General features: G+C 45.9%; 2 protein-coding genes across 5 annotated transcripts in view; one reads left to right on the top strand and one right to left on the bottom strand.

Moving 5' to 3' along the window:
• Positions 1 to 8,534, top strand: part of SERBP1 (SERPINE1 mRNA binding protein 1) — a 17,024-nt gene extending 8,490 nt beyond the window's left edge. For 2 of the 4 annotated variants that reach the window (XM_073544748.1, XM_073544747.1), the window contains exons 5-9: positions 1,213 to 1,287; positions 2,934 to 3,111; positions 3,601 to 3,633; positions 4,721 to 4,894; positions 5,709 to 8,534. In XM_073544748.1, the coding sequence (XP_073400849.1) occupies positions 1,213 to 1,287; positions 2,934 to 3,111; positions 3,601 to 3,633; positions 4,721 to 4,894; positions 5,709 to 5,765 (517 nt within the window). In that variant the 3' untranslated portion in view covers positions 5,766 to 8,534. The remainder of the gene's footprint in view (positions 1 to 1,212; positions 1,288 to 2,933; positions 3,112 to 3,600; positions 3,634 to 4,720; positions 4,895 to 5,708) is intronic. The other 2 variants (XM_073544750.1, XM_073544749.1) reach the window with 1 other exon arrangement.
• Positions 8,535 to 27,395: 18,861 nt separating this feature from the next.
• On the bottom strand, positions 27,396 to 59,499 carry IL12RB2 (interleukin 12 receptor subunit beta 2). Its single transcript, XM_073544964.1, has 17 exons — positions 59,449 to 59,499; positions 57,275 to 57,340; positions 56,694 to 56,769; positions 54,038 to 54,310; positions 53,596 to 53,710; positions 53,173 to 53,351; positions 51,639 to 51,775; positions 48,211 to 48,358; positions 46,623 to 46,690; positions 44,859 to 45,072; positions 43,668 to 43,859; positions 43,346 to 43,447; positions 43,102 to 43,257; positions 42,564 to 42,725; positions 40,761 to 40,839; positions 33,544 to 33,640; positions 27,396 to 33,297 (listed from the first exon to the last, which is right to left on the bottom strand). The coding sequence occupies exons 1-17, from the start codon at positions 59,497 to 59,499 to the stop codon at positions 31,984 to 31,986; spliced, it is 3,429 nt and encodes a 1,142-aa protein (XP_073401065.1). The 3' UTR covers positions 27,396 to 31,983.
• Positions 59,500 to 71,906: the final 12,407 nt, after the last annotated feature.

The following is a 71,906-nucleotide window of genomic DNA, read 5'->3' as shown; positions in this document are numbered from 1 at the left end:
TATTTTTCTCCTCTGTCTGATATTTAAGGACTTGTTTTTAGATATAAACTTGGCATATTTTACAGACTAGGCCCATGTTGGGGGAAAAATTAAGACTTTTACCCCTTGCAATTAGGGGACTCTGCATGCGACACATGGGTTTGTGGTAAACTCTGCAATGTGTGCACTTGGCCTATAAAGTTACAAATCTGTAAATGATAGCTAAAGCAATCTGGTTGTCAAGGAGGGCAAAGCTGGGCCTGGAAAAACCTCATAATATGTGAATGATTTTTTTTTTATCAGGTGTTCTGGGTGGTGATATATATTTAGGGTCTATATTACAAATGTTTTCTATAAGAATTTTGTCTTCTACAGAAAGTTAAGAACACACTATTTTGATTGTAAGATATGACGAATGTGAATTACTGAACGGCGTTGAGCTACATTGATGGCTATACTGAAATGATGTGTTTATTGCCCTTAGGTTATTATGTTTGTATGTGGTTCTTTGTGAAGGTTGCTAATGATGTTTGTAACAAAACTAAATGCTAAAAAATTGTTTCAATAAAAATGATTTGATTTAGAAAAAAAAAGAAATCTGGTTTTCCAGTACTTGCAAGCAACAGCATATTGGAAGCATGTTTGATCACTTGAACATTAGTCTGGTCTGACAAGTATGGGTGATTTCCCCCCCCCCCACACTGTTTGCTCAAATGACTGTGCCTCCTTCACAATTGCTATGCCCAGTGCCAGGATGGTAATAGCACTTTTGCAGAAAAATTGCTTCAGGGTCCTTAGCGCCTTTGTTTCTGTCACTTTTCTGGACCCACTTTATTAGCCGTGTGTTTGCTAAAACTAGAATGTCTTCAGTGTTGTGCTCAGTACATGAGTGGCAGGAAACTCTTGCTTTTTATAGTAGTTATGGACTGGGGACATGGGGCCATTGATCAGTCCTGCCGGGCAGTGCTAAAAGTTGCCTCTTCCCTGGTGCAATATCTTACCAATTTAGAAGAAGTCGTCTGACTGATTTTTCTTTGGGGTTCCCTATAACCTGAATTCTTAGTAATTTGTGGCCTTTCATACCTGAGATTAAAAAATAAACATAGGTTTTAAAGTTTTCTGCAGTCTTGGGAGCACTCAGGATTCACGTGATGATAAATTGTTCAGTTTATTTAATGACTAAGCCAACAATCCAAAAATGCAGGGTTTTCCTCATTGTGTATTATTTTTCAGCGAACTGGACCAGTCAACCGCAACAGAGGAGACGCCCGAAACCGAAGATCATCCCGCCGCCGACTCTGAGAACAAGTGAGTGGTAATATAGAATTGCTAAGTCGCTGCAGCACAACTTGCATTAGGGTTGATCTTCATAGTTGCAAAGCTCCATAAAGTTTTCCTAGCTCTTGTAAGGCGTGCCACAACCTGACGACTATCCCTTTTAAATATGAAAGTTCTTTACAGTTTGTTTGAACAGTCATTCTGTGCTGACAGACCAAGTACTGGCTCTCTGTGCTTCATGGCAACCAATCATTTTATTTTACACTTTTCCACCTACTTGTTTTCAAGCTGTCAATAAATGACGGGGGTGGTGGAGATTAAGGGAAAGCAAGCAGGTGGGAAGGTGAATTTAAATGTTTGGCTCCGCCATGAAGCACTGAGCGGTTGGACTTAGTTTGAACAGTCATCCTGTGCTGACAGTCCCTTTTAATGTCTAAATCGCCCTTCCTTCACATGCAATAAATACTTTGGCTTTTGGCAAGGTCCTTGGAAAAAATCGCATCCCAGTTTTGAGGCATTTTTTTTCTTACTGCTCAGTAGGGGCCTAATATATGTAAGCTCTTGATAAAAGTAGATCCTACCCCTTTTAATAATCTGGTTGTCTTCATTTGAACCCCCACTATCTTATAAATCATCTCTTTGATTTTATTGGGATCCAATCTGTGGTCCTCTCAGATTCTGCAAATAAAACTGCTTTAGCCCGGAGTTAGTCTTGGGCTCCCATCTTGGTGTTCCCTGTATAGCTGTTCGTCACCGAGACTCAGCTGTCCCCATGCACTGAAGTTTTTTCCCTTCTGCTGTTCACTGGGCAGGAAAAATAAACAAAAGCATTGAAAAACTTCAAATGCTTCAGTAGTTCAATGAAACCTGTCATGTAAAAATGCAGTTAATCTGCCTATCAATAGTGTTCTGAAAGCCTGGTTGCTGGGAGAAAATGAACTTAATTCCTTCTAGCAGTCTTGCGCTTTCAGGGGTGCAGCCATCGAGGCTTCAGTCACCGCTCAGAATATAGTGATTGGCAGCTGTAACCGCACCCTGGCATGGACTACCGGCTCTAATGGTGAGCTGGCTGTCAGTCAGTGCCCTGGGCGCGGTTACAGATGCCATTCATTATGACCTGAGCAGTGACTGAAGTGATGCTAGCTGCACTCCTAAGACCTAAAGCCCAGGGCTGCCAGAAGGAGTAAAATTTAATTTCCTCCGGCAGCCGGGCTCTGTGCGATGGCCACATGTCTTCAGAAAACTATTAACCTGCAGATCAAACTCTGTATAGATGACTTGGTGTGGATTTAATTTTGTATGATGTCGTAATTAGAGTTGAGCGACTTTGGTCTGATCGGGTTTCGTGAAACCCGAATGAAACAAAATAAGTTTCAGATGAAACTCGTCCGACTAGAGCAAAACAAAATCGGAGTTTCATCCGAAACCCGACCCCAATGCAAGTCAATGGGAAATAAAAGTCGGACGAAACTCCGACTTTGTTTTGCTCTAGTCGGACGAGTTTCATCTGAAACTTATTTTGTTTCATTCGGATTTCACGAAACCCGATCCGACCAAAGTCGCTCAACTCTAGTCGTAATCCTTACCTAGATGCTCACATTTGTGTATGTGTCTGATGAGATCCAGCGTTTGGTACAGTTTCTGCCTGATGGTGATTCTAATATCGTTATTTTTAGGGAGAATGAGGCTGAAGAGGTGAAAGAAGAAGGCCCCAAGGAAATGACCCTGGACGAATGGAAGGCCATGCAAGACAAAGAGCGCTCAAAAGTAGAGTTCAATATCCGGAAACCAAACGAAGGTGCTGACGGCCAATGGAAGAAAGGATTCGTCCTCCATAAGTCCAAGAGTGAAGAGGTATTATGGTCGTTTATCCCTCACCTCCATTATGGCTTGAAAGTACATTGGGTTATGCCAGTTATTCAATACAATGTGGAGGAGCCTATTGTACTATAAAACAAGGCAGATTTTTCATGCACTACATGTAGTTATTTGCATGTTAATGAAAAGGGAGAGCATGGATTCGCAATATTCTTAAAAGAAAAATCTGATTTAGGTGGCCTCTGTGGCCCCATTCTTGGTACTGACAGAATAGTCTTTAAAGACTCCCATTAAATATAAGGTATAAGATGAAGGGACTGGCGCTTGCAAGAGACCTAGAGGGAGCCCCTCGGCTCAGGCACTTGTTCACAGCCCCTTCCCGACCAATACAAATTCATTACACATCAGATTATTACATGCAGGGGGGTGGGCGTAACTTTAAGGGGTTGCAACATGTAATACTAGCTTCATTATGATGATGACCTTTTAACATAAAGCCCAGAATATCTTCTGATGTCCCCGCAGGTGCATGTTCACCAAGAGATCGTCTGGAATCAGGTGATTAATTCAGCAGTGGTTTTTTTTTTTTTTTCTTTCATCTTGGCTAGTGAACCTGTGGACATAATTTTTTATTCTGTTTGAGACTTGCTCAATGTATCTGTTAGATGTTTCTGGTGCAGACCCTTTTCAATCCCTAAAACCCCTTTTAAGGTTTATATGCAGGTGTGTGGAAGGGGTGGTGTTGGATCTCCTAGGCCTCGCTCGTTTGCTGTGAATGCTATTGTCTTGCAGTTAGACAGGCTCATCCAGTTCCTGTTTTTTAATATGGTTTTGGATTGGCCAGTTATAATCCAGTGTGCTAAATGTAAAGGGTTTTCTTTCTCTGCCTCTCCTGGATAATGTACAAATGACAGTGGCTTTTAATTTTACCTTTCACCCATTTGTCCTATTTTTGTAATGTTGGGTCCGTAGGAATGATCGGTCTGTGATCCGTCTTGGTAATTATTTTAATAACACACCACATGAGTAATTTTTGGATGGGTTTGAAGGCTTTATCGACTTAGGTGGAGCTTTGCGTTAAGTGGCGTAATGGCTTAAATCTGCACTGATGCTTCTGATGACTCCACTCTGTACAGGCGACAAACAAAAAAGTATCCTGTTGTTTTCACACATGGTCAGGAATGATACTGAGATTTCTTATCTTTTTAGACATTCTTTTAAAGAGTCCTTCTTTCTGTAGTATATTCTAAGTAGTTTGAGAGACTGATGTACAACACACCAGGCTGCAAAGATTATTCTATGCCTTTGGCTTTGTTAAGCTAGAGTGAAAATGGTCACACATTTTGACTATGGCATCTGTTTTTTTAGGGAATGTTCCAGGAAAGAGCAGAGATAATCACAAGCTTTGGAATAGAGAACTAATAGAGCCGCATTCTCTGTTGGCACTGGCTGGCATTTTTTTGTTTGTATGACCCAGGTCATTGTTATGTAATCTGTCTTGCTAATGCAAAAATGGCAGCCCCAAAACCTTCCCCCACCCCACACTAATTGTTGCTTTAAGGTTTCTTTTTTTAGGACACATTTCACCCTTTGTATACTGTGAGGTTGGAGAAGTTAAATGTTACTTATTTTTCCTTTTTGGCAGGTTCATGCAGAATCTGAAGGTTTGGATCATCACTTCCGCAAGCCTGCAAACGACATAACTTCCCAACTTGAGATCAACTTTGGAGACCTGGGACGCCCCGGACGTGGACGCGGCGGTGGAAGAGGAGGACGTGGACGCGGTGGAAGGCCCAGTCGTGGGGGTAGAACTGACAAGGTAAATTGCATGTTTGTTGCGTCATATAAACATTTGGTCTTTTGACTCTTTAGATGTTTTGAAAAAGTGATGGAAAAATTGTAAGAGGGTTGTCTCCGCTGTATATGCATAGAGTATAGTCAGCCATATCTGATGGCTTTGTTCTCTTCCCAGGACTTGTAAGAATTGTCTGATTAACCTGGTCACTAGAGATGATTAGATTGATTGGCAGGACTCCATTCAAGTTCAGTGGTACCCAAAGGCCAGTCTGGAGTCCCGACAGTCTTTTACATTGTGGCGTCTCTGCAGTGGCATTTGATATGTCAGGGCTGGTGCGACATAACGTTCAGGTGACGCTACGCCAGCCATGAGTAATCAAATACTGGGACTGGTAGAGGATTAATTGGATCGTAGGAATCCGGCCTAGCTGCCATGAACCATGGTACCTACCACTGACCTGGATCGGCGTTTCGCGAATCGATACTCTTCTCCGTGGGTCACCTTTGTTCACTCTTGAAAAACTGGTTTAGTCAGCGAAAGCTGCAGCTAGGCATTGCTATATTAAGGGGCAGCAGTTCAGATGAATGTCAGCCAGTTTAATAAAAGGGTGGCAAGAGTCACCAAGAACGAGAGCTGCTCTTATTGAAAGTCTCTTTTCGAATTGGCAAGGAAAGTCCCTCTGATACCTTTTATCTGATAAGCACTTGGATGGAGGTCTTCTTGATGAGGCATCAGAGGTTTCCCTTTAATATACAGTTGCAGATTGTGTTGTCTTGCTTTAATGTGTGCTTGTGCTTCAGTCACATGTAAGGTAACATTTCCCTCTTTCTTTCAGTCAAGTGTCTCAGCCCCTGATGTAGATGACCCTGAGGCTTTCCCAGCTTTGTCGTAAACTGGATGACTAAAGTCCCATCCTGGTGCCCCTGTGGCCCCTCCCTTCTACGAGGCTTGCATGCTTAAGGATCCTAAACAACTACAAAATTAAAGACTGTCGATCATACCATTCACACCTATGGACTGAATTTTATCTGTTTTAAAAGAAAAAAAAAAAAGGACTTCTCTCGCTACACAGAAGCAACCATACGGTAGTTCAGTTTTGTATTTAGATACGTACTGGTAGCAGGGACGTTTTCATAATTTTTCCAGAGATTATGCTTTCTTCATGGATACTTTTTTGTATGGCTGCTTGAAAATATGCGTTTCCAAACTTGAAAATATAGGTGTGAAAAGTGTGTACCAGTTAAAGCTTTTACTTCATCTGTGTTTTTATTCTTTTCCAATGTTTTTTTTTCTTTAACTTTTTTAAGCTTTAGTTTCATGCTAACACTAGATTTATTTTTTTTTCAACTTATAGTTTATACTTGGCATATAAGCCACGTTCCCTGCTTTTTTTTTTTTTTTTTTTTTTTTTTAATGACTTTCCATTTGGAAAGGTATGCAGTGGTGGTAGTGATTACTTTTTTTTTTAATACATTTTTTTTAGACTTGAAAAGAAAATTAGGGTACACGAGTAGAGAACACCCAATTTGCCAGTGTATGTTTACAAGCAGTCTACTGGAATCTTAGCCTATTTTTGGCAGTCCCACATAGTTATTTTTTTTTTTTTTTTTTTGTCCAAGCGCACAATAGCTTTAAATTTTTAAATGTGAAATGTGCGGCTGAATTCCCAAGGGGTGGATGAGTGTATATAATTTTAAGTAAACCATGAAGAGAACAATTTCCATTTTCCAAGTCTAAAACCCAATCCGATAACTTGCTATTTTGCCGTAACCTTTGTGTTAGGAGGAAGCATTTTATAAATGGCACTGAAAAGACTTTCAGGTGACTTATTGTCCTCCCAAGCCTGTATTATATTAAAAGGGGTGATGCAAAATAACCCCCTCATTGTAATTTTTACCCCACATTGTCTTATTATTTCTAGCTTTTCGGTTCCACTGGTTGACAAATGAATGTTTCTCTCTTCAGGGGATGTTATACGAATTCCACTCCCTTGTTGTTAAGGGTTTTCTTTTTTTTAATTTAAATTGCTTATATCTAGATGTGGGGGAATTAAAAAAGACCACTTCAAAAATAAACAAAAAAGATATCAAAGAAAAACACAAAAAAATACACAAAAAAATAAAAGAATAAAAAGCTGTCTACAGTGTTTGTTAGGGTAAGATACTCCTATTATTTAATATTCTTTTTACACTTTTTAGCTGGATATAAAATTTGTAGGTTCTTATCTGCATAGTTTAATTAAAAAAAAAAAAACACAGATATTATCGCCCTATTTTTATAAAAGCTGTACAGTTGACGAAGTATCCAGAACCGTCGTGCACCACGATAAGCGCAATCGTAAATGTTCCTGTGCCCCTTGCGGTTTTGTACTTTGCTGGATGTACCCTATCGCTTCCAGCGCTAGCAGGGTCAGTGGTATTTTTATTCAACTGGCTTAGCTGAGATTTTTTTCTAGGAGATATAATTTACTATGAGGCTACAAATCAGAGGTGTATTATAAATGACAACTTAGAAGTGAGGTGACTCTCCTCTTGGCCTTGTGTGGAGTGGGATATTATACTCTGTTCTTAGTCTGTGCTTCCCTCGGGGTGGGGGGGGATCGTTGCAAGCCCTATGAGACGTTATTTTCTTAGTGTTCTTTTTGCTGCTTATCTCGCAGCAAGCGATCGGGGCTTTCCAGTGTATGTGCTAATCGAGTAGCATTTCAGGCAAGCCTTGATAGCTTACTTTAGGACCGTGAAGCCTGAAGATGCAATACTGAATAACATACACAGGAATCAAGTCATCTGCAGATCAATAGATATTAGAATAGGTCAGTTATAGGCATAGGAAAATGTGCACAAATTTGACAACTTGCACTGTGTCCAGCTGCATTTAAAAAACAAATGTAACATGCAAATCATTGATGCACAGTTTCCATTTTGATGCATTATCGTAAATGCAGTTATGAACACTTGTTATTACATGAATGACGCTTGGAATAATATTTAGCCGTCATGGCACGTGGATATATACAGGGCTTGCACTGCGAGTTCCCTAGCCTATCCTTTTTGGACAAGGCCATTGCACACCTGCTAAAATCATTTGAGCATTGATTTAATGCACAGAACTGATCTCCACGTGCCCTACTAAAGCATTTGGAAAGAAATGTCCAGAGGTGACATCTCTTAAAATTCTGCTTATGTTTCTTAAAAAGCGCTAAGGGTCGGCAGGAGCCTCGCGGCAGCAAATAAGTGGTTTATTGTGAAGTTTGCGGGTGTGCAGCTCTTTCTAACGTGAATAAGTCTGCTGAACCTTTTACCCTGTGGAAGCACTGATTTTACTCTATTGTGATTTCTGTGGCTGCAGAAAATTTACTTTTTTTTTATTTTAATTTTTTTTAATTTCTCTTATGAGTTCTTAAGCTTTAAATGCACATAAACAGATAGTCCCCGATATTCCCCGGTGCTTAAAAATGAGCCCTTGTTCTGCAAGAAAAATAATACAAAAATAATAAATCCTATAGCTGATAAAGTCCATCTGACTTAGTTGATGATGTTTCATAGTTGTAAATTTGCCTCAAGTCCATTTTGTGTGAACTGAAACTGTGAACCAACCTGTCTTTTGATGGATGCTTATTGAATTAAAGGTTAATTTTCAAGCTCTTGCCAGTCAGAGGGGACGTGCTGTGCCAGCGTGATTATTCCTAGGCCTTGTGCACACCGTGCTCCCATCTCTTGCTTTAAACCCCTATGACAACACTTCTGTAGCTTGTCCAGGACTTTTGTTACACAAGCATGAAAGTTTGATTTCAGCCTTATTTTTGTAATAAGACAGAATTTACAAAAATGGAACAGAATAAACCAGTCCAGGTAAGAATTTTTTTTTTTTTAAAGGAACAGGCTACATTATTTTGTATATCTGTCAATGCTAAAATAAAATTGATGTGTATTTATGCCCATACTCAGTGTTATCACTGAAATGAGAATTCCCTGGAAGCGGAACTTAATAAATGCTGCTCTGAAGCCTAAAGATGAAACCTAAAGTAGCTGTGACTGAATTTGTTTGCAGTTATTCGTCTGGCCAACACACGTGAAATATCGGCCGGTGTCAGTCTGCACCTGGACAGAGAATGGTTTATTATGTGTCTGACGAGAATCTTGGGTGGATGCACAGTAACTATCCAGATGTTAATTGTTTGTTTTATTGCAAACGATAAAATCTGTAAGTGTAAAAAAAAAAAAAAAAAAGTGCGTTTTAAAGTCAGCGTCACAGATCAGTTTGGAAAATGAACATTTGTAATTTAAAATTTTCTTTCAACCATATAAAACAAATTGTGCTGTATATGCAATAAGTGCAGGTACCTTTGGGCTAAGTTCACATGCTGCTTTTTTTTTATATTGCTCTAAATGAATGGGGCACGCAGAAGTTTATATGTTAGAAATTGTAAGGGTAAAGAGCAGATTTTAACTTTGCTTTTATGGAAATATTTTCAGTGTCTGCAACACAAAGTGTGAGTGCTTTAAGTATCAATGTCTCATGCAAGTCTATGAAAAGACATTGAGGTATCCCTGGGACAGGACCTTTGGACATAGGTGCCGCAAGGAGTCGTAACTCCATGAGGTTGGCGTTTGCGCCTTCGTCCAGCCACATCCCTTTTCCTTCCTTACTATTTAGGCTGGGAATACAGGACAGAATTATTGCCCCAGTATCTCAGCTGAGGAGGGAGAACTGTGGGCCTCCTTATGTAAAGGGAGTATATTCATGGAGAATTGCCTGGCTCTGCTGCACTAGTACATTAGTAACTTCGGTTGGCTTGGTTCTGACTTTCTTGCTTCTTATTGCGTCGTCACCTGGCAAAATCGTTCAGTGGGCAGCGAAGCTTGTATTCCCCTGTGGCACCTGCAGTAAAACTGCTCAAATGATATTTTGCTTCTTTTGAAGTAAAAATTGGCAAAGCTGTAGCATTACTTAGCTCAAATAATTTACCATTTTTCTGTTGGATCACCCTCTTGTTCACACTGTTCTCGTTAAGACTAGTGACTGAGATGTAACTTGCGAGGCTCATGTTCACTCACTGCTCGGTGGTCCTGAATGCAGGGCTGTGGAGTCGGTAAGCCAAACCTGCAACTCCCGAGTCCTCAATTTCCCTTACTCCGACTCCATGACTCCAACTCGCATATATTGCTTATATTTAAGTGAAAAATTTATTATAGTACAATGTGAGCATCAGACATTTAAAGGGAATCTGTCACCCATTTTTTTGCCCTATTAGCTGGCGGCATAGACATCGGGGGCTTATCTACAGCATTCTGTAATGCTGTAGATAAGTCCCCGATGTAACCTGAAAGAGAAGAAAAACAAGTTATATTATACTCGCCGAGGTGGGCGGTCCGGGTCCAATGGGTGTTGCGGTCCGGTCCGACGCCTCCCTTCATGCGATGACTACCTCTTCTCCCGTCCTGAAATGACACCGGCGCAGGCGCAATGCTCTGCCCTGTTGAGGGCAGAGCAGAATTCTGCATTGCGCAGGCGCCAGACCTCTCCCGACGCCTGCGCACTGCAGGACTCTGCCCTCAACAGGGCAGAGCAGTGCGCTTGTGCCGGAGCATTACAGGACGAGAGAAGAGTACGGCATCGCATGGAGAAGGGAGGCACCAGACGGGACGGCGACACCCATCGGACCGCCCACCATATAACGTGTTTTTCTTCTCTTTCAGGTTACATCGGAGGCTTATCTACAGCATTACAGAATAATCAAGATATTTAGATAGCACATAATATATATTTATTGGAATACAACTTTAGAACACAAAAAACTAATAAATTGTAAATATGTAATACACTATGTAATATCGATTTACATATAGTATAATTATATAACACTATGTAAGTGGCAAAAAACAGTTTTCAACAAAAACATACTAAATAACATTTGTGCAGTCTATGAATTTGTTCTAAGAAATAGAATTGCCTCCATCAGATCCTCCTTCATAGATGACCTCCATCTGACCTAATTTAAGGCCAGAGAAAAACCTCTCTACACTAACTTGGGTTGGAGGCAAAGCCGTAACCACATGGGCAACATCTAACAATTTCCGGGTATAAAGGAATTGCCTCATGCACAGTCAGTTTTGATGAACGGTTGAATTTTTCTATTTCTTTGAGAGCAAGTGAAACATTTTGCTGAAATATGGTCAATCTGCTGCTATAGGAGACGGAGTGAAATCTTTTTCCCTGCGGCAACGCTTTGCCTGCTCCATGTCATCCAAATACTTGTCAAAGTCAAACTCCTCATCTGATGAGGATGAAGATAAGGCAGCACCAGCACTGTCAGGACCCAAGTCCTCTTGCGCCTGGCAGTCCTCCTGTAGGCCACTCATCCAAACTGCTACCTCAGTCAGAGCTTTTCCTTTAGTAAGCTGTTGATCATCAAGCAGTAGACGATGACTTGGGTCCACATAAACAGCTGCCAGAAAAATTTTATTACTCTGTCGCCTAATTGGACACAACCGTGGGTGTTATGCTGCTGTCCACTAGGAGGCGACACTATGCACAATCTGAAAAAGATTAACTTTGGCTCCTCTGCAGTATACACCCCTGGACGGCGTCAGCCTTCTCCAGTTTTTGCTTCGTGTCGCAAGGAGGCACACCTAAGATTTTTTTTTTTACTCCGTTTTTCTTCCTTGATTTTTTTTTCAACGGATTACAGATGAAGAAAAGTGGGTCTCCAGCGAGACTCCCGGCATGGCTCCCTCATCGGTCCCCTATTAAGGGGTACCCGGTTGAGGTCGAGATGGCTCTTCCCCATGTCGCTCCTTCCCCAGTCCTTCGGGTACTGGTTTGAAGTCGATAACCCCCCCTCCTTCCCCAGTTCCATTGGGCTCTGGGTTGAGGTCAAGGATAGGATGAAGCCCCCTGACGGTGACAGCAGCACCCTCCCTAATCCCCCTATGGGGGCATTAGGTTGAGACACCGCAGGTAGGGCCTGTATCAGCACCATTTGGCCACTTACAAGTCCAGGGACCCCAGCCCAGCTGCGGGCTCCTGTTGGGACTGGGGGAGGTGCAGGCAGGCATGGCACTTGTCATACAGGGCTCCCTGTGCCCCTGTCTCTCCGGCAGCACCAGCTGCATAGCGCCTCAAAGGGACCCCCCACAGGGCCCAGGTTGCGCTCATGACCCCACCGCTAGCCTACCATTCAATCCGGGGGGGTCAGGTTTGAATCCGACCCCCCCCGGACAACCGCGCCGTCCTGGAGCCCTTCTGGGCATGAGGTTTCAAATTTAGGCCGCGGCTTCGGCCTAGCCGAAGTCGCCGCCTTATTCCCGGCCCGCCCCCCAAATGACGAAAATTACACTCCGCAGTGTCATAGAAGGGGCGGATCGAGTCAGGAAGGGCGCGCTTTTACATAGCTCAGCGTGCCGTTTTCAGATCTCCGCCCCCTTCCTCCTCCACCTCAGAATTCCGGTGGCCATCTTGCTGCACCTGAAGCTGAAGGCAGCACAGCGGTCTCTGGGGGGCACAGGAGTGGGATTTATCGGCGCTGGACCTAGGGGGCGCACCGGTGGGGTAAGATCACAGCTGGGTTCTCTGTACTCAGCTGTGAGTTCATAATAACCTATAACGCTCCCCTATTCCTTTTCCTCTGCATAGATACCCCTGAAGGGCCTCTGCTAATCAGGCTCCAGACACTGTCGGGCTCAAGGAAAAGGACCAGACAAGACTGCTTTTATGCAGTCTGTACAGCCTTCAAAGCCACTCTCCCCAGCGGCAGCACGTACCCAAAACACAGGATCAGAACCCCAAGAAGTCCCTACCAATGGTTCTGCGACCGCTACTGCGCCGGAATGGGCGACTCAGATGTCGCAGTCTGACACAGTCTATAGATAACCTGACCTCCACACTACTGCAGGCTCTGCAGGGTCATGTCTCGGCTATGAACGTTACCCAGCAAAGGGACATCTGGTCTCAGGGACAGGCCGCTTCCGACAGTTTGAGACGTAAGCGGACCCACAGGTCGCGTTCATCTGCGTCCTCACATAGCACTAGGTCGCCCCCCCTCCAGGGAGAGAGACAGTGGCTCCAGGTCACCGAGACCGTCCCCTGATAAACAATGCGGATCTCCACAACGATCCCAGACCACCTAGTTCGCCCGCTAGGGAACTCCTTAGTGATGCGCAAGACTCAGAGGGCATATGTGACTCTAACTCAGATAATGAAACGGAGAACACTCTGGTCCCTTGTCCCCCTAGCAATACGGCGCTAGTTGAGGATATAATCTCTTCCATCCTTCGGGTACTGGACATTTCTGATCCAACCCCGGAAGCACGAGAACACAAGATTTCCTTCGAGAGTGTTCAGAAACCATCTCAGGTCTTCCCTAATCACCTGGAATTTCAAAAAATACTTTCTAAGCATTTTTCGCAGCCTAAGAAAAAATGCGCCAATCGCAAATACTTGGAAGCAAAGTACCCCTTCCCACAGAAGGACACTAAGGATTGGACAGATCCGCCTGAAGTGGACCCACCAGTCTCAAGGCTGGCAGCACAAACACTTCTCTCACTGCCGGACAGCTCAACCCTCAAGGACGCAGCAGACAGGTAGAACGCATGGCGCGTTCAATCTTTGAAGCGGCAGGTGCCTCTCTGGCTCCCGCATTTGCTTCAGTTTGGGCAGCCAAGGCCATTATGGCCTGGGCTAATCTATTGCAACAGGGCCTCCAAGCTTCAAATCCTCAGCTGGCGGACCAGGCGGTGCAAACAGTAGTGGCAGATTACATGGTCCATGCAGCGTTGGATTCTGCAAGAGGGGTAGCGGGAATAGCATCAAACGCCATCACAATCCGGCGTATTATCTGAGAAAATGGAAGGCGGATGCGGCCTCAAAAAAGTCCCTGACAAATCTCCCGTACTTCAGTGGACGTCTTTTCGGTGAAAAGCTGGATACAATGATATCCAATGCTACTGGGGGTAAAAGTACTCTCCCTCAACTAAAACCAAAACGCATGTTTAAAAGACGTAATCAATCTCGTTTCCAATCCTTTCGGAATTCTTCAGGCTTGTCTGTCTCGCCCCCAGCACAAAATTGTCACCGCTCCCCCCGAAGAGACAACACACGGGCGGCAGAGGCCGGACAGGAACTGGCAGTCAAAAGCAAGCCAGGCAAAATCCAAAGGAGGAAAAGCTCAGACTTTCCCCTCATCATGAATCATGCCCTCCGGAAGACACCCCACTTGTGGGCGCACGACTGCTACTCTTTCAGCAGGTCTGGCTTCCTATTACAGAAGACAAGTGGGTCAAGGAAATAGTGTCTTCAGGATACAAGATCGAGTTTACTACCAGCCCACCGCACAGGTTCTTTCTTTCCGTTCCTCCAAAGCCTCCACTCAAAGCTCGAGCCTTCCATCAAGCGGTTTCTTCCCTCCTGCAAGCAGGAGTCATAGTACCGGTTCCAGCAGACGAGCGCTTCCGAGGGTTTTACTCCAATCTGTTCGTGGTGCCCAAGAAGGGAGGCAGCATCCGACCCATACTAGACCTCAAGCAACTCAAGTATGTTCGAGTTCGTCACTTTCACATGGAATCCCTCCGGTCAATCGTTGCGTCCATGGAAAAAGGAGAATTTCTCGCCTCCATAGACATACAGGACGCATACCTGCATATACCGATTGCTCCCGCCCATCAGAGATTTCTCAGATTCGCAAGCAACCAAGACCATTACCAGTTTGTGGCCCTCCCATTCGGTCTCGCCACGGCTCCCAGAACATTTACAAAGGTCATGGCAGCCACCATGGACGTTCTACACTCCAGAGGCATAGTAGTCGTTCCATACCTGGACGACCTCGTCAAGGACCCCACCTTCAAGGACTGCGAGGTCAACGTCTCAATCACCATCAACACTGAGTCGCCTGGGATGGTTAGTCAATTTATAGAAGTCCTCGACTACCCCGAGTCAGTCTCTGGCCTTCCTGGGGATGCTATTCGACACCTCCAGGGGTCTTGTGATCCTCCCCAGGGACAAGGCACTGGCCCTTCATTTGGGAGTTCGCACTCCTCCGCAAGTCCCCCCGATCTGTCCGGTATGCCATGAGAGTACTTGGCAGGATGGCAGCGGCAATGGAGGCGGTACCATTTGCCCAGTTTCACCTCAGACCCCTTCAACTGGCCATCCTCAAGTCCTGGGACAGGAATCCGTTCTCCCTCGACAGGGAGTTCCGGTTATTATCGAAAACCAGGAGGTCCCTGCACTGGTGGCTCAAGCCAACCTCGCTTGCGCGGGGAAAATCCTTTCTCTCCAGTCAATGGAAGGTTTTAACCACCGACGCATCTACATCACAGCGCAAGGCAAGTGGTCACCAATGGAAGCGAACATGCCCATCAACATCCTGCAAATTCGGGCCATCTTCCTGGCATTGAAAGCCTTTCATCACTTGCTAGCAGACTCTCATATCAGAGTACAGTTGGACAATGCCACGGCGGTGGCATATGTGAACCATCAAGGCGGGACCTGCAGCATCCAGGCGATGAACGAAGTAACACGTATCCTACACTGGGCGGAGGATGCGAGGTCGGTACTCTGCGGTCCACATTCCGGGTGTGGACAACTTGGAAGCCGACTATCTCAGCAGACAAGGAATGGACTCGGGGGAGTGGTCTCTCCATCCCGAAGTTTTTCGTCAGATCTGCCATCGCTGGGGGACCCTGGACGTGGATCTGATGGCATCCCATCTCAATGCCAAGGTTCCCAATGTCATGGCCAGGACCCGCGGTCGCTAGGAGCAGATGCCCTCGTTCAGGACTGGACCCAATTCCAGCTTCTGTACATTTTTCTACCCCTCCCCCCGATCTCCAGCGTCCTGAGGAAAATCAAGCAAGAGTGAGTTCCCACCATCCTGATCGCTCCAGACTGGCCCAGGCGTACATGGTACGCTGACGTCGTGCAGCTCACAGCAGACGCTCCCTGGCGTCTCCCCACACGTCCCGACCTGTCACAAGGCCCGTTCTTCCACCAGAAATCAGGGGCTCTCAATTTGACTGCGTGGCCATTGAGACCTGGGCTTTGACCCAAGCAGGTTTTTCGACGGACGTCGTTAAAACCATGATCAGGGCTCGAAAGCCAGCTTCAGCCAGGATTTACGATCGTACCTGGAAGGCTTTCTTCACATGGTGCGAATCTCGAGGACAGGTCCCACTTCCCTACTCTCTTCCAAAGATCCTCGGTTTCCTTCATTCGGGCCTGGATGCCAGGCTATCCCTGGGCTCGCTTAAGAGCCAAGTGTCAGCGCTTTCAGTGCTCTTTCAGAGGCGTATTGCTAATAAGCCGCAAGTGAGGACTTTTCTCCAAGGGGTTTCCCGTTTGGTTCCCCCCTACAAACATCCATTGGAGACGTGGGACCTCAACCTGGTCTTGACGGCATTGCAGACACCTCCTTTCGAACCCCTTAAGGAGGTCTCATTCTGCCTTCTGTCACAGAAGGTGGTCTTTCTGGTGGCAATCACCTCGCTACGCAGGGTGTCCGAACTTTCAGCACTTTCCTGCAGGCAACCCTTCCTGGTTTTCCATCAGGACAAGGTGGTTCTCCGTACAGTCCTATCCTTCCTTCCGAAGGTTGTGTCCAGCTTCCATCTCATTGAGGAAATCTCACTACCATCTCTTTGCCCGGTTCCTGTTCATAGTGGAGAAGGCTCTGCATACGCTTGACCTTGTCAGGGCATTGCGTATTTACGTGTCTAGGACTGCTCCCTTCCGAAAGTCTGATTCACTTTTCCTTCTTCCAGAAGGCGTTTGCAAGGGTCTACCAGCTTCCAAAGCCACCCTTGCTAGGTGGATCAAGTCCACCATACAAGAGGCTTACCGACTTGTCAATTCTCCTCTTCCGGCCGGTATCAAGGCACACTCTACGCGGGCGGTAGGAGCCTCTTGGGCCATTCGGCATCAAGCCTCGGCACATCAAGTGTGTAAGGCAGCCACTTGGACTAGCCTGCACACATTTACAAAACACTACAGCGTGCATACTCAGTCCTCAGCGGATGCGAGCCTGGGTAGACGGGTCCTGCAGGCAGCAGTACCCCAAATCTAGGGTACTGTCAGCACAATATTCGTCCACTGCTTCCCACCCAGGGACCTGCATTGGGACGTCCCACGGTTCTGTGTCCCCCAATTAGGCGACAGAGTAAAGGAGATTTTTGTGCACTCACCGTAAAATCTCTTTCTCTTAGTCTTTAATTGGGGGACACAGCTCCCACCCTGTTGCCCTTACGGGCCGTTGTTAGTTGAGTTCTCATATTGTTCTTTGAGCTCATAGATAGTGGCCTTCTTACAGGCATGGTTGTTATTTGTGTTATGTTCCTCCTAATGCTTTTGCACAAAACTGAAGAAGGCTGACGCCGTCCAGGGATGTATACTGCAGAGGAGGAGCCAAAGTTAATCTTTTTCAGATTATGCATAGTGTCGCCTCCTAGTGGACAGCAGCATAACACCCACGGTTCTGTGTCCCCCAATTAAAGGCTAAAAGAAAGAGATTTTACGGTGAGTACACAAAAATCTCCTTTTTCCAATAGCTGTGTCTCTCTCCATTTCATTGAAGTGGTTAGTCCTGGGTTCGAATCCCACCAAGGACAACATCTGCAAGGAGTTTGTATGTTCTCCCCGTGTTTGCGTGGGTTTCCTCCGGGCACTCCGGTTTCCTCCCACACTCCAAAGACATACTGATAGGGAATTTAGATTGTGAGCCCCATTGGGGACAGTGATGAAAATATGTGCAAACTGTAAAGCGCTGCGGAATATGTTAGTGCTATATAAAAAAAAATTGAAGCAGAAATGCCATCTGCGATTAAACCTCCTCTTTGGGAAAGGCAAAATAGGAAGTTCTCCCATTCCCTTATGAAAATGCCAGGAGTTAAATCCTCAGCTTGTAATTTTTTTTAGTCACAGTAAATGGGTGATTAAGCAATTCCTTCAATTCAGCCACCTGTGTCTATTGACCTTCATTTAGGGTTACCTGAGGGTTCGCCATATCTATAAGAAACGGTTTTAGTTCAGGCAATCGCTCAACCATTAAATAAGTGCTGCCCCACCGAGTGGCTTGATCGACAATTGCCCCTTTCCCAGCACGTCTCTTCAAGATGGAATCAATTTTAGGGGTTCTGGCGGCAATAACCAATTTCCTCACTTTTCCAATCAGCTTTCCAGCATGTCCCTATTGCAGATTATCTCTTAATGACAGCTGCAGCGTGTGCACAACACAGCGCATGTGATGAATAGGAAAGAGGTGTGAAACAGCTTCATCAAGATCATCTATTTCTACAGTATAATTTTGCTGTTCTGTAGTAATATCTGTTTGTTCCTCAGTTACATGAACAGCACTGTGGCCTTCTATCTCAAACATACTGAATCCTACATTTTCTTCTAGCTGTTCATTACTCTCATTCATCAGTTTAATTCTACTTATCATGTTAGAAGCATTGTCCGTTACAATAGCAAGAACCTGTTTGTTTTTTTTTGTTTTTTTGTTTTTTTTTAATTCGTAATCTTGCAGAACTTTTTCCACTAAGGCTTGGAGAAACTGGCTGCTGTGATGAGCTTTAGTATCTTTTACTGTCAGTGTCTTGGTAACAATTTCTTTGTTGTCACAAATATATCGGACATTGATGGCAAAATAGTTCACTCTGTGACGTGTGCAGGCATCCATTTTAAGAAACATGAGGCGTCTTTTTAAGATCTTCCTTTTACAGAGAGCACATAATAATCACCTACAATATTAGCATTAGTTACCTTCCTGTGACAGAGATGAGCAGTAGTACTTTCACTTTCTCCAGCTCGGGGCCCAGGAATCGGATCCTGTGCAGGGCAGGTACCCTTTCCCCTCCTCTCTGTGGTGAAGACGGCAGAAGACCGGACAGAGGAGGGGAGATTGCCCCCTGCAGTCTGGAGCCAGTGCAGGACGGGAGCACTGCAGCATACAAGTGAGTTGTGATAGGTGCGTGCCCCTGCTTCTAGGGGGGGGGGGCAGCTGCCCCACGCTGGCAACAGCCATGATTCATACACAGCGTTTTTGTGGATCCGTTCTTTGCAGTAAAGTGCAGTGATTCTGGGCATCCCAGCAAAGTCAATGGGTCTCAAGATATGACATTCAGACACATTGTTTTGTGAGGATCCGTTTTTGGGCTGAATGAGCGTGTCAGTTTGTGTGGCGTTTTTCTAATCTGCTTTTGCTATTGAAAACATCTATGAGCTCAAACACCTTTCAGGTGATGCGGTTTTTCAAAAATCTTACCTGCTTTTGCAGCTGAAAAAAGTATCCTCAAAAAACGCAGCAAAAACGCTGTGTGTGAATGTAGCCTTAGATCAGGAATAGAACAGACATTTCATAACTTTCCCAAATTCCTATGAAAAAATATTCAGCACATTCTGCATTGAACTACTGTAACCAATTTATTATATATTTTAGGAGTCTGTCCATATTATACCGACTCCACCAAAATGAGCACCGACTCCACAGCCCTGCCTGAATGTTGTCTGGAGCGGCTTCTCTTGCCACCAGTCACGCAAGACAATGTTGTAGACAAACTGCAATGTTTTAAGTCCTGTCTGCTCGACAATGCAATAAGAAGTGCTAAGTAGCAGGTTATTTTTCTTGAGGAGTTGTTCTCGCATGTGGAAACATGTTTTATTGATCGCCCATGACAGCACCAGGAGAGAAGGGATCTGCCCATCAAGGACCGGAAACTTACAGGCTAAAAACGGTGGCACATCTCCCTCTCAAAAGTTTGTTTCCTGTCCTTGATGGCGGAAACTCGTACAGGCTTTCCTGAATGAATGAAGTTTTTTTTTCATCCCAGGCCTGGCTGCCTTGATAAGGCAGGAAACCCTTCTCTGCCACGGCCGGTGTAGGATTCCTGGAAGCATCATGGTCGGTCCAATGGGACTTTCACACGTGTGTGGACGCAGGTGAGCGGAATCACCAGGCAAGTGATGGACGGTCTGGCATGGCTCATGGCACGGCGTCCCCTCCCCACAGTGCTCTATTGAAGAGCAAAACCGGAAGTGAGTGCGCTCCTGGAAAGGAGCAGACCAGTAGACGGTCGGTATGATTCTTCGTGGCCAGTGACTCACTCGGTGGGACAGGCGTGCCTGCTTGATTAGTGGGCATTTGAGGGGCGCCAGGAGGCGTGTCGAGTGTGCCCAGATGATGCTGACTCGTGAGCCACGTGACCAGGAAATGCCAGGGCTACCGGTTGGAGCACAGAGGCCAGTATAAAAAGAAAGTAAGCTGACACCTCTGCTCAGGTGCTTCCTAGCCCCACCTATCCCCTTCAGCAGAATGGAGACTCATTCGGAGCATGAGCTGCAGTTGGATGTGAAGGCCCAGGAGCAAGTGCAGACCAGAGAGAGACACTGTTCTGCAAAAGAAAGCAGGTCCAGTCAGTGAAGCTCCAGGAGGGTGGATGAATCTGCAGCCTCCAGAAATGATCTCCCCGCTGAGACATGTCCTTTAGACCGGTACCATTCGATTGCTTCGGGGGGTGGTAAGTGATCTTCGTGAAAGTTCACTTTGTAATGTCGTTTCCCATTCTCTCTTGTCATTTCTTGCCAGGGAAAGAAGTGTGTGGCTAAAGTCAAGCATAAGTGTGCACGTTATAGGACCTTATTGCCCAACTCCTATCAGAAGAGACTTTGTCAATTCTGCATAGAGCAGACAGTGGTGGAGGAGAGACTAGAGTTGAGCGAATTTGTTCGGATTCGGTTGCCGAATCTGAATTTGCCATATTGGTTCCCTATTCGTGCCAAATGTATTTTTGACAGTAGCGTAGCTGCAGGGGGGGCGGTCGCCCCGGGCCCCGAGCTCTGAGGGGCCCACTGAGCTACGCTACTGTAACTGTGTCGGCGTGCACAGCGCGCCCATACAGTTACATTCTGCGGCAGAGCAGGGAGAATCGATCTCCCTACTCTGCCGCCCAGCCGCTATGGGCCCTTGAGAAGGCGGTGGGGGTCCCCGATGCCAGCAGTGGGCCCCCCACCTCACAGTCAGCAACGTCGTTATGAGCTTTTCAGGTGCAGTAATAGGGACACATACGGCAGCAGCAGTGGCTCAGCATTGGGGCATCAGGTGCAGTAATAGGGACACATATGGCAGCAGCAGTGGCTCAGCATTGGGGCATCAGGTGCAGTAATAGGGACACATACGGCAGCAGCAGTGGCTCAGCATTGGGGCATCAGGTGCAGTAATAGGGACACATACGGCGGCAGCAGCAGTGGCTCAGCATTGGGGCATTATGTGCAGTAATAAGGACACATACGGCAGCAGAGGCTCAGCATTGGGGTATCATGTGCAGTAATAGGGACACATACGGCAGCAGAGGCTCAGTATTGGGGTATCAGGTGCAGTAATAGGGACACATACAGCAGCAGAGGCTCAGTATTGGGGTATCAGGTGCAGTAATAGGGACACATGGCAGCAGTGGCTCAGCATTGGGGCATCAGGTGCAGTAATAGGGACACATACGGCAGCAGCAGCGGCTCAGCATTGGGGCATCAGTTGCTGTAATAGGGGCACATACGGCAGCAACAGCGGCTCAGCATTGGGGTATCAGCAGGATGATGGGTTTGTGCAGGTTGGAGATAGATGGTGATGGGGCTGGAATATGAGAAGTGAAACGTGTTGTTGTATTTTCTGTAGCCGAGTCCTGGCTGGAGGAGTTGTCATGTCGGTCTGGGCCAGATGGAAAAGATATGAAAAGTGACCGATTCCATCAGAAAGAACGTCAGCGGTAAGATACCAACTATACCTGTGCAATAATCACATATGTTTTGTAGGACTGGTATTTACCACTGACCATATTGCGGTAATATCCATGTTGGTCTTTATATAGGGATTATTTTCAGTAACAGCGCAGTCATCTCCTACATCCACTATTAGGGTGCGTCACCGAGTTGTAATCAAAGTTACCTAGTTAGGGGCCCACTCAGAAGTTTCGCCCCCCCTGAACCGAAACCCTAGCTACGCCTCTGATTGATGATCAGTTCCGATTTATATTCGGTAATGTCTACTCCCATTGACTAATGACGTTCGGCTGTGTTCAACGAATATTGCAAAAACAATATTCGGTGCCGATCGTATTTGGAACCAAATCCGAACAAATTCGCTCAACTCTAGAGGAGACATCTAACTTCGTCAGTGACTTAAGATCCATCATAAAGGTGGAGATTCCTTAGATCCCTTATCAGGGAAAGCAGAAAGGGAAGACTATTAGAGAGGTTAGGGGAGTCTTCCCATTATCTGATACTTCCTCTAAATTGGGAGTACTAGGACAACTGCTGGTTCCTCTTCTCGGGCCTCCTCTTCAGATAGTAATTCAGGGCCCTTTTGTTATCCTCTAGAAGAATTGGATCGGCTGGTAAAAGCAGTCCAATCCATGATGGGCGTTGTCGACACTAGGCCAAAAAAAATCGGTGCAGGATATAATGTTCCAGGGCCTAGATCAAAGAAAGCTGAAATCTTTTCCATTGAATTAAAGTATCTGTGCTCTAGTACAGAAAGAGTGGAAGAGACCAGAGAAGAGAGGCTCTCTACCCCCATCCTTCAAAAAGAAATATCCCTTTGAGGAACATTCCTCAACATTATGGGATAAAGTCCCAAACTGGATGTGGCAATAACGAAAGCCTCCAATAAAGGCTTCTCTGCCCTTTGATGATATGGGGGCATTGAGGGATTCCCTTGATAGGAAAATAGACACCTTTCTTAAGGGCATATGGGAAACACCAGCAGGAGCCCTGAAGCCGGCGGTAGCAGTGACGTGTACTGCCAGGTTCTTGAACATCTGGAACCCCAGTTAAAGGACAGGGTGGCAAGGGATAACATCTTGGTCACTATTCCGCTTATACGGGGAAGCGGCTAGCGGCTTTCCTATTTGATGCTTCTGCTGACTAGGCTGGTGGCAAGGTCAGCCACCCTTTCTAATGCAGCCCATAGGGTTTGTGGCTAAAATGCTGGCCGGAGACATTCAGGCCAGATTTGTTTCATCACTTGTGAGGGAGAGTGTCTCTTTGGCCTAGCCAAGGATAAATCGGGGATGCCAAAAAGGGTTCCCTTGTCTATGTATTCCTGCATACAGGATGATCCTTCTGAAAAAGGAAGTTTGTCAGAAGGAGGCCCCCCAGGGAGCAAGAAGAATGGGAAGATCGCAGAAAAAAAGGTAGAGGCCTCATGTTCGGAGCCTCTCTTCAGGAAATCAGGTCAATGGCTGCCAGAAGAGGGGGGGGAGTTTTCTTCCACCGTCTCTGCCTGGGAAAGTGTTTTGGCTAGTAGCTGGATCCTCAACCTGGTTAGTTCTGGGTTGAGATTAGAATTCCAATCTGTCCCATGAGGAAGGTTTGTTCTGACACCTCCTTGCTCTTCCATAAGAGAGCTGTCCTGGAGGTCCCAGAGTCTGAAAGGAAGGGGTGGGGTTCTACTCTACTTTATAATACGTTAGCCATACTGTTCCTTCAGGACTATAGTAAATCAAAAGTTTCTGAACAGATTCCTGAAGGTTCAGTCCTTTTAAGATGGAATCTATTAAATCGGTAAGAAAGTTGCTTTTTTCCCCAGTTTCATGACAGTTCTGAATGTGAAAGATGCGTATGATCATGTGCCCATACATACGGACCATCAGAAATACCTTTTAAAGATGCAATGGCTATTGAGAGGGTAGTTGGGCATTTTCAGTTCAGGGCTGTTCCATTTGGGCTGGCTGTAGCTCCTAGGGTATTCACAAAGGTAATTGCGGAGGTCATGGCTCATCTCCGGGAAAAGGATGTTGCACATTCCATATCTAGATGATTTCCTGGTGGTAGGCAGATCAATCCACCAGTGTAAGAGTCTCCTAGAAGTAGTGATTACTATCCTAAGGGGCCTGGGCTGGCTACTGAATCTTAAGAAGTCCAAATTAGAACCCTATAAGATTCAAGAGTTTCTGGGACTCCTATTGAAATTGGAAGTGCAGGAATGTCACCTCCCAGTGACTAAAATAGACTAGATCCAGTGCCAAGTAAAGATTGCTTTGGAAGTCTCCTCCATGTTCCTTAGGAGTGCAACGTCCCTCCTGGGTAATTTAACCTTGTGCTTTCCAGCAGTTTTGTGGGATGGCACAGTTCTATTCCAGGCTCTGTAATGGGGCGTTTTACGTAACGAGTTCTCCGTCATCGTTCACATGGAAGGCAGGATGACGCTTATCCCTTCAGACACTGCAAACTCTCCAGTTGTGGTTAAATAAAACAAACCTGTCCAGTGGGGTTCCCTGGGTTGTTTAAAGGGAACCTGTCACCAGTTTTGGCCGATATCGGCCATCACCTTCCAGGACTGATATACACCATTATGGAATGCTGTATATCTGCCCCCAACCTGCCATGTAAGAGAAGAACAATAACTTATTATACTCACCTGCAGGGCGGTCCGGTCCGAGGGGTGTTACAGGTCTTGGTCCGGCACCTCCCAACTTCTTGCGATGACGCCCTCCTGCTTGCTTCATGGCTCCTTGGCACAGCGCTCCTGCGCAGGCGTACTTCAATGTCCTTTTGAGAGCAGAGCAAAGTACTGCAGTGTGCAGTTGCCTGGGCTCTTTGACCTTTCCCAGCACCTGTACACTGCAGTACGTTGCTCTGCCCTCAACAGGACAGAGAAATACGCCTGCGCAGGAGGGCGGCATCGCAAGAAAGATGGGAGGCGCCGGACAAAGAAGAGCGGCACCCCTCGGACCAGACCGCCCCGCAGGTGAGTATAATGAGTTATTATTCTCTTGCAGGTCTGGTTGGGGGCAGATATACAGCATTATTATATCAGCCCTGGAAGGTGGTGGCTGTAACTTATATCGACCAAAACTGGTGCCAGGTTCACTTTTAAGATCACACAGATTGTCACCACTGATGGCAGCCCCACAGTGGGGGGTGGGGGGCTCATCTAGAGAAGGATTTGGTCCAGGGAGTCTGGACTAGGAGTGAAAGAACACTTTAATCAAATACAGCTGGCACTACCACTAGTAATTCATTTTGTAAGTAAATTCCTTGCATCCCTACTGGGCCAGCATGTCAGGACCCTCTTGGACAATCCAGTGTCAGTTGCTTACATAAATCGCCAGGGGAAAAAAAACTGTCCAGATCATTGATGGAGGTGACAGACCACTTGTTCCAGCTAGCGGAGGGTCATCTCCTTTCTCTGACGACTACATATAAAAGGGAAGGAAAATGCCAAAGTGGACTTAGGCTGCAATCATCTAAAACAAGGAGAGTGAGAACGGAGTTGGGACGTCTTCAATCAGCTAGTTCGGATGTGGGGGTCTCCTGGTCATTTTTGACAGCAAACTAAACCAAAAAGTGAAGGCGTTTTGTTCCCTGAACCCCATGGAGGATCTCCTCCTAGTGGTAGATGCTTTCCTGGCCCCTTGGGATTTTAGCCTGGCACTTGTCTTCTCTCCAGTAGCCCTGATCCTGCTAGTCATAAGAAAAGTCAGGGAGGACAGGGCAAAGATTGTGTTGATTACCCCTTTCTGGCTCAAAAGACCGTGATTCTCATGGCTAAGGATAATGTCTGAGTCCAATTCATGTGTTTTAGAGATTCCAAATATCCTTTCTCAAGGACCAGTGTACCATCCACGAGCGGCCAGCCTTCAGTTGACGGCGTGGAATTTGAAAGGTCGCTGTAAAAAAGGGAGAGATCTTTTTCCCCAAATCTCATCTCCACCCTTCTTCAGAGTAGGAAGGCGGTCATGACCAGGATCTGTGCTAGCACTTGGAGAAAGTTTTTGTCCACTTCAAGATCTAGGGTCGAGGATGGGGCACTTGTGCGGAAGATTTGGGAATTTTTGCAGAAGGGTCTGGAGTTAGGCTTGTCCTTCACTACCCGAGAAGTTCAGGTTGTGGCTCTCTGGGCTCTGGACAGCTGTGATTTTTGTGGGTAATTATTGGGTATCACGATATTATATAAACGCATCGTTGAGATCTAGGCCCATTTATAAAGTAAATTTACTACCATGGGATTTAAATTTGATCCTGCCAGCCTTAATGGGCGTATCATTTGAGCCGTTGGCATCTGCAACCCTTAAAATTCTTTACACAAAACCAGAAAGGTGGGCACCACAGAATTCTATGTCTAATAAATAACACCACTGGGTGCAACTTATGCGCTAAAGAATTAAGCATGAAAACCAAGAGGAGAAAAGGGGCGCAAATGAGAGTGCACACACGGCACAATTATAAATAAAAAGGCTTTATTAGAAAAAATGCCAAGACAGCTGAACATTAAAAACATGCAAAAGATGTAATAGGCAGGCATATGAGGGAAATATATCCCTTATGTAATCTGTTACTATAATCAATATCCACAGAAGTACACACACCCAAAATGTGGCCAATGCACAAATTGCAAAATAAGCAGACTTTCAGGATGAGTCATGAAAACATGCTCCAAAATGTATGACTATACTCAGTCCTACAAAAGTACAACAAGGCAAAAAATGCTACAAATCTACATCTAATGAATGTGTGTATGCTCTGTCCTATAAGAGGACAATAATGCAAATAATGCCTAAATGACATATAAAAAATCAAAGTTTAAGCATGGGAGCACATACAGACCCAAGTCAGAAAAATGCGCTGCTCATCCCGAAGGTCATAACAAAATGAATGCACCCGCAAACATGGGATATATTTCCCTCATACGCCTGCCTATTACATATTTTCCATGTCTTTTGCGTGTTTTTTTTTTTAAATTGTTTTTAATGTTCAGCTGTCTTTTGGCATTTTTCACTTAAAGCAGCCCTATGGACAGCGTTAAGGTCAGCCAGAAGAGTCCGTGATGATCACCACCACCATTTATGCAAATTCTGATGACAGAGTAATCGTTGAGCCAGATCTAGCGTACCTTGCCAAAGTAGCCTCTCGATCCAATATACTACAAGAAGTCGTCCTTCCCTACTTTTGTTCTAATCCCAGGAACAAGGAGGAAAAAATTAATATTTTTGATGATGGTAGATCATAATCAGATACCAGTCCGCTACAGAAAGCTGGAGAAAAGATAGATCATTGTTTGTGTCCTTTCAGGAGGGGGGGGGGTGTTAATGAAAAATATGACTTTGGCCTGTTTTGTCTTTTTTACTTAAATCATAAATACTGTAATATATAATGGAGTTTCTCTATGACGCAGCTTCACTGGGGGACTAATATGGTAGTTGAGGGGCCCTAACATGTTCAGTCAGCAGGCTGACTGCAGTGTGTGAACTATTATTTAAATGCTGCTGTCAGAGATTTACAGTGGCTTTTACATGGTTAAGTTTGCATCAATTGCTGCATCTGCCATTGAAGATGACTAAAATGAACATCATAGGTCCCTGAAGAGTTAAATATATAGTAGGTATGGATTTTCCCGAACGTGCATCCACTTTGCTTAAAGAGCAACTAAAAAACTGGTTTACACTTCATGGGAAGTGAGTTGATCACTGTAAGCAACAAGAAGAAGAAAGCATGTATAGTCGTGGAGGGCAGAGAAAACTAGCTGAAGAAAAGAATGAATTCCTCTTCAATAATAATTTTATTTCTATAGCGCCGACATATTTCGCAGCACTTTACATTTCAGAGGGGACTTGTACAGACAATAGACATAACAGCATAACAATAGACACACAGATCATAACCGATACCAAGAGGAATGAGGGCCCTGCTCGCAAGCTTACATTCTATGAGGAAAAGGGAAGACACGAAAGGTGGGTGGTAACAGTTGCTTTCGTTGTTTGGACCAGTCAAAGTGTAAGAATCGGGTGTTCGTGTAATGCTGCATGAACCGGTTATCAGCCTAAGTATATAACAGTACAGACACAGAGGGCTATGAAATGCATAAAGTATGTGAGAACATGATACGCGGAACCTGGTTTTGGTAAAAGATTCTGAATGGGCCACACAGGGACAGTTACGTTAATTTGTTGAGACAGTAGGCCAGTCTGAACAAATGCGTTTTTAGGGCACGCTTAACCCCTTACCTACAATTGACGTAATATTCCGTCCATGTGACCATGGACCTAATTACCATGGACGGAATATTACGTCATCGCGATCAGCGGCGCCCACGTGGTGAGCGCCGCTGATCGCGGCCGAGTGTCAGCTAATTATCATAGCTGACACCCGGCACAATGTGTCAGGGGCGGTCACGGACCGCCCCCGACACGTTAACCCCTTGCACACCGCGATCAAACACGATCGCGGTGTACCGGGGGTTAAAGGGAAGCATCGGCAGAGAGGGGGCTCCCTCCGTGCTTCCCTGAGCCCCCCACAGCAGCGCAATGTGCAGCGCAGCTGCCAGGGGCTCCTTTCCTGCAGGTCCCCGGATCCAATATGGCGACGGGGACCTCCGGGGGCCTGCAGGAAGCTGGCTTCCTCAGTGCCTGCAAAGCGCAGGCATGAGGAAGTCTGCAGCAGTGCCTGTGACAGATCGCTGATCTGTCACAGTGATCTGTGATGTGACAGATCAGCGATCTGTCACAGGACAGTGATGTCCCCCCTGGGACATTGTAATAAAATAAAAAAAAAATTAAAAAGTGTAAAAATAATTTTAAAAAAAATCGCCAAATAAATTAAAAAAAAAAAAAAAATATTCCCCAATAAATTCATTTTTTGGAAATAAAAAACAAACAATAAAAGTACACATATTTGGTATCGCCGCGTCTGTAACGACCCGCCCTATAAAACTGTCCCAATAGTTAACCCCTTAAGCGAACCGCTTAAAAAATAAAAATAAAAAACGAAGCAAAAAATAATGATTTATTATCATACCGCCGAACAAAAAGTGCAATAACGCGCGATCAAAAAGACGCATATAAATATCCATGGTACCGCTGAAAACGTCATCTTGTCCCGCAAAAAACGAGCCACCATACAGCATCATCAGCGAAAAAATAAAAAAGTTATAGCTCGCAGAATAAAGTGATGCAAAATTAATTATTTTTTATATAAAATTGTTTTCATTGCATAAAAGCGCCAAAACATAAAAAAACGACCTAAATGAGGTATCGCTGTAACCGTACTGACCCGAAGAATAAAACCGCCTTATAAATTTTACCGCACCCGGAACGGCGTAAACGCACCACCCAAAAGAAATTCATGAAACGCTGGTTTTTGTAAATTCTGTGTCCCAAAAAATGAAATAAAAAGCGATCAAAAAATGTCACGTGCCCGAAAATGATACCAATAAAAACGTCAACTCGTCCCTCAAAAAATAAGACCTCACATGACTCGGTGGGTCAAAATATGGAAAAATTATAGCTCTCAATATGTGGTGATGCAAAAACTATTTTTACAATAAAAAGCGTCTTTTAGCGTGCGACAGCTGCCAAATATAAAAACCGCCATAAATAGTAAATCAAACCACCCGATATCACCCCCTTAGTTAGGGAAAAATAATAAAATTAAAAAAATGTGTTTATTTCCATTTTCCCATTAGGGTTAGGGTTAGGGCTAGGGCTAGGGTTAGGGGTGTGTTGGGGTTAGGGTTAGGGTTAGAATTGGGGGTTTCCACTATTTGCGCACATCAGGGGCTCTCCAAACGCAACATGGCATCTGATCTCAATTCCAGCCAATTCTGCGTTGAAAAAGTCAAATGGTGCTCCTTCCCTTCCAAGCTCTGCCATGCACCCAAACAGTGCTTTATCCCCACATATGGGGTATCAGCCTACTCAGGGCAATTTGCAAAACAACGTTTGGGGTCCTATTTCTCCTGTTGCCCTTAGGAAAATAAAAATTTGGGGGCAAAAATATCATTTTTGTGGAAAAAAATGTTTTTGTTATTTTCACGCCCGGGCGTTATAAACTTCTGTGAAGCACTTGGGGGTTCAAAGTTCTCACCACACATCTAGATAAGTTTCTTGGGGGGTCTAGTTTCCAAAATGGGGTCATTTGTGGGGGGGTTTCCACTGTTTTGGTACATCAGGGACTTTCCAAACGCGACATGGTGTCCGATCTCAATTACAGCCAAAAAAGTCAAATGGCGCTGCTTGCCTTCCGAGCTCTGCCATGTGCCCAAATAGTCATTTACACCCACATATGGGGTATCAGCATACTCAGGACAAATTGTACAATAACTTTTAGGGTCCTGTTACCCTTGGGAAAATAAAAATTGGGGGTGAAAAGATCATTTTGTGGAAAAAATATGATTTTTTTAATTGTACCGCTGTACATTATAAACTTCTGTGAAGCCCTTGTGGGTTCAAAGTTCTCACCACATATCTAGATAAGTTCCTTAGGGGGTCTAGTTTCAAAAATGGGGTCACTCCAAACGTGACATGGCGTCCGATCAGAATTCCAGCCAATTTTGCATTGAAAAAGTCAAACGGCGCTCCTTCCCTTCTGAGCTCTGCCATGCGCCGAAACAGTGGTTCCCCCCCACATATCAGGTATCAGCGTGCTCAGGACAAATTGCACAATAATTTTTGCAGTCCAATTTCTCCTGTTACACTTGGTAAAATAAAAAAAATTGAACCTGAAGTAATTTTTTTTGTGAAAAAAAAGTTAAATGTTAATTTTTTTTAAATATTCAAAAAATTCCTGTGACGCACCTGAAGGGTTAATAAACTCCTTGAATGTGGTTTTATGCACCTTAAGGGGTGCAGTTTTTAGAATGGTGTCACTTTTGGGTATTTTCTATCATATAGACCCCTCAAAGTGGCTTCAAATGTGATGTGGTCCGTAAAAATAAAATGGTGTTGCAAAAATGAGAGATCGCTGGTCAACTTTTAACCCTTATATCTTACTAACAAATAAAAATTTTGGTTCCAAAATTGTGCTGATGTAAAGTAAACATGTGGCAAATGTTACTTATTAACTTTTTTGTGTGCCATATCTCTGTGATTTAAGGGCATAAAAATTCAAAGTTGGAGAATTGCGGAATTTTCAAAATTTTCGCCAAATTTCCGTTTTTCTCATAAATAAACGCAAGTCATATGAATGAAATTTTACCACTAACATGAAGTACAATATGTCACAAGAAAACAATGTCAGAATCACTGGGATCCACGAAAGCGTTTCAGAGTTATGACCTCATAAAGGGACAGTGGTCAGAATTGTAAAAATTGGCCCGGTAGTTAATGTGCAAACCACCCTTGGTAGTGAAGGGGTTAAAACGGGATTAATCACATTATCTTGGGTAGTGCATTCCAAAGAATTGTGAAAAGTCTAGGAGACGAAATGATTTAGCACCAGGTTGGAAGCAGTTTGTTGAGATGAGCTGATGAAGACTTGTAGAGCTCACTTCCAGCCTATATTACTGGGAGAGTCACTCCCACAAAAGGGGAAGAAAAAAAATCGGAAACTTGGATCGGGTTCCAAACTGCATGTTGTGGTCTGAAAATTAAGAAAGCTGATGGAAATTTACCGGTTACTTTGACTTCTTTTTCTTTTTGCAGTTATTAACTAAATCTCAAAAATGGCCCTTGCCTTTAAGCCTGTAATACTGGAAGAAGTGCGCTAAATTGATCAGGTGAGGCACTCTATTATTAATGTGGTCTATTTTGTTCGATGTTGTTACATTCTGCATGACTGGTGTACAACAGATATTGTGCAAGATGAGAAGATTAATACCGCAAACAATCGGCTGCGTTTTACAACTCCATTTAGAAACGTTTCATTTTCTTGCCTTTAGCAAGCGTCTTGTGAGTAGTAAAAACAAAAAAACAAGCCCTCCTCCATGTCTATGCTCGTTGAACCAGACTTATGGTTTGTTTTATTTAGTTAACTCTTCCTCCCCAACCAGTGTAAATGTCTGATTACGGCACGCTCCGTCTGAGTGAACGCAAATGTTGCAGAAATCTGTCCTTGTTGCAGAAACGACCCACATGGAACAGTTTTTTCCAGTCTTGGACATCTCAAATAAATGGGAGTTGCATGAGAGAATACTTTTTTGTTATGTTCTGGAAGCGACTGTTCTTTTCCCTTGGAAATGTGGAAATGTGATACTTTCCCGAAAGAAATCTGCCACCTTATGCCCTATATGTACCAGCTTGGGTGTAATGCCATGTATTTTTCAGTAGGTGGCGGTATATCATTAATAGTGTTTCCTGTACATCATTCCGATAGGCTGACGCGGGCTGACTTTAATAGAAGTGATCTTCACAATACTATTTTTCACAGTTCTCCCCCTGGAGGCAGCTGATTACTACACTGTCCAGACTAATCGTGTTGTTGGTCTTTGCTCCAGCCGGCAACAGAAGCTGGTGATGGAACTGATCTTTATGGTATTTGCTGTGATCCTCCATGCTGGTGAACTGATTAGGTGGTAGATAGTCTTCCTTGCTGTGCAGCAGGTAGGGAGATTGCTTCATTTCATGATACGCCAACTTTTCTGACGCTTGAATATTCTGGTGATCCAAGTAGCTGGATGTTTCAATATCGATGTGCCCCAGGTAGTCTGAGGTTCTCCTCTCATGGTGGCCCAGGTAGTCTGAGGTTCCCATCTCATGGTGGCCTAGGTAGTCTGAGGTTCTCCTCTCATGGTGGCCCAGGTAGTCTGAGGTTCCCATCTCATGGTGGCCTAGGTAGTCTGAGGTTCTCCTCTCATGGTGGCCCAGGTAGTCTGAGGTTCCCATCTCATGGTGGCCTAGGTAGTCTGAGGTTCCCATCTCATGGTGGCCTAGGTAGTCTGAGGTTCCCATCTCATGGTGGCCTAGGTAGTCTGAGGTTCTCCTCTCATGGTGGCCCAGGTAGTCTGAGGTTCCCATCTCATGGTGGCCCAGGTAGACTGAGGTGCTCATCTCATGGTGGCCCAGGTAGTCTGAGGTGCTCATCTCATGGACGCCCAGGTAGACTGAGGTGCTCATCTCATGGTGGCCTAGGTAGTCTGAGGTTCTCATCTCATGGTCGCCCAGGAAGACTGAGGTGCTCATCTCATGGTGGCCCAGGTAGTCTGAGGCTCTCACCTCATGGTCCTCCAGGTAGTCTGAGGCTCTCACCTCATGGTCCTCCAGGTAGTCTGAGGCTCTCACCTCATGGTCCTCCAGGTAGTCTGAGGCTCTGATCTCATGGTGGCCCAGGAAGTCTGAGGCTCTGATCTCATGGTGGCCCAGGTAGTCTGAGGCTCTCACCTCATGGTCCTCCAGGTAGTCTGAGGCTCTGATCTCATGGTGCCCCAGGTAGTTGGATGATTTTAGATCTTGATGGACCACGTAATCTGATGGTGGATATGTAGGTTGTAAGGATTTGTAGAAACAATCTTGCACAGGTTTCATGCTCTGATCTGATAACACATCCCCGCAGGAGTGGTGAGAAGGTATTTTGCGCTCCTCTTGAGCAAGCCTGATGATTGGGAGGCCTATTTTATAACTGAACACAGCCGGCGCGGCCTCGTCTTCACTGTCAATCTCTTCAATTTCTAATGTCTCTATTTCGTTATCGGAGATACTTGATGCAGCATTCGGAAGAATCCCTCTTTTCTCCTGTTAAGAAATTCAGCGTATTAACTTGGGTACAGCTCTTACATATACAGTTGGACTTTCAACCTATCCTAGCATAACAGCCAGCGGAATTATGAACGCAGCTCTGAAGTTATACAATGAAAGGCAATCCTCTATCTTACAGACAGAAGTAGATAAAACACCATTAGCATTAGGTGATGGACAAGATCTGCTCGTCTTCCCACAACACTATTCCATAGAAGTCGTCTTCTGGCTATTTCACTTTACCTGGCTGGAGACGCACTCCTTGGCCCACTCGCAGTTGGCTGGGTCAGGGATCGGCTTCCTGCACCAGTGAAGAATGAGTCTTGATAAGGATTGCAGCCTTGGATGAAAATGTATAAATCAATATATTAATGGAAGTGACACCGCTGCATTAAAATGAAAAGTGCGCTGATGCTAGCACACACCGTCGCTGAAGGTCCCGGTCGCTGCCATCTTAATAGTCTCATGTAGCTCAGCCACAGGCTGCAAGAAGTCTTGCTCCATATAGTATAAGCAATCAAATAATTGCAGGTTTTAGATCCTTAAAGGGAAGGTGCCGCAATTGCATATAATTTGCAAAAAAAGAGTAAGTAACAAAACATGTTGTTTCAGCAAATGTTGTACTAACCAGGATTTATGGTTTGTTTGTAATAATGTTTTAATGTAGCCACTGGGCGCTGCCATCTTGATTTGCAGATCTGTGGAGGTAGGGCCGGCGTCAGCACCCGGGCAAGTGCCGGGGCCCTGGCGAGATGGGAGGACCCACTCACGCTGTCTGGGATACCCGCCGGCTGCCGCCACGCCCCCATGTACTGACCCCATCCTGCGCCCTCCGCGAGGGACCCACGCAGTGACGCAGCCCCTTACAGCCAGCAATGATCATCGCTTCCTTCCGCTGTAATCTTGTGTGCGGCGCCGGCACAGGACCTGTGATGAGGTCACAGGAGGGGAGGAGTCAGGGGTCACATGATCAGGGCGGCTGCAGGACTCTGCTGTGCTGGTCGCTTTTCATTATGGTGCTGGTCTGGATGGATGAGGTAACGTTTATGTGTGGTACAGTGGGGTCAGGGAGGGGTTTACAAGGTGGATGTAGCAGAGCCGTGTGTGTACTTGTGTGGGGTCAGGAGGGTTTTACAAGGTGGATGTAGCAGAGCCGTGTGTGTACTTGTGTGGGGTCAGGGAGGGGTTTTACATGGTGGATGTAGCAGAGCCGTGTGTGTACTTGTGTGGGGTCAGGAGGGTTTTACAAGGTGGATGTAGCAGAGCCGTGTGTGTACTTGTGTGGGGTCAGGGAGGGGTTTTACAAGGTGGATGTAGCAGAGCCGTGTGTGTACTTGTGTGGGGTCAGGAGGGTTTTACAAGGTGGATGTAGCAGAGCCGTGTGTGTACTTGTGTGGGGTCAGGGAGGGGTTTTACATGGTGGATGTAGCAGAGCCGTGTGTGTACTTGTGTGGGGTCAGGAGGGGTTTTACAAGGTGGATGTAGCAGAGCCGTGTGTGTAATTGTGTGGGGTCAGGAGGGGTTTACAAGGTGGATGTAGCAGAGCCGTGTGTGTAATTGTGTGGGGTCAGGAGGGGTTTACAAGGTGGATGTAGCAGAGCCGTGTGTGTACTTGTGTGGGGTCAGGAGGGGTTTACAAGGTGGATGTAGCAGAGCCGTGTGTGTACTTGTGTGGCGTCAGGGAGGGGTTTTACAAGGTGGATGTAGCAGAGCCGTGTGTGTACTTGTGTGGCGTCAGGGAGGGGTTTTACAAGGTGGATGTAGCAGAGCCGTGTGTGTACTTGTGTGGAGTCAGGAGGGGTTTACAAGGTGGATGTAGCAGAGCCGTGTGTGTACTTGTGTGGGGTCAGGGAGGGGTTTTACAAGGTGGATGTAGCAGAGCCGTGTGTGTACTTGTGTGGGGTCAGGGAGGGGTTTAACAAGGTGGATGTAGCAGAGCCGTGTGTGTTCTTGGGTGGGGTCAGGAGGGGTTTACAAGTTGTACGGAGCAGAGTCGTGTGTGTACGAGGTGTATGGAGCAGAGCCGTGTGTGTACGAGATGTACGGAACGGAGCCCTGTGTGTATGGAGCTGAGCCGTGTGTTTATGGAGCGGAGCAGAACCGGGGGTGTACGGAGTGAAGCTGCGTGTGTACAAGGTGTACGGAGCGGAGCCGTGTGTGTACGAGGTGTATGGTGGGGAGCATTTATACCTCCCGAGTCCCAACTGTCCCGGATCCAGCGAGACAGTCCCGATTTTGAGAGAGAGACTGCCCCAGCCGGGAGCTTACTTTCCCCGCGGGACACAGGAGTACACAGCGGAGCCCCAAGGAGCAATTTAAAACTTGCACGTAACGTTCTACCGGAAGTGACGTGCTGGAAGCTGACCAGAAATTAGGTCATTTCAGTAGGAGATTGTGACGGAACCAGGAATGCTTCAGATCCATCACCGTGTCCTCCTCTGACAGCGGACAGCGAGATCGCCTTGGAATCGGGGATGTCGGCCATGTGAGCGGATCATGATATGTCCTGCACCAGGAGGCTCAGGTAGGCACTACAATGGGAGCTGGGCTGCTATAGTATCTTTATAGAATTTTTCTTTCTCTGTTCCTTCTCTCTAATCTTTTTTTCTCTCTCTCTGTTCTTTTGCTCTCTGTTCTCTTTCTTTCTTTCTCTCTCTGTTCTTTCTCTGTCTGTTCTTTCTTTCCCCTCCTTCTTTTTCTCTCTCTCCCTGTTCTTTTTTTCTGTCAACTCTTTTTCTCTCTCCGTTCTTTCTTTCCCCTTTTTTCTCTCCCTCTGTTCTTTATTCCCTTCTTTCTTTCTTTTTCTTTCTTTCTCTGTTCTTTTTTTCTGTCCACTCTTTCTTTCTCTTTGTTCTTTTTCTTTCTTTCTTCTTTCTCTCTGTTCTTTCTTTCCCCTCTTTCTTTCTCTATCTGTTCTTTCTTTCTTTACCCTCTTTCTTTCTCTTTCTCTCTGTTCTTTTCTTTCTCTCTCTGTTTTTCCTTTCTTTCTCTCTGTTCTTTATTTTCTTTCTTTCTTTCTTTCTTTCTTTCTTTCTTTCTTTCTTTCTTTCTTTCTTTCTTTCTCTCTCTGTTCGTTCTTTCTATGTTCTTTCTTTCTCTCTCTGTATCTTTCTCTGTTCTTCCTTCCATTCTTTCTTTCTCTGTTCTTTATTTCCCCTCTCTTCTTTCTTTCATGCGTACACTACTAATCAGTAGCCTCCATCACATGAACGTGTTTTGCCACAGAGCGAGTGTCCGTGTGATCCACACAGAGAGAAGTCCGTTTTTGGCCGTCACCACGGATGTCACATGGCATGAGTCGTGGTATGTGTTAAGGGGGGGCCAACTGAGACTTTTTCGCCCGGGGCCCTCAAAAACCTGGAGCCGGCCCTGTGTGGAGGACTCATACAGTGTGCAAATATGGCCGTCCCTGGACATAGGAGACTGCGGCTCCCGACCCCACCATGCAGCCTCATTAGCAGTGAACTGGGCTCGCCCCTGTGGGCTGCACCATTCACTGCTGTAGGTGTGGCTGGGCGCCATTTTACTGTAGCCCAGTGCTATCTGCTGAGCGCCACTTTCTGCACTGTGCTTCCTGCTCCAGCTCCACTGTCCTCCTGCTCTGTCTCTGCCTCCTCACTCACAGCCCCAGTGATCTCCGGTAATCTGACACCTTTGCTTTTATGGCTGTCTGAGGAGGACAGTGACATATACAGCCCATAGTCTAGTGTATGGGGGGCTGGAAGTTTCACCAGTGTGGGCATATCTGTAATACTGTCTCTTGTGATACTGCCTGCTGAGCCGTATATCTAAGCCTCTCCTGTGTGATACTGCCTGCTGAGCCGTGTATCTAAGCCTCTCCTGTGTGATACTGCCTGCTGAGCCGTGTATCTAATCCTCTCCTGTGTGATACTGTCTGCTGAGCCGTGTATCTAATCCTCTCCTGTGTGATGCTGACTGCTGAGCCGTGTATCTAATCCTCTCCTGTGTGATACTGCCTGCTGAACCGTGTATCTAATCCTCTCCTGTGTGATACTGACTGCTGAACCGTGTATCTAATCCTCTCCTGTGTGATACTGACTGCTGAGCTGTGTATCTAATCCTCTCCTGTTTGATACTGCCTGCTGAGCCGTGTATCTAATCCTCTCCTGTGTGATGCTGCCTGCTGAGCCGTGTATCTAATCCTCTCCTGTGTGATGCTGCCTGCTGAGCCGTGTATCTAATCCTCTCCTGTGTGATGCTGACTGCTGAGCCGTGTATCTAATCCTCTCCTGTGTGATGCTGACTGCTGAGCCGTGTATCTAATCCTCTCCTGTGTGATGCTGACTGCTGAGCCGTGTATCTAATCCTCTCCTGTGATACTGACTGCTGAACCGTGGTTCTAATCCTCTCTTGTGTGATGCTGACTGCTGAGCCGTGTATCTAATCCTCTCCTGTGTGATGCTGACTGCTGAACCGTGTATCTAATCCTCTCCTGTGTGATGCTGACTGCTGAGCCGTGTATCTAATCCTCTCTTGTGTGATGCTGCCTGCTGAGTCGTGTATCTAATCCTCTCCTGTGTGATGCTGACTGCTGAACCGTGTATCTAATCCTCTCCTGTGTGATGCTGACTGCTGAGCCGTGTATCTAATCCTCTCCTGTGTGATGCTGACTGCTGAACCGTGGTTCTAATCCTCTTGTGTGATGCTGACTGCTGAGCCGTGTATCTAATCCTCTCCTGTGTGATGCTGACTGCTGAACCGTGTATCTAATCCTCTCCTGTGTGATGCTGACTGCTGAGCCGTGTATCTAATCCTCTCTTGTGTGATGCTGCCTGCTGAGTCGTGTATCTAATCCTCTCCTGTGTGATGCTGACTGCTGAACAGTGTATCTAATCCTCTCCTGTGTGATGCTGACTGCTGAGCCGTGTATCTAATCCTCTCCTGTGTGATACTGACTGCTGAACCGTGGTTCTAATCCTCTCTTGTGTGATGCTGACTGCTGAGCCGTGTATCTAATCCTCTCCTGTGTGATGCTGACTGCTGAACCGTGTATCTAATCCTCTCCTGTGTGATGCTGACTGCTGAGCCGTGTATCTAATCCTCTCTTGTGTGATGCTGCCTGCTGAGTCGTGTATCTAATCCTCTCCTGTGTGATGCTGACTGCTGAACCGTGTATCTAATCCTCTCCTGTGTGATGCTGACTGCTGAGCCGTGTATCTAATCCTCTCGTGTGATGCTGCCTGCTGAGCCGTGTATCTAATCCTCTCCTGTGTGATGCTGACTGCTGAACCGTGTATCTAATCCTCTCCTGTGTGATGCTGCCTGCTGAGCCGTGTATCTAATCCTCTCCTGTGTGATGCTGACTGCTGAACCGTGTATCTAATCCTCTCCTGTGTGATGCTGACTGCTGAGCCGTGTATCTAATCCTCTCCTGTGTGATACTGACTGCTGAGCCGTGTATCTAATCCTCTCCTGTGTGATGCTGACTGCTGAGCCGTGTATCTAATCCTCTCCTGTGTGATGCTGTCTGCTGAACCGTGTATCTAATCCTCTCCTGTGTGATACTGTCTGTTGAGCCGTGTATCTAATCCTCCCATGTGTGATACTGCCTGCTGAGCCGTGTATCTAATCCTCTCCTGTGTGATACTGCCTGCTGAGCCGTGTATCTAATCCTCTCCTGTGTAATACTGCCTGCTGAGCCGTGTATCTAATCCTCTCCTGTGTGATACTGACTGCTGAGCCGTGTATCTAATCCTCTCCTGTGTGATACTGTCTGCTGAGCCGTGTATCTAATTCTCTGCCGTGTGATACTGCTCTCCTGAAATACTCTGTGCTGCTGTCACCCTGCTGGTTTTATGTGTGATCTACATGGTGGTATTGTGTATGATCTATATGGCGGCATTGTGTGTGAAATATATGGCGGTATTATTTGTGATCTGCTAAAAGGGGACCCATTCTGGGGTGGTTCTGGCTGAGCACCTGCACACGGGTCAGGGTATTAGGTGCAGTCAGGGGAGGGCTGGGGAGGCAGCTGAAGAGAGGGGTCTCATTTTTATCGTTACTGTATGGCTGCATTCCCCCCAGCCTGCTTCCCAGCGTCACCCCGGACTGCGCCTGTCGCCTCGCTTTCACACATCGGCAGGACAGAATCTGAGGAGGGGAATGGGGTCTTTACATGCAAAGTCTAGATCAGAACAGGCCATCAATCAGCAGAAATGTTTCCTGGATTTCTGTGCTGCTGTCACCCTGCTCCTCCCCCATATATCTCCCTCTGTGCCCCCCCATAGACCAGCGCACTGCTCTCCTGAAATACTCTGTGCTGCTGTCACCCTGCTCCTCCCCCATATATCTCTGTGTGCCCCCCATAGACCAGCACACTGCTCTCCTGAAATACTCTGTGCTGCTGTCACCCTGCTCCTCCCCCATATATCTCCCTCTGTGCCCCCCATAGACCAGCACACTGCTCTCCTGAAATACTCTGTGCTGCTGTCACCCTGCTCCCAGAATCCTTGCTGCCTGCCATCCACGGTGACCGAAGACCCCATTCCTCTCCTCAGATCCTGTCCTGGCGATGTGTGAAAGCGAGGCGACTGGGGCCTGATATATGGTGGAAGGAGCAGGGTGACAGCAGCACAGAGTATTTCAGGAGAGCAGTGTGCTGGTCTGTGGGGGCACAGAGGGAGATATATGGGGGAAGAGCAGGGTGACAGCAGCACAGAGTATTTCAGGAGAGTAGTGTGCTGGTCTGTGGGGGGCGCCCTGTTCGGTGCCAGGGACTGTACATAGAGCGCTGTGTTTTATACACATGGATGGACCGTCTGCTTGTCTGCTCCACAGAAATCCAGGACACATTTCTGCTGATTGGTGACCTGTTCTGATCTAGACTTTACATGAAAAGACGGTCAGTAACTTTGCAGGCCCCATCAAAATGGCTGCTCACTGTGTTCCTAGATGTCATCCTCTCTTTTTCCTTAGCAAACACCCAGAAGGGGAGGAGAGGAGTGACACCCCCCCCATGTCAGCAGACTCCGCCCATACAGTGTCCATTTTAGGGCATGATCATATATCAAAATCAAACATCATGGACACTGTATGCCCATAATTACTGCAGGACAGTAATGTGAGCTAGTTGTACACTAGGTTTTTGTGCCAAATTTCAGTATCTGCTCCCCCTAGTGTTAACAAGTGGAAATGCCAAACTTTTTAAAATTATTTTTCATATTTTACAAAATTAAAAACAAATGATAATATTTTTTAAGAAAATGTAAACATTAATTCTTTACATTTTTTCAACTGCTGAAAAAATTTTTTGGGGATGGCACCTTCCCTTTAAGGGGACTAAAAATCATGCAAAAAAGTGTTAAAACAAAGTGCCTAATCTGCTGCAAATTAGCAACAGCTGACCCTTGTCTATAGTACATCAGGGACAGGTCATAATAAATGGCTGTCATGGGACAAGTCCCCTATAAACTAAAGGAGCGTAATGGAATTCATATTACCTCTGTTTTGCAATTAAAATGCTAATCAGGAAACCAATGACGAGGAGGGCGACCACAAATTCGACCACCATTGTGTCCTCTGAAATGAACATGTGAGATTATTAGATGACGTCACATCACATTCTTCAATCTCGTGTATCTTATTAGAAAAAAAAGCCGTATCTTTCCAGTGTTATCAGGCACTTTTCTCTCTGAACTAATCATTTACACTCAAATTTCTCTCCAGTGAGGGACCACATTATATCTGCTGCCTATAGAAGTTTATGGAGAGCAGACGTAAACCGCAGATGCTTGTAATGACTAGTGCATACAGAGGGGAAAACGGCAGGCTAGAAGTCATAGATTGTCCAGAAATAGTCTTATTCTTTATGGAGGCACTGGAGAGTACAGGTGCACTTTATACAGAGCCTTTACACCCTCCTCACAATCCTAATTTTGTGAATGCAGATAGCCATCGTTATGTGATATAAGGGTTCCCATACATATGAGACAGCCGATGGGCCCAGCTCCCCACATACATCAGTGATAGCTGACGGCCCATTCTCCCGGATAACCTCACACATAGGTGATAGCAGTGACTGTGCCCTCTCCTGACTTCCCAAAACATGGGTGATAGCTGACTGCACCTCTCCTGGCTCCCTCCTACATCGGTGATAGCCGAGATTCCCCTCTCCTGGCTTCCCCCCCCATACATCGGTGATATGGCCGACATTCCCCTCGCCCGCCTCCCCCCCATACATCGGTGATATGGCCGACATTCCCCTCGCCCGCCTCCCCCCCATACATCGGTGATATGGCCGACATTCCCCTCGACCCCCACCCATACATCAGTGACGGCCGACATTCACCTTGCCCCCTCCCCCCCATACATCGGTGATAGCCGACATTCCCCTCACCCGGCTTCCCCCCCATACATCGGTGACGCCCTCCTCCCCCCCATACATCGGTGACGCCCTCCTCCCCCCCATACATCGGTGACGCCCTCCTCCCCCCCATACATCGGTGGTGGCTGACATTCCCCTCGCCCTCCCTTCCCCCCCCATACATCGGTGACGCCCGACATTTCCCTCGCTCGCCTCCCCCCCCATACATCGGTGATGGCCGACATTCCTCTCGCCCGCCTCCCCCCATACATCGGTGATGGCCGACATTCCTCTCGCCCTCCCTTCCCCCCCCATACATCGGTGATATGGCCGACATTCCCCTCGCCCGCCTCCCCCCCATACATTGGTGATATGACCGACATTCCCCTCGACCCCCACCCATACATCAGTGACGGCCGACATTCCCCTTGCCCCCTCCCCCCCATACATCGGTGATAGCCGACATTCCCCTTGCCCCCTCCCCCCATACATCGGTGATGGCCGACATTTCCCTCGCTCGCCTCCCCCCCCCCCCATACATCGGTGATGGCCGACATTCCCCTCGCTCGCCTCCCCCCCCATACATCGGTGATGGCCGACATTCCTCTCGCCTGCCTCCCCCCATACATCGGTGATGGCCGACATTCCCCTCGCTCGCCTCCCCCCCCCATACATCGGTGATGGCCGACATTCCCCTCGCTCGCCTCCCCCCCCATACATCGGTGATGGCCGACATTCCTCTCGCCTGCCTCCCCCCATACATCGGTGATGGCCGACATTCCTCTCTCCCGGCTTCCCCCATACACAGCTGCTCAGCTTATTAAGCTATTAGGTTGCCTAATGTCTATCCTCTGCCTTGCAGCTTCTCTGAAGTGCGAGACCCTCACAGAAAGTCGCCGTTATTAGAGTGCAGAAATGCAATATTGACATAAGTGGAAACCTGGATCCGTGCTCTTCTCGTCGGGCCGGACATAGGCAGATAGGAGTGGACTCGGAGGACTCTCTCCAGCGCCATTCGAGCTCGTCATCTCCAAAGAGTAATGGACATTATTCTCAAGGTTCTCAATCTCGTACTGGTAAAGACTGGACTGGTGGGAAGGTACTGAAATAATAAGAAAATACAAGAATATAGATCAATGCATTATAGGCGGTCAGTGACCCGGCTGCAGAGTCCTGATACTTTGTACCGCTACTTGTGATCCCTCCTCGATATCGTTTCCTTTGATTGAGCCTTAATTAATAAAAAAAAATTATAGAAACTTATATCGTCTCCTTACTGTAAGGCACCTGGCTGCAGCAGGAGCCTCCCCCCACTTGTCTGCCATACTCACAGTCAATCATTCAGTCCCGCTGCAGAGCAGACGTGTGGGTGCGACCCAGACCCCTCAGCAGTGCTACATCTATCTATCTATCTATCTATCTATCTATCCATACACATAATTCTCGGACAATACAATATTGTTTTCTAGGTCACTCACTGTGAATAATGCGAGTCCCCTGTGTCGCAGCCCTAAGGTAGATGCTGTAGTGGGTGATGCACCCCATCTGCTCCTCAGCGGGGGTCTCCTGCCATGTGACCAGGACAGACCTGTTTTTGTGCATTTTATATGTAAAGTCCGGACCACTGAGGGGCGCTGTGGAGACACCAGAATGATGTGTATAAGGAAGGGATTGGTGCTCATGTATGAGGCCGACACAGCAGACATCCTGACACATTCATACCTGTCTGCTGGGTAGACCCCCGCGTGATGCCAGGGCGCCCGGCTCTTCCTCCCCGCAGCAGGTAGACGGAGAACTGATAACATATCTGAGGCCGAAGGTGACCTGCACAGAAAAGAGCAGGACACGAGTAAGACGCCGAACTACCGGAGAGAAAAAGATCTGTGCAAAAACAACACAATATCGACCAATGCATAAAACCTGAAATGTTAGAAAAATACAGAAATGTTAGTTTTTCAGATTTTTGAAAATTGCATTAATGAGAGATTTGCAAAAAAAACAAACAAATATTGTCGGGAGATCAGTGGCGCCGCCTAGTGGTTACCTGATATCGTTACCGATCTGTTCTGTTTGGGGACGATGATCCAGTTGGTATGACTTTGATCCATTTCTGTAGGATCCCTCCACGTTACTACTTGATCGTCATCCGATTCGGTTTTATATGGCAGCTCCCAGTGGAGGGTGATGTCTTCTGGGCCGCTGGTTCTGGAGATGACATTGGTGGGGGCCGGGAACCCTTAGAAATTAAGAAATAATTACAATCCCCCAAAAAAGTGTTTGATTAGTGTCTACTTTAGAAAATAATTTTTTTTTTTAAGTGTGATCTTTTCAGGATAATGGACAGGTTGCTTTTCCTACATGACACAGACCATACATTGATGTGAATGGACAGTGTAATGCGCCATTTCACCTGTGGGAGCGCTGCATAAAAATTAAACACGTACTGCTAAGGTTACCTGCAAATTACAGCAGATCACTGAGAGGAGGAAAATATATATATTTTTTGCATTTGCTTAATTTAACGGCGCACTTGTGACAAATATGGATTAAAAGCAGAGAACTCCTTACACTTCGTCTGCATAGAGGTCTGCTCTTATATAATCGGTGTCTTCATTTTTTAAAAGGGTGTTTCAGGGTCACGTTAAAAAAAGGCAAAAAAAACCCCCACAATCATTTATTGCAATACCAGACACAACCTGTGGATAAAATTGGTGCTGTTCTGGGAAAATGAAAAAAAAAAATACACACTTTTTTTATTCCTGGAAAATCTCCTTAAATCCTACAGGGATAGAAAGACACCAACGCTTTGTTAAAAAAATAAAATAGCGCCACACCTGTCTAGAGGTTGTGCTTGGTATTGCAGCCCAACTCCATTAATTAAATGAGCTGTAATACTACAAACAATCTACAGATGGGTGCAATGGTGGTTTTGGATGAAAGCAGACATGTTTTTTCCTAATCCTGGACAAGCCCTTAAAGGCATTATGCCAAATAACGCATGAAGGTTGAACAGTGTTGGCGGACTGCCACCTTATCAGCGCTCCCTTATGACCAGGACAAGCAGCGTAAGTCCATAGATTCTTATTTATGAAATTATACCTTCCTGCAGCCGCCACTAGAGGGAGCTCACTGCATACACAGTATCTACAGCTCTCGCTGGAGTCAATGGGAGCAATGTACATACCCAGCTCACTCCACAGAAGGATAGACAGGTACTTTCCTATATCGGACATACCTCCGTGGCTGCGAGTGGAGACGCTGATGTACGTAGGACAGGAGCTGCCCATGGAGTTGTGAGCGGACACTGCAATCACACACCCGTCCGTGTCAATGTTCCTGCTTAGCCAAGTGTCTGTGCTGTTCTGCACATAAACCCCAGGACGCTCGCTGTCCTGAATTGTCACTTGGTAAAATTGTATCCGACCCCTGAACTCTGATAAATTCATGTACTGCAAGAAGAGAGAAAGAAAAGGGGAGATTGGCAAAAAATAAACACTATTTATAGGGTCTAATAAATCGCATATTCTCCCGGGGATGAGATCGAATAAGCCTTGTTCACACGGGTTGGATACGACATTTGCACCCAAATCTAACATCAATCCATATCCCAAATTTTAAAGGCGGACGCCAGCATGGAGAATGAAAAAGAGCGGAAGGCTACGTGCACACGCTGCGGAATGCTCTGTGGATTTGGCCGCACGGATGTTGTAAAATCCGCAGGTAAATCTGCAGGTCAAAAGACCTGCGGTCTTACCTGCGGATTGCTCTGCGGTTTTTCATCTCCACAATGGAGGAGATGGCAAACCGCAGCAGAATCCGCAGAAAGAATTGACATGTCAATTCTTTCTGCGGATTGAAAACCGCAGAAAAAACGCGCGGAAAAATCCGCACCATCTGCACAGCGTTTTTTTTTTTTTTTTTCCATTGGTTAGAATGCTACTGTACACCGCAGGAAAAACTGCTGCGGATCCGCAGCAGAATCCGCAGCGTGTGCACATACCCTAACACCTCATATCCACCCCTGGAATCCGCTTCTCACCCCATCGCTGACACTCCGACAGTCTCCACGGATCGGAAGCGATTACATTCCGATCTGATCCCGCAGCCAATCAGTGGCCTCCGCAGTCAGATCACTGGTGGTTAGGATGTTATCACTTCTGGTCCAGCAGACACGGTCAGATCCCAGGCTTTTCCCCTGTCAAGTTTAAGAAGGGATCCCCTTTAATTGATCTGCTACTAACGTCTGGTGCATGAAGGATAGGACGCATCCGGGGCAGAGCGGAAAGCAGACCTGCACAATAATAGGCAGATGGCTTTTAGGGCGTTATTCCCATATAGTAAGTTATCTCCGCCCCATGAAAGAGGCAATAACTCGCTGATCACTGGGGGTCCGAGATTTGGGCTCCGCCGAGGCAGGGCATCAGTGGAGCAGATGTGCGTATGCTCGGGCTCGGCTGCATTCATTGGTTGTTTCCAACAGTCCCACAGACAAAGTCGAGCATACGCAGCTCCGCTCCAGTCTGCGGAGCCCCGTTCTTAGGACCATTGGGGGTCCCAGTGGTCAGACCCCTGGTGATCAGTGAATTATCACCTATCCTATAAATAGGGGAGAACCTACTACTTTGGGAATAACCCTTTAATGTTAGGGCGGATACAATGCAATTATTACTCCTGATACCGGACCCCCGGAGTAATTACAAAGAGAACGATGAGGGTCCTCTTACATCCCGCCATTTCTAGGCTTTATCACATAAAGGTATCATTGCGTTATCGGATGTGACAACCGGCAATTTTTCTTTGGAACCCTGTTATTAAAGGAGCATCGCGGGGAAACCGGTGCGGGGTCTGCGAGGACACTAATCCAAACAACACTGGGGAATCACCCCCTGTCCTCTCGGGTTTGCACCGGAAATAACTAAGTATCAGCGGTTCCTTTACTAGAGCGGACACGTTCCCATAGCCGGTGTCGGCCGCGGGGTCCCACCTTGTGCAGTTTTACCTTCCAGAAAATGGTGACTGTGTTGCTCCTCTCTAATTTGTACCACGCTGTAATATTTCCATGTGGAGCTAAAATAAAGAAAGAAGGAAACAAATCAGACAACAGATACTTGTACAGAGATTGCACCAGTCGCCTCCGGCCGACAGCTTTCCATCTGCAGTCACACCACAAGTCCCAGCAGACATGTTATTGACATTCCTAGACCCTAATGCAAATTTTTTTCACTCACCTACCAAACATTATTTTTAATACTTGTACCTGTGGGATCTTTTGGACGCCTTCATACTCTATGGGGGAGGCGATGACTGCAGCCCCTGCACCCCCTATTAACATGCCCGAGATACCAAGCATGCCTTAAAGGGGTTTTCCACTGCTGGAAAACTACTGTTTAATCAACTCAATGCCCCAGAGAAAAGAAAATCCATGTATCCTGACCGCCTGCAGTCACTGATCGTCTGCAGCTCATCAGTAATTCTGCAGAGTGAACACGTTCTCTGACAAAAATACTGAAGGCTGCAACCAGTCAGTGGCCACAGATTGGCGGCAGCGCTCACATGACACGTCAATGTCACACAAGTGCCGAGAGACCCAGCGACCAAATCGCTAGAACGGAAGGCGATTATAAGTTTTCGTATTTAAGATGGCATTTAAGAAGAGGTTGTCCGCGAACTTGCCAACCCCTTAAATAGCCACATCAGGTACAGAAGTGCCCAGCTCCTCTCCAATTTTGTGGGTGAAGGGATGTCACAGCTCACCTCCTCCCCCTCCTGTGCAATGACTGATAACACATCTATATTCCGCTAATAACACAGGATCCACCATTCACAATAGGTGATGTCACAGCTCACCTCCTCCTCCTGTACGATGACTGATAACACCTCTATATACAGTACATAACACAGGATCCACCATTCACAATAGGTGATGTCACAGCTCACCTCCTCCTTCTGTACGATGACTGATAACACCTCTATATATAGTAGATAACACAGGATCCACCATTCACAATAGGTGATGTCACAGCTCACCTCCTCCTCCTGTACGATGACTGATAACACCTCTATATACAGTACATAACACAGGATCCACCATTCACAATAGATGTCACAGCTCACCTCCTGTACGATGACTGATAACACCTCTATATACAGTACATAACACAGGATCCACCATTCACAATAGATGATGTCACAGCTCACCTCCTGTACGATGACTGATAACACCTCTATATACAGTACATAACACAGGATCTACCATTCACAATAGATGATGTCACAGCTCACCTCCTCCTGTACGATGACTGATAACACCTCTATATACAGTACATAACACAGGATGCACCATTCACAATAGGTGATGTCACAGGCTCACCTCCTCCTCCTGTACAATGACTGATAACACCTCTATATATCGTAGATAACACAGAATCCACCATTCACAATAGGTGATGTCACAGCTCACCTCCTCCTCCTGTACAATGTTATCAGTGTGCTGTGATGAATCCCATCACGTAGTAACAGCACCTCATATCTCAGCCCGGTTGTACAGTTTTTACGCAGCTTTGATACAATTTGGTCTCCATTTTTACCGTCCTCTGGGGTCTGGAGGGTGATGACGTCGCTCCAGTTGCTCCACTTTCCTCTGTCGATTACATATTTACAAGCAGCCTGGAGCTCATATTGTGACAGCGGACGTAGGTTGTGCACAGTCCGGGATCTGTGGTTCAGGATTTCCACCTGCAGCCGAGAAGTGCAGAACATCGGTCACATTTCCAGCCCGTGGACACAGACTCTATAGCCATTTATGGGGGAAATTAGGACATTACTGGACTCTCTTTGCTGCACAAGGTTGGAATCAGCTGCCACTAGATGGCGTTTTCTGCACATTTATTCACACTGCTCCCACTGACTCCAGCCTCCCTCTAGTGAGGCTCGGACTGGCCAGCAGGAGAACAGGAGAATCCTCCGGTAGGCCCTTGTCAGGGAGTGCTAATGAGCAGTGCTATTAAACTTGATTCACAATTTGCAGAAAAATGTATAATCAAATTATTCATTAAACAAGATGGCCAAATTAATATTACATGGAAGCAAAAGTAAACTTGTGCACTAGGGTCAGGTTAATATTGTGTGTAGCTGAACAGTCTCACAAATCAATGTTACTGGTGGGCCTTTGCCAACCCAGTCCGACACTGCCTCTAGTGGTGGGTTCCTATAACTGAATTGTGTTGCTGCGAGCTGGCACAAGTGACATCAGGGCACAGGGTGCCGCACGAACATCAGGGGCGCTACTGTTTATTGGGGCAATTAGTTTTCACTGTTATAAGGGGCAATCATTTGCCATGCTTATGGGACAGGGCACACTGTTGGGTCACTTAGCAGTTCCTATAGGGCTGTGACCTCTCAGTGTAGTGGGTCAGGATTGATGGGGGGTGGTCTAACTTTTGGCACCCCACTAATCGCAAGAGCGTGGTTCAGAATTGCACTATTAGAGCAGTGTATAGAGCTCGGCCTTCTCCACAAGTTCCATAGACAAGGAATAAGGCCCGTTCTCGCCATCGGTAGTGGTCTTAGCGTCCAGACCCCCCTGCGATCAGCAGGCAGGGCCCATAGGACACCACTAACCAACACGTAAGCCCTAAATGCCTGTTAACTTTCCAGAATTCAGGACCATGGCATATTGCAGCACGGCACCAATGTCCGACTTGTCATAGCCTTGATATCTCTTACTTTCAAATTAGGAGACCACCATGCTTCACCTATACGGTCCATGCTGGGGAATGGAAGTGACGGCAGCTCTGAACCAATTATTACCTAGCGGTTGTCACCAGCCATATACACGGTGTGGCCTTGTGCCGCCATTATATAGCGGGCTCCGCTTATTCTCCAGATCCGGAGGCAGTACGTGCACCATCAATGTCATTTCCAGGTGGAGTGTGGCCAGAACCGGAGTCACTTTTCTCAGGGTTCTGCCTTTACCCAGTTGTATTGTCAGCAATTGACATTAACAAATGTTCAGTTTGGCCGCAGGACCAGGACTTGCCTGAGGGGGCGCACATGTGCAGGGGACCTGGACATATGAGCTGCCCCTTCTGAAAGGAGACAGATCGCCTGGTACCAGAAGCCTGCGCCCGTGTGGCAGCATTATAGAGACAGGGCATGGCACTTATTGCTATGTTTGATCACTGTATGGTGGCACTGTGCTGTATAATGCTTCTGCAGGGTATGATGTTGGTGGCAGTCGTTGATGCAACTTCATGGAAGTGTTACTGTACAGTACAGACCAAAAGTTTGGACACACCTTCTCATTCAAAGAGTTTTCTTTATTTTCATGACTATGAAAATTGTAGATTCACTCTGAAGGCATCAAAACTATGAATTAACACATGTGGAATTATATAATTAACAAAAAAGTGTGAAACAACTGAAAAGATGTCTTATATTCTAGGTTCTTCAAAGTAGCCACCTTTTGCTTTGATTACTGCTTGGCACACTCTTGGCATTCTCTTGATGAGCTTCAAGAGGTAGTCACTGGAAATGGTTTTCACTTCACAGGTGTGCCCTGTCAGGTTTAATAAGTGGGATTTTTTGCCTTATAAATGGGGTTGGGACCATCAGTTGTGTTTTGCAGAAGTCTGGTGGATACACAGCTGATAGTCCTACTGAATAGACTGTTAGAATTTGTATTATGGCAAGAAAAAAGCAGCTAAGAAAAACGAGTGGCCATCATTACTTTAAGAAATGAAGGTCAGTCAGTCTGAAAAACTGGGAAAATTTTGAAAGTGTCCCCAAGTGCAGTGGCAAAAACCATCAAGCACTACAAAGAAACTGGCTCACATGAGGACCGCCCCAGGAAAGGAAGACCAAGAGTCATCTCTGCTGCGGAGGATAAGTTCATCCGAGTCGCCAGCCTCAGAAATCGCAGGTTAACAGCAGCTCAGATTAGAGACCAGGTCAATGCCACACAGAGTTCTAGCAGCAGACACATCTCTACAGCAACTGTTAAGAGGAGACTTTGTGCAGCAGGCCTTCATGGTAAAATAGCTGCTAGGAAACCACTGCTAAGGACAGGCAACAAGCAGAAGAGACTTGTTTGGGCTAAAGAACACAAGGAATGGACATTAGACCAGTGGAAATCTGTGCTTTGGTCTGATGAGTCCAAATTTGAGATCTTTGGTTCCAACCACCGTGTCTTTGTGCGACGCAGAAAAGGTGAACGGATGGACTCTACATGCCTGGTTCCCACCGTGAAGCGTGGAGGAGGAGGTGTGATGGTGTGGGGGTGCTTTGCTGGTGACACTGTTGAGGATTTGTTCAAAATTGAAGGCATACTGAACCAGCATGGCTACCACAGCATCTTGCAGCGGCATGCTATTCCATCCGGTTTGTGTTTAGTTGGACCATCATTTATTTTTCAACAGGACAATGGCCTCAAACACACCTCCAGGCTGTGTAAGGGCTATATGACCAAGAAGGAGAGTGATGGGGTGCTACGCCAGATGACCTGGCCTCCACAGTCACCAGACCTGAACCCAATCGAGATGGTTTGGGGTGAGCTGGACAGCAGAGTGAAGGCAAAAGGGCCAACAAGTGTTAAGCATCTCTGGGAACTCCTTCAAGACTGTTGGAAGACCATTTCCGGTGACTACCTCTTGAAGCTCATCAAGAGAATAGCAAGAGTGTGCAAAGCAGTAATCAAAGAAAAAGGTGGCTACTTTGAAGAATCTAGAATATAAGACATATTTTCAGTTTTTTCACACTTTTTTGTTAATTATATAATTCCACATGTGTTAATTCATAGTTTTGATGCCTTCAGAGTGAATCTACAATTTTCATAGTCATGAAAATAAAGAAAACTCTTTGAATGAGAAGTGTGTCCAAACTTTTGGTCTTTGGTCTGTACTGTATATGGATATGTATGGCACTATTATTTGTCTCTTATAACTAGACACCGTATGGCAATTTATGCACTATATGACCATATACTATATGCCTGGGGGTAGCAAAAACTGAGCATTACCTGCTTCCAAGCGCTCTCATTGGGGATGCGATACCGGAGCCAAAAGTGTCGGACATCCTGATGGGTGTGTATGGTCACCGTACAGCTATGGGATGTGTCACAGGTCACCGTCACGTCACTCGGTGGATGCGGCTTCACTACGACATGGAAGGAACGGGTTAAGGTTTACTGAATCGTAGTTAAAAGGATGCAAAACCTAAGGGGGGTCCTCCCTGGACCCTCAGCCCCATAGGCACAGATTGTCAGGGTCTGGAGCAGATTTGGCATTGTGACCCAGAAGCTTCATTTTCATAATAAAGCAGCAGCGTTATAAGAGGGGCAGAGATCAGACACATCATGGTGAGTATTCCTGGAGCAGGGGGAATCAAAAAAAGAGCAAAAATGGACACTGGTATTACAAGTATTGCCTTAAAGAGCCTGTAAATCTGGAGACCCCATGTAGTGTAATATTTTCAACCTAAAGATCTCTGGGAAGTGCTCGGTGCGCCCTCCTGTCTCTCGAGGTCAAGACACTTCTCAGTGATCTTTTGAGCGACCGGTGGAGTCTCAGGACCCGGAACCCTCTGATCTACATTAAATTAAGGTGGCTATAAAATGTACAAAAAAGCATTAAACCTTATTCTATAAAGTATCAGGTGACGGTCAGTGAGAACGCAGGTAGTCCTGCAGGTAGTCCTACAGGTAGTCCTACTCCGGCGCTCAGAATTACCGTCACTTTTCCTGTCCCCGACCACAAACCATCCAGATCTAGAGAGATCTCGTATTATTACAGAATGTGCACAGCGGTCATGGGTGAAGAGGCTGCGGCATTGTAGAAAACGTGTCCCCAATAATGTCATGATGGGTCAGCAGAGAGAAACTACAAAGAGGGGCTGGAGGACATGACTCACCTAGAGGCCACTGATGTTTATGTGCATCATGTAATACTTAATTTCTCCAGTGGAGGTGCTGCAGGGAAATGTAACACTTCCTGACGTGTCGGGGGGGGGGGGATCTTTAGAGCAACTAAAGCTCGGGGAATATTTTAAGAAAAAAGCAATTTCCAAACCAAAGTAGGTGTTGTACACTTCTTGGACAACTGTTGTTTAAATGCATCAGAGCGCCATGTTAATTAAAAGCGCCCTGTACTCAGCTCCTGATTGGCTGCAGCGCTCAGATGACAGAGCGACACGCGAGCACCGTCAGACACAGCGCCAACATCAGGTGAACAATGCTGATGCGGAGGGTGTGTAGGGATATGGTGTTCTTGTGTTACATAGGGTCCTGGTGCTTTCTGAGTAGTAGACCGCCCCTTTAAAATTAGGTTTTGGTCTGGACAATTCCTGTAAAAAGGCAGAATTGGGTTTTTTTTGTTTTTTTTTGTTTGCTCTTTTTAAGTAATTGGAAAGGGACAATGAAACTCTGAATCCACCCATCATACATCTCCATTCATATCCATCTGTATGGTGCAATCTGCCGGTCATGGCACCGTTCTAATGTCTCTCTGGACACCCCATGGCTCTGCCCCTGTAATCCCAGTAGTTTGGCCGCTCACCTGCATCAGTGTAAGAGAACGTGTGAGGCATCGAGATGTTTTCTCCCAAGTCATTTGATGCTCGCACCAGAACTGTGAATTCGTCACCTACAGAAATTGAGACCGGCAGCACCGCAGACTGATTTGTTTGTGAACTGTAAAGGCTGGAAACTGTCACAATATGTGTTTTCTGCAACAGCCTGGAAGATACAACTGTAATACTTTAGTCACTCATCTTCATTATATAATAATATTAAGTGAACAACTTCTTTAAGGAATAAATTGTTGATTTCCCCCAGTCACCACTAGAGGGAGCTAAGCAGCTGGTTGTATACATAAAGCTTTCACACTCATAAGCTCCCTCTAGTGGTGGCAAACAGAATGATATGTCCCAATTTTATGGCACAGCAGTACAGAATATTCACAATCCGACAAATACTCAACTGCAAAATCCAGGTTGTTGCAATGAGAGTTTCTCTTCCAGATTCCCAGGAACAGGAAATGTTTCCTAATTCTCCTTCCTGTTCACAAGTGACAGAATTCGGTTTATCTGGGGGATCTGAAAGACAAATTAACGCATGTTCAGGGCAGAAAACATAAAACCCAGATAGTTTGCTTGGTAGTAATTGGTTTGATTGGAGGGGGGGGGTTCATGGTTTTGCTCCATCAGATGCTGTGGAGAGCGCCACCTGGCGGCACACAGAGTTTATGTGGCTCCGCTGAGTCCTTATGTGTCGCTGCCATGTGCATGAGATCCAATGTGATATTAAACATTCTTAAAGGGGTTGTCGAGTTTAGAAAGCCAATATCCTAGACTGTCAGGAGACTCCAATTTATTGTAGTGCCCAAAGTCTGAGCCGTCAAATGTCCATTTTCTGATACTTACATCCAACAAATACAGTTATCACACAGAGCATTTTACATTTCCAGCACTCGTAAACCGTTGCTCCGGGAGGAGGTCGGAGGTCTTGTACAATGACTGAATCCTTCTTTACTCTCCCCGGCATTGTTGTTTTCTGTATTTCAATTTTCATTTCCCCCCTAGATCCCAGGTTGCAGGGTCTGCTGTGACCAGTTAAAGTGCACGTGAGGTTAATAGGATGACCGTGGTGTATCACCGCGCTTGGGCTGGCCTTCATTACAGCAGCTGGACAGGATTCTGTGGATAAAAGACATAGTTTTGGATTTCCTTTAATATCATCTTAATGATTTGTGTATGCAGCACCTCTGCGGACCTATGTGTCTCCGTAGCTACAGACTAATCCTGCAGTCAATGTTTTCTTTAGAAAGAAAATGAGGCAGAGAGAGAAAAAGAAAAGTAACACTTGACTGTAGGATCAGGCTGCTTTTACAGGGTAATTCTCAGCTTTACTGTATAGACTGGGTCTGGATTAGCAGAGTTATGTCATTGTCATTAGAGGATTATCAATTTAATGGCAGCTCTATTGTGATGATCGAGGCCTAGATGAGGCAAGATACGCTATACACACAGGTAGGACTCTGTATACAGCTCCTCTCTGGGACTGTAAACTTCTGGAGGGCTGTAATAAACTTTGACATTTTGCTCCCATTTGTTGCGAATGCCATAAAGCACCACAAGTGCTGCACTCTCTATACACACAATACAGCAAGCGTATGTCTCCAATATGGCCGCAACTGGGGAAGTGTGCAAAAATAATATTTACAGTTAAGAAAAAAAAAAAAGATAAATTCATTGACCAACATTTATCAAAAATTGCAAAATTTGCACCATATCTACAGTGTGATCACTTCTGAATTGGGCGCAAATACACTTCCCAGTGTTAGATAAGAGCCTGAGTCAAAAGCTTTTTTTGTTTCCTTTTTCCTGCATATTAATTGATACACTTAGAAAAGACCAATGTGTCAAATATCGCACAAGAAAGTAGAATTTTGCTCAACTTTCGATCATATAAAAATGGTTGCAATGTAAATGTATTTGTTCCATGCTTTTTTTTAAGACCATTATGACCTTTCCTGTATACATAACTTTTTATGTGCTGAAAGGGGTAAGTTTTCTCCTTATTGAGAGTGACATGCCAGGTCTGGCATGCCAAAGGAGCAGGCAAGGCATTTTAGGCTGTGTGCACACGCTGCGGAAAAGGTGCGGATTCATCCGCGCGGATTTTGTACAATCCGCAGGTGAAACCGCAGGTCAAAAGACCTGCGGTTTTACCTGCGGATTGCTCTGCGGTTTTGCCCTGCGGTTTTTCATCTTCTCAATGGAGGAGATGGCAAACCGCCGGAGAATCCGCAGAAAGAATTGACATGTCAATTCTTTCTGCGGATTGAAAACCGCAGATAATCCGCGCGGAAAATTCCGCACCGTCTGCACTGCGGTTTTTGATTCCCATAGGGAATCATTGTACTGTACACCGCAGCAGAAACTGCTGCGGGTCCGCAGCGGCCAAAACCGCTGCGGAACCGCAGCAAAATCCGCAGCGTGTGCACACACCCTAAGGGTGTGTGCACACGCTGCGGATTCTGCTGCGGTTCCGCAGCAGTTTTTGCTGCGGTGTACAGTACCATTATTCCCTATGGGAATAAAAAACCGCAGTGCAGACGGTGCGGATTTTTCCATGCGGTTTTGCTGCAGTTTTGAAACCGCAGAAAGAATTGACATGTCAATTCTTTCTGCGGATTCCGCTGCGGTTTGCCATCTCCTCCATTGTGGAGATGAAAAACCGCAGGGCAAAACCGCAGAGCAATCCGCAGGTAAAACCGCAGGTCTTTTGACCTGCAGATTTACTTGCGGATTTTACAAAATCCACGCGGCCAAATCTGCACCCCAATCCGCAGCGTGTGCACATACCCTTAGTCTCCTCAAACTGACATGCCAAACCTGGCATGTCACTCTCCATAAGGAGAAACCTTACCCTTTAGATCCCAGTCTTAGCTTCTCACCTACCCAAGTCAGTTCTCATACTTTGCACTGATGAGGGGTAATACCCCAAAGCACCGTGTCTGCAAATTGAGATCCTAATTTGTCTTTTATCCTAAGTCATATTGCAAGGCTTGTTAAAAGGTCAATATAGACTTGTAGGATCGCTACTACCAATAGGTGGCGCTATACAGTTCAAGTCCACTTCAGAGACAATTAGCATGTTTATGTGATGATAAATGTTCTCCGCTTTTTCTCTTCTTCGCAGTGACATCTAATTCATGAAACAAGAGTGACATAATTCATTTCCTGAAAAAAACTTTTCTGTTTCATTTCTACTTTTGCTAAAGTTGTTCTCCTCGTTACATGTGTGCGGGACTTCCCCATTACCCATGAATGTGATTATTTCTGCAGACGTGCCATTATTTCTGCACATGGATGATTCCATGAAGTTGATCTGTTGGTTCTCCATGTGGAATAACACCGATTATGACCTGACTTACATCCTAAAACCACGGAGACCGGGTCAGGATACAGATGAGGATCGTGTGCCTAAATCGTGACAAATCCTGAATATTCAAGAAGTTTAATGCAATATACAGAAAAAAAAATAAAAAGTCGAATATTTCCTTAATTTACCGACCTGCACGTGATATCTTTGGACTCCACATGACAGTGATAGTAAGCGTCATCCATGGGAACCAAAGTTTCTCCATAAGCTGAAAAGACATATGTCATTGAGTCCTTGTTACAAAATAATAACTCTTCAGAACAACCTTCCACAGTTAAAGGGATTGTCTGGTTTAGGAAACTTTTTAAAAGGGTTATTTCCTTCATAGATGAGTATTGTTGGATAAGGCTTGAACAAAGAAGCAATTTTGCAATTCCTTGTTTAGTTAGCTTTTCTTGAAATATTAACAGTTCGTTGCCTAGGAAACCAACCACCGCTGCTAGAGAACAGAACTTGTACAGTGTATACAAGCTCTTTTCTATTGAGCTTGTAAGCGCTGTTTCAAAGTTGGCCAGAAACACTGGACCGCACTCTGTTGCTTCCTAATGAAGAACTTTCAAGCCGGACAGCAGCGGTGGTCGTTTCCTAGGCAACGAATTGTAAACATTAGAAAAATGATATCTCAGGACAGGCTGCAAATTTTAACACACAACAAATTGCAAAAATACTTGTATTTACCATATCTGACAATATCCATCTATAACGAAACTCACCAAGGAGTTCTGAATTAATTTGTAGGGTCTGAAGTTCTCATGTCCAACTTGCAGGACTTGGCAAGTCTATGAACATAGTGTAATGCAACATGTCTCCTGGGGAGGCGCTGCTGAGCTATGATAGTTCACACTACAGATGGTTGTTGGGGGTCTCAGGATGCCCCAAAATTAGGCAACCTGCTATTTGTAAATATAAAACAGCATAAAGAAAAATCAAAGCAAAATATTTACAAAGTTTCTCAACTCTTTCAAATATTTTAAACAAATGAAGTGATCCTAAAATGAAAAAATAAACATTGTATTTCATTTTTTTAAATACATTTTTCTGTGTTTTCCGGATCAGTTTGTTCTCCCATTGCAAGACAACAATAATTATTACTGCTCCTTTGAATATTGTTGTTGGTTATAAGGTTAGACGTGGATTTTGGAGATTGACCGGAACGTTGTTTCGATGTGTTTTATCTATTATTTCCTATCTTATGTTCCTTTGAGGTTCTGCATATAACAGACACTTGTAAAATTCCCCATTTGTGGCTGCGTGGTTTAAATACAAAGCGCGTGTGTTAGTCACAGAGTCGTGTATGGCTGGCGTGCTATGGATGTCATCGGGCCTCAGGCTTCTTGTTAGTCATGTGATTTGATAGAATAATGTTCTACAGAAACAAAAAATAAAATTGAAGACAGGTTCACGAAAAAAAGAGTTTATTTTGTTGTATCTGGAGGTACTGGAGATTTTTGACTCCTCTCTCCCCATTAAGGACACATGCACGGTTGGCCAAACCTATGAACATGGCACCTTCAATGGTTTCCCATCGGAGGAGAATAATGGAGGAGGCTGGTCTAGTTCCCCTACCGTCAGTGAACATGTTCTGGACAGCAATGCCCAATGTTAGGGCAGAAGGCTTTATAACGAGGGGGCGGCCATCACAATGTAAGAAACTGCTGCTGAGTTTGTGGTCAGTTTACATTGATAACATGCATATTAATGTCAAAGTAATAGGCATTAGGCATCCATGAGAGTCTCCATTTTTTACCTCTTCATCTACTCATAGAAGAGAATTGTGACTGTTGCGAGCAGTTATTGGGTGCTGGGCAGCCTACAGCACTATATGTTCTGTGATTACATCCTAATCTTATCTTTAGCTCATAGTCACTGTAGAGATTATCTACATGAGACACAATCTATAACTTCTGCTGCAACAATAACCAAATCATAACAAAGATGCAACTCAGAAATATCCAACTGTGTACAGAGTGACCCGATAGATAAATAAAATATCTGATATCCAAATCTTATATCTATCAGCGATAGATCTCAGGCAAAGCCATGAAAGGGCCCAGTGCACAGCATATGGCAGCCCTATAGCTCATGATAAAACATCCTTTATGTAGTCTGTGAGAGAAGTTGTTTGCTGCTTTGGAGGAGATGATATAGTGGCCCCTGTGAGGCTGCAGTGGGTGCCTCAAAAGTCTGTACACCCCTGATCTGTCTGATATTCAGTTTACCACAGATAGATGGAAAGATACAAGATCTACTGTATATGAGCCTTGCATTGAGATACATAGATAGATATGAGATAGATAGATCGATAGATAGATAATATATAGCTATGGGATAGATAGATAGATAATAAATAGATAATATATAGCTATGGGATAGATAGATAGATAGATAATAAATAGATAATATATAGATATGGGATATATAGATAATATATAGATACTAGACAGATAGATAAATAGATAGATAGATAATAAATAGATAATATATAGATATGGGATAGATAGATAGATAGATAGATAATAAATAGATAATAGATAGATATGGGATAGAAAGATAATAAATAGATAGATAGATAATATATAGATATGGGATAGATAGATAATAGATAGATAGATAATATATAGATATGGGATACATAGGATAAGATTTGCCTAGATAGAAATATAAGATATATGATATAGATAGAAATTATTTCATATTTTTCTATCTCTGCAAATCTTATATCTTCATGTCTATATATTTATCTGTCTCATATATTTCAATCTATATCATATCTATTATCTCTCTGTTATCTGTTATCTATCTTCTACCTATTATCTCTTATTTATCTACCTCTCTATTATCTATCTTCTTCTATCTATCTTTCTATATTGGATAATCCCACACATACCGCACGTCCAGTGTGAACAGTGCTCTGCTGTCGCTCTATAGCGGATGCCATTCTTGCAGTCCCCTGATATTGGTGGAGCATATATACAGGTCCCTTGTCGTCAGACGTCTTGTGATTCCTCTGGAGCCCCCCGTGTGTGCTGTGTGTGGGGCAGGTAGGACCCTCCACTTACCTGCGGCTCCTGGGGTCTCCGCACCGCTCCTCTGCGTTATTCCTCCTCCGTCCTCATCCGCACTGGAGACATCACTGAGGCTCCGAGGCTGCAGTACCTCCTACCGCCTGAGGAGGGAGCAGCGCTGAGCATCCGTCAGACTCAACCTCCAAACCACAAGTCTCAGCTCCCCCATCAGCAGCGCTCCGGGGGCCTCATGTCTGGACACAGCCAAAAATGCAGATTTTCAAGAATTTCATGCCATTGGAATATTAAATAACTTTGCAAAATTCTATCAAAGTTGATTAAATAAAATTAATTAAAATTCTAGCTAATGAGCATTCCTCTGAGGCCAGACTTTAGGGACAAAGTCTATAATGCACTGACTCCAGATCTGGAAAACTCCAGCAGGGAATCGCTCAAAGGACAATTCCCTACATGGGGTAATGTTCCGGAATGCAGGTCCTCCAAAGAAAGTTAAAACGTTGTATTTCTATTCAAAATCAGTACAAAATAAAATTAGAAACGGCAAACCATACAGAATAGCAAAAAGCCAACACACCGGGGGACACAGTGAATAGCTGGTAGAAAGTCCCATAAATAATACCGCCTGAGAAGAGATGAAAACTGCAAAAAGATCTCATCTCTCCAAATATCTTCATATCAATCCATGATAATGCAGACAGATACAGAAACCTGCTGGTGCAGCAAAGAGATGATGGAAGAAAAATATGAATTCAGAATATCACAAAATCATGCACAGAAAAAGTTGCTCATCTGCTGCCTTGCTGGTTTTCCCATATCTGTTCTCCTCAGGAAGGGACCAAAGCCCTTGTACCTATAACACATGATGTCAATAGAGAGGACCAGATATGAGGACGTGCACCTCATGCTGTAAAAAATAATAAACTTATATGTAAATTATATTTACCAAAGTGAGGTGTCACCCAGGGTCCAGGAGGAGCGCCGCGTCCGGTATCACAGGTCGTCCGGGCCGTATTCAGCGGAGCCTGCGTCCAATCATTACTCTAGGAAAAAAATCGGACTCTTTGTATGGGTGTTCCTATAAGTGATTGACAGCGATCTCTGTGTGTGCCTTCATTCAAAGGAAGCTGTCAGTCACTGATAGGACCGCCCACTGGACCCAAACTCCCAGATGAGGAAAACTCAGGTTATACTGCACAAAACTATATATTAGGCTGGTTTCACATTAGCGCTTTTTAAGCGCACGCACGGCCGGGGGTAGCTCCGCCCCCGAGCCGGCTCTCTGCCCGGCGTGCCCGCCCCTTGCTTGTAGCGCCGCCTCCTAGCGGACAGCGGCGCCTGCGATCGGCGCACCCTATCTTTAGCATAGGGTGCGCAGATCGTGCGCAGGCCGTGCGCTAGTTGCGCTTTGACCTGTGCTGCGCACTTTTGACGGTGCACCGTGCACGCCAAAATCTGAAAAGTTCGATTTTGGCGCGCACGGCGCACCGTCAAAAGTGCGCAGCGCAGGTCAAAGCGCAACTAGCGCACGGCCTGCGCATGATCTGCGCACCCTATGCTAAAGATAGGGTGCGCCGATCGCAGGCGCCGCTGTCCGCTAGGAGGCGGCGCTACAAGCAAGGGGCGGGCACGCCGGGCAGACAGCCGGCTCGGGGGCGGAGCTACCCCCGGCCCTGCGTGCGCTTAAAAAGCGCTAATGTGAAACCACCCTTACACTGCTCAGCCCCCCCCCTATAACACGGTGTCATTAGATTAGAATCTATTCTCAGGTTTCCTTGAAAGGGAATCTGTCATCCTTTTTTTTGGCTAGCAGCTGCCGGCATAGACATCGGGGGCTTATCTACAGCATTCTATAGTGCTGTAGATAAGCCTCCGATATAACCTGAAAGATAAGAAAAACACGTTTTATTATAGTCACCGGGGTGGGCGTTTCGGTCCAGGCCGACGCCTCCCTTCTTCATGCAATGACGTCCTCTTCTCCCGTCCTGTAATGGCTGCGGCGCAAGCGCACTGCTCTGCCCTGTTGAGGGCAGAGTAGAATTATGCAGTGCGCAGGTGTCAGGAGAGGGCCGGTGCCTGCGCACTGCATAATTCTACTCTGCCCTCAACATGGCAGAGCAGTGCGCTTGCGCCGCAGCCATTACAGGACGGGAGAAGAGGACGTCATTGCTTGAAGAATGGAGGTGTCGGACCGGACCGCAACGCCCACCAGACCGGACCGCCCACCCCGGTGAGTATAATATAACGTGTTTTTCTTATCTTTCAGGTTATATCAGAGGCTTATCTACAGCATTACAGAATGCTGTAGATAATCCCCTGATGTCTATGCCGGCAGCTGCAAGCCGAAAAAAAGGATGACAGATTCCCTTTAAATGTTCCTTTCTTTAAAACTGTGAGCAGAGCAATCTGTAGATGCAGCCTGTGTAGAGCGTGTGCAGCACCACTCCAATATGGCAGATCCATACAGCTGGGAGGGCCATAGGCTCCAGATAAATCCGGAGGGCAGTGCCCTGATCCCTTATGTGCCGGCATCACATCAGAGCATGTGTGGGGCCACGGCCGCCATACTGTGTGACTGCTGAGAAAGGTCCACATCTCTGGCCTGAAACGTCGTCATGTGGGCAATTCAACTGCACATGACTTAATCCAACAACGTGCGAGCTTCCAGTCCTTTGGATTTACTTACTAGGTTCGGTACATACCTGGGAAGCTTTTACACCCTGTATCTATTGTGCTGCGTTTTGTTTTCTTTATCTATTAATCTATGTATCTATCTATTATCTATCTATCTATCTATCTATTATCTATATCTATCTATCTATCTACAGTATCTATTGTCTATCTATCTATTATCTATCTATCTATCATCTATCTACCTATCTGTCTATTATCTATCTCTATCTATCTATTTATCTATCTATCTGTCTGTCTGTCTGTCTGTCTGTCTATCTATCTATTATCTGTCTATTATCTATCTGTCTATCTATTACACAGGTCAACGAAAAAAAATTTTTTTTCTGGTGTCCAAAATATTTTAATGAATTTGGGGTATTTTTGGGGTGCTGATTCTGAATATGTCATCAGTTTTGCCAGATTGGCTCAAGTTTTTGAGATTTTTGGTATCTTATTTATAGCACTTGTTGGTAAATGCGACGCATCATCTCATTAATTTCTTTGGATTAGTACTTGAACTGAGCAGTTCTCAATATAGTTTTGTGTTAATTAGTGTTCTAAAAGTTTGTTCATAGCTTGATTTTTGCACTAACTTTATGTTGTTGTCTGTTTTCCAGTGAAAAGCATGAACTCATCATGAAGAAGTTGTCTTAACGATCCAGACTCATTCTGTTACATTTGTGGTGAATATACACTGCCAAAACATAGAAGAAACATAACAGACTTCGTAAAAAAAGTGTATTTTGCCTATTTTGGGGTTATGCTTGGGGACCAAGACAAGTTTTGGGCACCACACATAGTGTGCAAAGCATGTATCGAATTATTACGAAAATGGAGCAAAGGACAAAGAAAAAGCTTCAAATTTGGTGTTCCAATGGTGTGGAGAGAGCCAAAAAATCATCATGATGACTGTTATTTCTGTGCAGTGCAAGTGCAAGGATTCAATAAGCATAAGAAACGAAAATGGGAGTAACATGGAATCTGCAAGAAGGCCTGTCCCTCATTGTGAAGATGTGCCTGTACCTGTGTTTACCATAAATAACAGTCATCATGATGATTTTTTGGCTCTCTCCACACCATTGGAACACCAAATTTGAAGCTTTTTCTTTGTCCTTTGCTCCATTTTCGTAATAATTCGATACATGCTTTGCACACTATGTGTGGTGCCCAAAACTTGTCTTGGTCCCCAAGCATAACCCCAAAATAGGCAAAATACACTTTTTTTACGAAGTCTGTTATGTTTCTTCTATGTTTTGGCAGTGTGTATTCACCACAAATGTAACAGAATGAGTCTGGATCGTTAAGACAACTTCTTCTTGATGAGTTCATGCTTTTCACTGGAAAACAGACAACAACATAAAGTTAGTGCAAAAATCAAGCTATGAACAAACTTTTAGAACACTAATTAACACAAAACTATATTGAGAACTGCTCAGTTCAAGTACTAATCCAAAGAAATTAATGAGATGATGCGTCGCATTTACCAACAAGTGCTATAAATAAGATACCAAAAATCTCAAAAACTTGAGCCAATCTGGCAAAACTGATGACATATTCAGAATCAGCACCCCAAAAATACCCTAAATTCGATGAAATATCTTTGGCACCAAAAATGCTGTTGACCAGTGTTATCTATCTGTCTGTCTATCTATCATCTATCTTTCTCTATATATACTGTATTATCTATGTGTGTGTTTTGTCAAATCTTTCCTTTGAAAACGATGTGTAAATGACAGAGAATTGCTCTAGGTAAAAGCTGATGTTACCATCGCATTGCGTTCGGATGTAAATCGGATGCTAGGTGTGGGAAATCGGATTGTGCTCACATGACACTAGTCCGATTTTAACATCGCTAGTGTGACTCCGGCCTTAGAGCGATTTTTTCAGATTTTTTTTGAATCAGACAAGTTCCAAGAAACTTAAAATGATATGATTGAACTTTATATTGCACTTTTGTTTTGTAATCAGTTACTGGATTATCAGACTTTCTGTATTATTGGATGTCAAATTAAAGGAATTTTAGACAAGTCGAGCTGACCCTTGTTTGGATCGTACTTTCGGGGCTTCCAAGAAAAATCTTCATCCTTGGATGCAATTTGTTATAAAACAAACAATCCGCTCATTCCTCACCGTCCCCGGGTCCATCGCTGATTCTCTGGTGCTGCTCCCGGTGTCTGGTATTGGCTGCGGAGCAGCCGATCAGTGAGCTCAGCGACTCTACCGGTGTAGGTGGAGCGCCCCGCAGCAAATACCGGACACCTGAAACAGAGGCAGCGACTCTGCGCTGGACCTGGGGATGGAGAGTAAAGCTTGGCTAGTTTCTTATCAGTGCAGTTGGGGACAAAGATTCTCTGATAGGGGACAACCCCTTTAAGTGGTCATTTCTGTAATGGAGACGGGCTCGATCCTGTGCGGATTTTGGGGAGCACTGGGCTGGCAGAGCTCCCATCGTGGTGCCACTTCTTCACCTGTGTGTTCAACTCCATGAGCAAAAAAGGAAATGCTTCAAGGTGAAGAAGAACAAGTAGGATGTTCTTAAGACGTAAAAGGGTAGTGAAACAAGGGGGATGGGAAGAAGTGACAAAAACTAAGAAAACAGGTGTAAGTGACGCCCCGGAAAACAAAATTCATCATAAAACATGAAAGTGCAAAATAAAACTTCTGCTTTTAGGTGGATTTCACATCAGGTGCAGTTTGTTTTAACTTAATTTCATTTTACATATTTATAAGCAGAATCTGCACAGGAACAATACTGAGCTGAAGGTTTGTTACAATTGCATCATGTCTAAGTGCATTGAAGTGTCTGCAGCTCAGAGAGGAGTCCTGGACACAGCGGCAACAAAACACTCATAGATGTAATCAATACAACAGGAAGGAAAGGATTGAATTCCAGTTTTTCCTTCAGTCCTGTCACCCCCTCGGTGTACTACACCATTCCAGCCCCTTACCCCGGTGTATAATCTCATGCCCCCTCGCCCCCAGTGTATAACCTCTGGGCCTCCACCATGCCGTAGTGTATAACCTCCGGGCCCCCACCATGCCGTCTGCCTTTACTAACATGTTACAGAACAGGTGATGGTGCAGAGCTCACAGGTATCAGCACGACCCTGTACTAGGATCCATCATCCACTGGATAACAAATCCATCCATTACATTCATTCCCTACTGAATCTTCCCTCATCACCTCTCACTGATATTATGGAAGGAATCACAGCCACTCAGCCACAAAGTGAAGACCCCATAATGTTACAGAGCAGGGGGTCCGAGTGCTGAGGCGCAAAAGGCAGAAAAGTCACCACCACTCTGCTGACCCCATAACTGCAGAGTCCAGACCTCCCCATAAGCACAAACACTGCGCCCCCTCTGGGAGCTTCATGGCCGAGCAACTGCATGAAACCGTACATCACCAAGCACAATGCCGAGCGTCAGATGGAGTGGTGTAAAGCTGCTACCACTTTACTCTGGAGGAGAAGTGTTCTGTGCAGTGATGAATCGCACTTCTTTATGTGCGTCTAAGGCCGGTTTCACATTAGCGCTTTTTCAGCGCACGCACGGCCGGGGGTAGCTCCGCCCCCGAGCCGGCTCTCTGCCCGGCGTGCCCGCCCCTTGCTTGTAGCGCCGCCTACTAGCGGACAGCGGCGCCTGCGATCGGCGCACCCTATCTTTAGCATAGGGTGCGCAGATCGTGCGCAGGCCGTGCGCTAGTTGCGCTTTGACCTGCGCTGCGCACTTTTGACGGTGCGCCGTGCGCGCCAAAACCAAACTTTTCGGATTTTGGCGCGCACGGCGCACCGTCAAAAGTGCGCAGCGCAGGTCAAAGCGCAACTAGCGCACGGCCTGCGCACGATCTGCGCACCCTATGCTAAAGATAGGGTGCGCCGATCGCAGGCGCCGCTGTCCGCTAGTAGGCGGCGCTACAAGCAAGGGGCGGGCACGCCGGGCAGAGAGCCGGCTCGGGGGCGGAGCTACCCCCGGCCTTGCGTGCGCTGAAAAAGCGCTAATGTGAAACCGGCCTTATGGAGGATTCTGGGTTTGGTGATGCCGGGAGGACGTTACCGCCTGACTGCATTGTGCCCCCTATACAGATGGTGGAGGAGGATAATACTATGGGCTTGATATTGTAAGGAGATGGACATCTTGCTCATGTTCCCTCTTGAATATATAAATTGTGCTGTGTAATGTGAACTGTGACTTGAGTTAATGATGTTGATAATGTGTGTAGTTTGCCAGTAGGGATAGTAAGAGTTAATGTTTGGAACTAGCCCAGAGTGGGAGGAGCTAAGTTGAAGGGAAAGTGATGCATTCCTGTGTGGAAGTTAGATAGGGACTGAAGTGCATAGAGAAAGGACCTAAGGTCCAAAGTGAGCAGTGCCGCATTCTGGGATGTCCTTAAGTGAGAGGAAACCAAAAGGAAGAGATAGCAAGATTCCGAGCAGAAATGACTGCGAGACAGAGTGAGCAAGCAGAGACAGTTCCTGAGAGAGGATGCCTAGCAGACAGGCCCAGAGTTCATAAGTCTTGAAGGTAACGGGCCTCACAGGTCTGAGTACGCGAGACGAGTAGAATGTCCCGGGCAAAGATTCCAATGTGTCAGCATTAAAGAGGATAAGTACCTGCCATACTGGCACTATAGCGCCCCCAAGAGGAAAGAGGACGCTGAACCGCAGGACTAGTAAAGGACTCTGGCTAAACAGGACTGTAGAGTCAAGCTGGATCATTGTGAAGTAGTGAGGAACAGTGAATGCAGAGGAGACGTAAAGAGAGAAAAGAAAGGTGAAGATAGAGGACAAGAAGAGGAAGGAATGTGGCGCCCCTGAGGGTTCAGTCGCCACAGAGGTACTGCACCTCCTCCTGAGGTGTGGTACCCCACTATCCAGGTAAGATGGAGACACCTGACCAGACTCCACCACTCACATCCAACACAAATGGAGCGCCCCGAGTGCCAGGGCCGTGGGGTACTCGGAGCCGGGCCCGGTGGATTTCAATGAGAGATGTCACGGCAGCTGTGACCCGGTCCGTGGCCCTGGGCGTCCATTGTAAAAGGGGTAGAATAATGGGGATGATGATTAAAGTTTATAAGTGGATGATTCGTGAAGCCACCTGTGGTGTTCGGCAATGAAGATGTTAAGCCAACGCTGCAGACAGATCCTCTGGGACAGATGGTGTGGTGCAGCAATGATGTTGTGGCCCTCCACAGGTAGGGCCGTAGTCCCAGGGCAGTGTAGATGAAGACCTAGTGAGGAGAGCGTAATGGTGCAGTGTTAAGCACAGAGATGTAGCAGTGCTGAGTGGGTTGGCGCAGGAATAGCTCCAAAGCTTTACTCACAGTCTGTTGAGCATACAGGTGCCCGCCTCGGTGCCATGTCCTCCAGGTCAGGGGCTCAGCCAATCTCCAGGCAGGATGAAGTACTCTGTTCCAACACTTCGCCAACATATGCCTTTTCTGAACGTCTCCTTGTAATGAAGTACTTGTGGTTGTGTGTTAAACCCAAGTTCCTCCTTTAGGATGTTCCTTTGAACTCTACTTGTACGGCAGACAGCTGTAGCCTGCTTCGGGGACTCCTTGCTACCGAGTCCCAGCTCACTCACGTTGCTGTTGGGCCCCCAAGTCTTAGGTGGGAATAAAGTGGTGACAACTTCTATTCCTCCGGTGTCTGCTGCAGGATCATTAGTATCAATACAACCTCGGGGATCGGACCTCGGCCATGCGCTTAGAACTTGAGGAAGGGTTCTGCTCTAACCCTAGTCCTTAGTTCTCTTCTTCTCCTCACATTCCATACTAATCTTTCTTTCTTATGGAGAATCAGGCTTTATAGTTCTCTTTCCCGTGCCAGCAGTCTCAGGTCACTGAAGACTGCTGCAGCACCTCCTTCAATCCATCCCACTCAGGGGATCTTCTCTCACAGACTGACCTTGTCGTAATAATCTCCCTTCTCTTGTGCAGACTAAGCTCCACCCACCTCCCAGCACTCTTCGTGTTCCAAGCAGGGAGCCACCAAAGGTGCTTTGCTACACTACTGTGTTGTGTGGGATGCAGGTGTTGGAGTGTGGTCAGGAGTCTCCACCTTACCTGGATGGTGGGGTACCACACCTCAGGAGGAGGTGCAGTATCTCTGTGGCGACTGAACCCTCAGGGGCGCCACATACCCCCCCGTTAAACACAGCACGTCCGCGGGCTGCAAGTGAAACAAAGATGTTACAAATAAGGAACATGCAAAAATTTTTTTGAAATGCTTGATAAACAGTTCTTAACTAAACTTCCCAATATGGGAGGCATTGACTCTTGAACGTTGCATAACAATTTAACAGGCTATCTATAACTTAGCATGTTACCTAATTTAAAGAGCTATGGAAGTACTAATTACTAAGACGTTTGCTACCAATTCAAGTATTCTGCAATATCTCTTTCTTTTTCTTTTGTCATACACATTTCCACATTTTACTGTTTCTTCTAGACCATGAGTGACAACCGCTGATGCCTGGTTCGTCACCTGAATTTAAACCTTTATTTCTTTATTCAACACACATCTTTATTAAAGTATTATCAAATTCTGTAAAATATTTACTCCTATTCCGATGCCTACTAAGTTCTATTGCTATCAATATCTTTATCAAAGACTATCATGACTACCTATTCTGGGGGGGGCGTGGCTTGGACCTGGAGCTGTGAGGCCGCATCTCTTCTGAGCTCCGGCGTGCCTGAGGCCCCTGCAGCGATCAAATAGCTATTTCTAGCCCTACTCACCCGCCGGTATGAAGGGCAAGGTCGGACTCCGCTCCCAGGCGCCCAAGGAGCTCACTGCGGGTGAGCTGGAATCGCGGGGGGCGCGGGGGCGCTGGAATCGCCAGATACAGTGGGGCAAAAAAGTATTTAGTCAGTCAGCAATAGTGCAAGTTCCACCACTTAAAAAGATGAGAGGCGTCTGTAATTTACATCATAGGTAGACCTCAACTATGGGAGACAAACTGAGAAAAAAAAATCCAGAAAATCACATTGTCTGTTTTTTTTTCATTTTATTTGCATATTATGGTGGAAAATAAGTATTTGGTCAGAAACAAGCAATCAAGATTTCTGGCTCTCACAGACCTGTAACTTCTTCTTTAAGAGTCTCCTCTTTCCTCCACTCATTACCTGTAGTAATGGCACCTGTTTAAACTTGTTATCAGTATAAAAAGACACCTGTGCACACCCTCAAACAGTCTGACTCCAAACTCCACTATGGTGAAGACCAAAGAGCTGTCAAAGGACACCAGAAACAAAATTGTAGCCCTGCACCAGGCTGGGAAGACTGAATCTGCAATAGCCAACCAGCTTGGAGTGAAGAAATCAACTGTGGGAGCAATAATTAGAAAATGGAAGACATACAAGACCACTGATAATCTCCCTCGATCTGGTGCTCCATGCAAAATCCCACCCCGTGGGGTCAGAATGATCACAAGAACGGTGAGCAAAAATCCCAGAACCACGCGGGGGGACCTAGTGAATGAACTGCAGAGAGCTGGGACCAATGTAACAAGGCCTACCATAAGTAACACACTACGCCACCATGGACTCAGATCCTGCAGTGCCAGACGTGTCCCACTGCTTAAGCGTGTACATGTCCGGGCCCGTCTGAAGTTTGCTAGAGAGCATTTGGATGATCCAGAGGAGTTTTGGGAGAATGTCCTATGGTCTGATGAAACCAAACTGGAACTGTTTGGTAGAAACACAACTTGTCGTGTTTGGAGGAAAAAGAATACTGAGTTGCATCCATCAAACACCATACCTACTGTAAAGCATGGTGGTGGAAACATCATGTTTTGGGGCTGTTTCTCTGCAAAGGGGCCAGGACGACTGATCCGGGTACATGAAAGAATGAATGGGGCCATGTATCGTGAGATTTTGAGTGCAAACCTCCTTCCATCAGCAAGGGCATTGATGATGAAACATGGCTGGGTCTTTCAACATGACAATGATCCAAAGCACACCGCCAGGGCAACGAAGGAGTGGCTTCGTAAGAAGCATTTCAAGGTCCTGGAGTGGCCTAGCCAGTCTCCAGATCTCAACCCTATAGAAAACCTTTGGAGGGAGTTGAAAGTCCGTGTTGCCAAGCGAAAAGCCAAAAACATCACTGCTCTAGAGGAGATCTGCATGGAGGAATGGGCCAACATACCAACAACAGTGTGTGGCAACCTTGTGAAGACTTACAGAAAACGTTTGACCTCTGTCATTGCCAACAAAGGATATATCACAAAGTATTGAGATGAAATTTTGTTTCTGACCAAATACTTATTTTCCACCATAATATGCAAATAAAATGGAAAAAAAAACAGAAAATGTGATTTTCTGGATTTTTTTTTCTCAGTTTGTCTCCCATAGTTGAGGTCTACCTATGATGTAAATTACAGACGCCTCTCATCTTTTTAAGTGGTGGAACTTGCACTATTGCTGACTGACTAAATACTTTTTTGCCCCACTGTATATGTCGGCCCCTGGAGGCGTGGGAAGGAGAGCGACATCCTCGGCAATGGCGGAGGGAGGAGGTGCCTCCACTATGCAGCCACACTCACATGGGCGCCCATCGCCTGGGACCACGGGCGCATGGAGAAATGGTGCTACAGCGGAGAAGGCACTAGATGGCGACCGGGTGCCTGCTACACCAGGGACTGGCCGCTCACCGCGGAAGCCGACAGGAGGGAGCCAAGCACAGAACATGGGAGAGGTGAGAGTTACACCCTGTCCCTCACCCCCCGGTCAGACCATGCCACAGTCTGAGCCGGCTGAGGACATGTCCCCTCCTTTATTGCATCCCTATCAGACTCAGGTGACGGGAGCGGATCTTTCACTACCTTCAGAGAGACATGAGAGAGGGGCTTCTCCCTGCCTAGTGTTCCAGGATGGCGTCCCCGCCACTACTGCGCCTCATGGCCCCCCTGCACAGGCTCCTTTTAGATCTGTGGGCCCTGATGACCCTATAAATGCCTCAGAGCTGAGAGCACAACTGAGTGCCATTCCCACCAAGGCTGATATGGAGGGCTATATTCAGCGCCTGGAGGTGGTGTGTAGGGGTGAAATGGGGTCCCTTAAGGAGGACGTGTCCCACCTGACTACTAACGTCTCTGCATTGGAGGCTAAGGTGGAGTCGCTTTCCTCACAATTGCAGAATCAGCAACAACTTCTGGACCTCCACTCAGAGTCTTTCAATGTGGTCCTAGATATGCTAGAGGACTCTGAGAACAGAAATCGGAGGAATAACATTAGGCTCCGTGGGATCCCTGAGTCTGTGGCCCCACGTGACCTCTCCTCGGTCCTTTACGGCATCTTCAATTCGCTCCTAGGGAGATCATCCACTGAACACATTGAAATTGATCGAGCTCATCGCTCGCTAGGGCCCAGGAACCCTGATACATCTAAGCCGAGAGACGTTATTTGCAGGATTCACTACTTCCAAACTAAAGATGACATCATGCGTAAGGCGAGGGACCACGATGCTATAGACTTTAATGGATCTGATATCCTTCTCCTAGCTGATCTCTCATGCTTTACCTTGGCCAAACGGAGGGCTCTGCGTCCCCTCTTGGAGGTGTTGCGGGAAAATAAGATCCCCTACAGCTGGGGCCACCCATTTCAATTGCAAGTACGCAGTGACAAGGGATTGGCAATTTTGAG

This window comes from Dendrobates tinctorius, unplaced genomic scaffold, assembly GCF_039654945.1.
Source record: "Dendrobates tinctorius isolate UK_male_01 unplaced genomic scaffold, ASM3965494v1 ptg000138l, whole genome shotgun sequence".
Taxonomy (NCBI): Eukaryota; Metazoa; Chordata; class Amphibia; order Anura; family Dendrobatidae; genus Dendrobates; species Dendrobates tinctorius.
Note: the sequence above shows the minus strand (reverse complement) of the source record. Positions and strands in the feature narration are given on the sequence as shown.

What these genes read in the sequence shown, in the direction of transcription:
- IL12RB2 (XM_073544964.1), bottom strand. Translation starts at nt 59,499, where the DNA reads ATGGCATCCGCTATAGAGCGACAGCAGAGCACTGTTCACACTGGACGT. An exon ending in CCTCCAGACCCCAGAGGACG is followed by an intron (nt 46,691 to 48,210) that starts GTAAAAATGGAG and finishes TCTTTATTTTAG; the next exon opens with CTCCACATGGAAATATTACA. An exon ending in GGGGACTCGCATTATTCACA is followed by an intron (nt 42,726 to 43,101) that starts GTGAGTGACCTA and finishes TTATTATTTCAG; the next exon opens with TACCTTCCCACCAGTCCAGT.